Source organism: Papaver somniferum, chromosome 7 (genome assembly GCF_003573695.1).
Source record: "Papaver somniferum cultivar HN1 chromosome 7, ASM357369v1, whole genome shotgun sequence".
Taxonomy (NCBI): domain Eukaryota; kingdom Viridiplantae; phylum Streptophyta; class Magnoliopsida; order Ranunculales; family Papaveraceae; genus Papaver; species Papaver somniferum.
In genome coordinates, this window is record NC_039364.1 from 39517027 (window position 1) to 39589115 (window position 72089).

At 38.9% G+C, this 72089-nt stretch overlaps 4 protein-coding genes across 5 annotated transcripts; 2 read left to right on the forward strand and 2 right to left on the reverse strand.

The window, feature by feature from the left end:
- The first annotated feature begins 19435 nt into the window (after positions 1–19435).
- LOC113294547 lies at positions 19436–22981 on the forward strand. Its single transcript, XM_026542940.1, has 6 exons — positions 19436–19570; positions 20073–20162; positions 20256–20406; positions 20527–20751; positions 20896–21979; positions 22072–22981. The coding sequence occupies exons 1-6, from the start codon at positions 19436–19438 to the stop codon at positions 22979–22981; spliced, it is 2595 nt and encodes an 864-aa protein (XP_026398725.1).
- An 18883-nt stretch (positions 22982–41864) lies between these two features.
- Positions 41865–43293, forward strand: LOC113294548 (zinc finger protein 397-like). Its single transcript, XM_026542941.1, has 2 exons — positions 41865–42794; positions 43264–43293. Exons 1-2 carry the CDS (start codon positions 41865–41867, stop codon positions 43291–43293), a joined length of 960 nt encoding a protein of 319 aa, XP_026398726.1.
- Positions 43294–44321: 1028 nt separating this feature from the next.
- On the reverse strand, positions 44322–45488 carry LOC113294549 (F-box protein At3g07870-like). The gene has a single exon (XM_026542942.1). It carries the CDS (start codon positions 45486–45488, stop codon positions 44322–44324), a length of 1167 nt encoding a protein of 388 aa, XP_026398727.1.
- A 2166-nt stretch (positions 45489–47654) lies between these two features.
- LOC113297042 (WPP domain-interacting protein 1-like) lies at positions 47655–51471 on the reverse strand. 2 transcript variants are annotated; one of them, XM_026545439.1, is made up of 3 exons: positions 51312–51471; positions 49806–50995; positions 47655–48603 (listed from the first exon to the last, which is right to left on the reverse strand). In XM_026545439.1, the coding sequence occupies exons 2-3, from the start codon at positions 50929–50931 to the stop codon at positions 47948–47950; spliced, it is 1782 nt and encodes a 593-aa protein (XP_026401224.1). In that variant the 5' UTR covers positions 50932–50995; positions 51312–51471; the 3' UTR covers positions 47655–47947. The 2 variants fall into 2 exon arrangements, with proteins under 2 accessions (XP_026401224.1, XP_026401223.1); XM_026545438.1 differs by having other exon boundaries at positions 49806–51033.
- Positions 51472–72089: the final 20618 nt, after the last annotated feature.

The following is a 72089-nucleotide window of genomic DNA, read 5'->3' on the forward strand; positions in this document are numbered from 1 at the left end:
GAAATTATCGAAACAAAGTTGATATGTTCTCTTTTAGTCATGAATAATCTCTTTGAGAATTTCATTATGATCCCGCTAGTTTTCGTACCTTCGCAAATTTATATTGACAAAAAGGGGGGGGGGGAATTATTTTGCAGTTCACACTACATACATATGGTTTCCAGATCATTATGTAAGGGGGAGTGCTTTATATTGTGAGATGAAGTATTGATTAAGGGGGAGTACATATCACCGTAGTATCATTGTCAAAGTTGTGATACAATTGAACTTTGATGATGTGTAATAATACTATGACACTGTATAACAATAACTGAGAACATCTGTTTGCTTATTACTATAGCTATGGATCTTCAACAACTATGATGTTGAGTTGAACATGTTCAGAATCACTGGAGTACTTGGAGTGACGGAGAATTCAAGGAATGTTGAAGAACCAAGGAAATCAAGCATTTGGATGAGAAGCTCCAAAGTTTATTTAATTATTTTGTAATCCATATGTATTGATAGTTTTTTCACTAAAATTGACAAAGGGGGAGATTGTTAGAGCACTACTCGGTCGAACTCGCAAGCATTGCAATATCAAGCTTGTTTGTCAAGTTTAGTTGTCAAAACTATAAGTCTTGATTTCTAGTATACTTACAGCTATGTCTCGGATTAGGATAGAATGTGTAGTTGAGCTTTATACTTCACGACTTGAAGACGAAGGTCTACTAAGGGGATCTTGGAGGAACTTCATCAACAAAATGTATGTGGAGACTTGAACTTATCTATCACTCAGAAGTCTATTATATTCTATCTCCTATTGAGACTAAGTCGTATAGATATATAGATTTTACATTATACATATTTGATATTTCGAGCTGAGTTTAGCTCGCTTATATCTTTCTCGAAATATGTGTTGGAAAGCTTTTTGCTTTACACTACGTTCATCATTATTCTTGACGAAAGTCAAAAGATGATCATGTGAAGATCACCTGGTAACATCTTACATGATTTGTGTGAGACAGTCATTTGATGTAGACTCAGAATGTTTTGTATTGATCATTCGATCACTTGAAAATTGCTTATAAGCTAACAGTTTGTGTGAGACATCTATTGTCGTCTTCTAAGAATGTTTCAATGATTGAAATGGGAGTTTAGAACAATTAACCATTGTCTGGATATAGCATAGTATGCATAACCGTATGCAAACTATTGTAAGAATGATTCAGGTTCGGGAACCAAGTATGTATACCCGTATGCGAATGGTTTTAACTGTCAAAGTCCGGGAAATAAGTTTGTGTACCCGTTTTAAAACTTATTCACCTGAGTTCGGTCCGGAATGACAGTATGCATACCCGTTTGCGAACTGTCGGAAAGGATCAAGTCCGGAACTTAAGTTTGTGTACCCGTTTGCAAACTTATTTGGCTAAGTTCTAAAATCGTTTAAGTATGATTTCATACTCATGAACAAATACATTTATAAATTAAGGAATGCAACCTTTGCAAACCTTGGCTAAAGTGTTCATGAACTGATTCTTCTGAATCAATCCGATTTTGCTTCAATTATGTCTTGTATACTTCTATGAGAATACAAACAATTGAAAAACTCTATAAGTAACACAATTAGATTCATTTGAGTATCATTTTATCTAGAAGTGTTAAGATGAACATGGTTAATACAAAAGTGTTCATATGGATAACTTCGGTTAACTATTATTGAGCCAACTCAATATACATGTTTAGGTACGGTTACCCATATCTAGTGTCTGTAGCGGCTTAATAGGTCCCAGGGTTTTTCTGCATTTTCGGTTTCCTCTTTAACAAAACTTCTGGTGTGTGGGTTATTTCTTTTCCGCATTATATTTTCTATATAATTGAAATATCATAGGTTGTGCGTAGTTCAATCAATTAGTAAATCCAACCTTTGGTTGTTGATTGAAATTGATTGACACTTGAACATTGGTCTTTGGTACCGTTCAAGTTGTTTCTCATAATAACCAGGCTCGGGGATTTCTATCTGTTTGATTTACTGATTAATTGAGAAACAAAGATATAACTCTTGGATATATTTCCTTGATTGAGTCTGACTGTCTAGTTGATTCTCTCGGAATTATATTGGAGTTAGTCCATACAGATTTCCTAAACGAAATACTGGGTGTGGTTGTTAGACCCCCGCTTTTTCATGATCCAGAATCAGGTACTTGTACCTTTTGTTTTGGATGCATTCTTTTTTTATCATGAACATGATTCTCAATCAAGTGTTTATCAGTCATAGACTTTGTACTTGATTTCTGGAATGAATTACAAGACCAATTTCCATTGATTCTATTTGAGAGATTATTCTCAACATGTTGATGTACGCTAACTGAGTCCTTTATAAGTTTAGATTTACTTTTCTTATTTCGACTCATGTCTTATAGGTTGGATCGTACCAAACACAGATTGTTAGATATTTTCGTGTTTGCCTGCTCTGATACCAATTGAAAACATGAGGGTACCCAAATACACCACAATCTTTTGTTTATCAACTTAAGTCCTCTTCCGAATGTGATCGTCTATGGACAGAGTTGAGACAATACGAAAATCCTGTTCACACTTCGTGTGATTGTCCATGTATACGAGATCGAGATAATACAACAACAAGATCACTTGTGTGATTGACTATGGATACAAGATCGAGACGATACGACAACAAAGTGTGTACTTGATAATAAGTTTGGAAATAACCGAAACTCTATAGGATCAATATCAAGTATTACGAAGTTAACGTACTTGTGTATTTTACTTAATTATAATAACAATTATAATGCGGAAAACAAAGTAAAAGACACAACAAGATTTTGTTAATGAGGAACCTCAAATGCAGAAAAGCACCGGGACCTAGTCCAGTTTTGAATACTCTCAGAATTAAGACGTTATACAAAATCAAATACCAACTTCGTATATTTGAGACCAAGCATAATACCCCTAGCTACTTAGTTCCCTCAATATACATGCGCCTTCGACTTCTAGAGTCATGCACGTGAATAGCAAGTCCTTTGGATGTATTCCAAACAGCAAGGGAAGAATCTGTTTAGTAACCACTCTAATCAATCTTGCTAAAGATAAGATGAGACGTTGACAAAGGCTCTTATGTTTAATCTAATAAAATCCTTTGTCTGGTTAGATCAATCTATCAAATAACTACCAATATAGTCAAGTTTAGATCCACACTCAATCGATATAGATCTCAAAGAATTCACAAGATATGAAAACTAATAAGAATTCTTCTTCGTCTTGAAATCTTCTATTGCCTTCAAAATATAAAAATCTGAAGGGAGCAATGGATCACATATTACAAACAATATTGAATTTGGCCAGGATTAAAATGGGTTATGAATGATTTTGAAGCAGGCAGTAGATGGTTGGTTGGAGATGGTAAAAAAAAATCAGTATAGAAGGATAAATGAGTGAAAGAAGCTGCATTGCTGGAAAACCATCATAATGATGAGTTTGTCTTACAAAATACGAATATGAAGGTGGAGGACTTGATTGTGGAAGGCAAATGGCAAATTCCAGAGGAAATGAATGATTATTTTTCTGTGAATGAGTTACCTTCTATTGGGGAGGGGTGTGGTAGAAGAATATGGATTGCAGATTTAACTGGGAATTTTTTAGTAGAAAATGTCGTACAAATCATAAGAAAAAAGTATCCCATTAATCCATGGACTAAAAAAATATGGAATTCTTGTATTCATCCATATACATCTTGCAATTTGTGGAAGATACTTAGAAGGCCTTGTGCAACATAGGAGAATTTCAGGAAAAGGGGTTTCAACAAAGTTTCAAAATGCTATCTATATGGAAATGGGTAAGATACTATGGATCACATCCAATGGAACTGTACTTTCAGTGAAGGCTTATGGCACTAGCTTGGAGGTATTTTCAATTTCTCAAACCCTTCAAATTTTGATGAAGTTTTAGGATTTGTAAAAACTAAAAGTCCTGCTATCAAAGAAGTTTGGTTTATATGCTCATTTTCATTAATGGTGGAGCTGTGGTTAACAAGAAATAAAAAAATGTATGAAGGAGAGAATCCTAATGCAGAGAACATAAAATACAAACTAATAAGCTATACAAAATAATGTAGCTTAAGGATGACGGATATATGCAAAACTGTGTTTATGATCTTAATATAATGATAGCTTTTGGTATAAGAGGAATAAGAAGTAAAAGCTATGCAGTCAAGGAAATTTTCTTTAAACTACTAAGCAATAACCAGATCCTTATATGTTGTGATAGAGCTGCAATAGGTAATCCAGGAATGGCTGGTTTGGGATTCATTAAAAGAAACAGTAGTGGTTCTTGTATTGGTGCAATTTCAGGTGGGTTAGGAATTGCAACAAATCACATAGCTGGGACAATGGCTCTCGTTGTTGCTGGAGAATGGGCTATGCAAAATAAATTTAAAGATGTATGTTTCGGTATGGATTCTCAGGAAGTCCTAGCAGCTTTTACAGGAAATAAAATACCTTGGATTGTAATAAAAAGGTGGAATACGGTCCTGAGTATGTTGAGGAGTATTCTTTTCAAACATTCATATAGAGAAATAAATTTTTCTGCAGATAATCTTGCCAAGAGAGGATCTAATCTTTGCAGAGGGGAGGTGATAGTATACACAGAAAAACCAAGCTTTACTGGTGCTATGGAGAGTGAAGACACATCATATTTCAGATTTCCTTGAGAAAAACTCTTTTGTGTACAATTGTTTGTGGGTGAAAACTGTTTCTGCTGATTTTGGTAATTTTGGGTGCGTGGATGAGAAACGAATCTAAACCCTAAATAATGCACTGCACGAGAGTACTTTTGATTCGAGAGATCAATCTGTACAATCCTGGCCTAAACCAAGAAATGGCCGTTCCATGCTTGCTTCGGTCACAAAGTGAAGGAGAAGGGTTGGTCTTAGGGAGGGAAGCGAAGAGAGTGTTGAGACCAGAATTGTTAATTCTGAAGATGTGGCTTGTTTTTTGACTTGTATCAGAAAGTGGAACTGGCTTGTCGAGTGAAAATCTTATCAGTTCTTGGTGATTTTTGGATACTATGTTGTTGCCGACCAAAACTTGTTGTTTGGTGGAAATAGGTGAACCCTATTTATAAGTCATATTGAAACGTACCCTGGTCTCGTAGGAAGTGGGAACGATTGGGTGATAGAAGAGTGGAGTAACGCATAACCGTCAGAAACCCATGCTTCCATGATGAAGGAAGTGGATCTGTTTACATCCGTTACTTCTTGCCGCCACTAATTGTTTCGCTTTATGACACTTTCTTATAACGGGCGTATTGCACGTCGCACGTTGTAAACCTCTAGACCAATACCCTGATGAGTATCCCCCAGTTTGTGACATGTTTGATGTCTCGAGTGTTTTCGTGGAAAACGTGTAGCAGGTTGCTATGTGCGGCAAGTCAAGAGTCTTGCCACAGGAAAATAGCATGTGATGCTATTAGGCACGTCTTGGCTGGTCGCCTAAAACTTGTCATAAGTTTGTCAGTTCGGTGGGGAACTTGGATGGATGAGATTGCATCTCGTGAGGAAGGGTAGTCGTTGATCATGGATACCTTCTGTTGGCGCCTGGTAATGGCACAATGGCGTTTTTGGTGTATGCCAGTGGCACTGCGGCATGACTGGTATAACTCGTGCATGTCAGTGGCACAGTGGTATAAGTGGCGCCTGGCGTAGCCATGGCCACGAGATTTGAGCGGTTGGTCGCCTGAAACTTGCCACAAGTCTGTCAGTTCGGTGGCGAACTTGGATGGCTGAGATTGCATCTCATGAGGAAGGATGTCCATTGATTATGGCCATATCTTGTTGTATATCAAAGTGACGCCATTGGCATAGTGGCGCCTGGCGTAGCCATGGCATAGCGGCATGCCAGTGGCATGCCAGTGGCGTAGTCGTGGCAACTGTTTTGGCATATTGGTGTTAGACCCAAATATGGCTCTGGCAACATTGGCCTTGTTGCCACATTAATCCCAATGCTATGGAAAACGTTACTTGGATTGGTTGGCGTAACAACTTTGCCTAAATTAGGGTTTGGCGTGCCAAAGCCCTAATTAGTGCATTCATCATGTGGCATGTGGTTGTGGCCGTGGTGTATCAGTGTTTTGTGCAAATGGTTCCATAGACGCGCCAAAGGAACCATAGCCAGGCCATCATGTGGAAACTTCCACAGGAGTAAGGATTACCACGGGCGGCTATGATATGGCGTCTTTTTTAGGGTTTCCTGGGTCTCACACGGCTCGCGGCATGTTGTGGGCCTGAAGTGGCATAATTTGCACCAAGACTGGAAATTAGGGTTTCGACCATGCGGGGTCGTTTTTGTGGTTAGGATAACCACATTGAAGTCTGTTATGGCGTTGGCCACGGACAGAAGATGGGTTGGCACGTAAGCGCACTATTTATGGTATGTTTCCACGTTCGGCATGCTTTTGTGGCAAAGTGGCACGTCTGGCATGTTGGGCATGCAGGTTTGGCATGTTAGTTAGCGCATTGGCGCAACTTTTGGGAAGCCAATTTTTACATCTCTTTTTTAATACTGTGGCAGTTTTTGAGCAACCTGATTGGTCGAAAGAGAGGGCCGACCAAAACACGGGCGTGCCCACACTTCTGGTGTGGGTGTGGCGGATTTAGAGCGACCTGATTGGTCGATTGGAAATGGGGCCGTCAAGTATGGGCCCAGCCAAAACTTATGTGTGTGTGGCAAATTTAAGGCGACCTGATTGGTCGAGGGAAATAGGGAAGGTTTAGGATGGGACGTGGCCAATGGCAAATGGCGCTGGCTGGCTTAAGGCATGGCCACGTCTCCCTTTGTTGTTGTTCCTATCCTGCGGCTCCTTTTTTTCTGATTCTGGGCAAGATTTTGCACCTACTAATCCATGGTGGATTAATTACCTAGTTTGCCTAGGCTTAATTTCGACAAGCAAGGTCTTATATACTACGCAAGGCGCAAAACCCTAACTTTTGCAAATTAGTCAGGATAATTGATTAAATTCTATGTGCAGATACAGAGTTCTTTTAAGTTCATTGCCAGAGAGCAGCATGCTTTCTGATTGAATACCTTATGCAAAAACCTTATCCTTGAACTTGGAAATTCGTGCTACTCTACTGCGAGTGAACACAAATCGTCATGCCATATCAACATTAAGGGTTGATCCGGGGAACATAGCACATAAAGCATTCAAAGAAACTCATATTAATTGAATGTAGGAAAGGCGTCGAAATTTACAGAGCATCTGGGATTGTTGCTACATGCGCAATCTGGATAAATTTCATGTAAATATATTGAACGACTCAATAAATGTTCCAGTGGAGAGATTGACACTCATGGATTCGTTTCCTCGCAGAGTGACGTCACATCAGATGCAAGGTTTTACAAATTTAACCCTGAGCTAAAAACCACCATCAACATTAAGTCCCCTGCTTAGCCCGTAACAGTGGCATTGTTGCGGGGTAAGCATGAGATGGTGAGAAACAAGGATAAAATCAAAACGGCAAGTCATGAAGAGATTTCCAGGAAAATTTTGCTAACCTTTGGCAGGAGGCATGAGGAATCCATAATCTTTGCACTGGTGGCTTGACATACTTCTGGATTGGCCCCGTAGTGTCGATCATGGCGCTGCAGCTTCTTTCATGAACCGCTGATGCTGACATTGCTACCTTAGTCATGGAACGGTAATGATAACGTTGTTGGCTTTCCCAAACATAAAATGGCAAAGAGGGCGCCAATGGCTTTGGTTCGTGGAACAGTGGAAGGCGTTGCAACCATGGCAGAGATGGCGCTTCAATCTTGGTTGTGCGGAGATGGCGCTGCTGACCTTGGAATGGTGCTTCTTGCTCGGAATGGTGGATGGCGCTGCCAGCTTGGAATGGTGGAAACTGGCTTCAGTCCGCGGAATGGTGGAAACTGGCTTCAGTCCATGGAATGGTGCAAACTGGCTTCAGTCCATGGAATGGTGAAACTGGCTTCAGTCCGTGAAATGATGAAAATATAGCTCTGGAACTTTGGCTACCAAACGGTGATGATGGCGTTGATGGCTTCAAGTCGTGAAACGGTGGAAATGGAACTTGGAAGGATTGCTGGATGGATCACGGAGTGCTGGAGCGTTGGCACTAACTTAACCATAGAGTGCTGGATCCATGGATAGTTTGCTTGACCACGGAATGCTGGAGCCATGGAGAGTTGTAGGTTGAGCGCTTGGTGTTCCTCGTGATGGCGCGCTGCTGGTTCGGTCATGGAGCGAAGATATTGGCATACTACTTGTTCGGCTATGGAACATGAGTGTGGTGCACCTAGTCATCTTTTCCCGTGCGTGGAGCAATAAGGAATCCTTATTCTGTTCAAACTCTAGAAACTGCGTTCGTATGAAAAGAGGTATCGACTCTCTTCTGTTTTGTTGTTCGTCCGGCTCTGTGCTTTCGTCTGCAGCGTCTGGATTCTCTTTGACGTTTGTTAGCGGTGGTAGGGCGAGCATTAACGGCAACAAAGCAATCTCCAATAGTTATAATCAGCAGCAAGGCGATCCAGGAGAACTCAAAGTAGGTGCTCTCGCATGTAGCCACCCAAAAGTACAATCGATCTTCTCCAGAATGTGTGATAAGGTTTTAACTCCGGAAGAATAAGTATATAACCTCTCCAATGGATTTTAAAATTTACTAAACTCCATTACACTCTTGGGATGGATGGATGAAATATATGCTCGGCAATGATCATGTCAGGGATAATCTTGGAGATTGTGGTTGCGTTGTTGGTTCATCCTTGACTTTAGGTTATTTGGTGCCTGTACTTTCTGATTACGACGATGATATGTCGTGGATGCTTGTATGGTCGAAATATTCTGGAACCATTGGGAGAAATAGATGAGTTGAGAGGCGCTCCATTGCCGATGTGCTGCTACCAGGACTTCATTCCAAGCAACATCCTTTAAACCATCTTCTGAATCTTAAACTATTGTATGGAATGGGATGTGGTGAGCAGTCCCCAGTTATACTTCTGTTAGATCCGATGGCGTGGCCGGATATGTGAATGTATCTCTGTGGCGTGCTTTTGGGGTCTTTGATGCACGTGTACGGCTTCATGTTGAGAAATTCTTGCGGCTTGTAAAACTTCGACAGTGATGATGTTGAAATCGGAAATAACCTGGTTGAGGGCTGTGAAGGCATCCCATTCTGGTAGTCCCCATGTGTAATTATCCTGAGCATATTTTCTCGTGGAAGATGTGCTTCTGCTGCATTCACTGGTAAGGTGGTGACTGCGCTTAAGCTTCTAAACATGAAGGAGGCTTCAGTCCCCAAGTGTAGCCTACTTTAAATGCACCGCCTTGAATCCACGCCTATGGGATTTGATATAATCTTATCATACTCTCTTGGATGTGATATTGGGATGCTTGGGATATCACATGAACGAAACATTATGGATAACGAATAGGTAGAAGTGAGAGAGTTATGTCGTTAATCGTGGCTCCCTCTGTCTCTTCAAGTAAATGTTTCAGCCGTCTCTCTGGAGTTATTTCACGAATGCTTGATTGTTGTCGGGGATGGACCATGATGAGCGGTCCCCAGTCGCACTTCTCTTTGGTTACTGAAGTTGTTTTCTCTGAGTAGGTTTGGGATCCGTCGCGGCCTCGTAAAGTATTGCAGGCGCCTTCTAGACAGAGAGGTGATGATATTCTTACGTTATACCTTTGAAGGGTGGATGACCTTGTCGTGGCTATGACTTTTTGGTTGACCGTGTCTTCTGAGATTTGACAGTGAAGGGATCTCGTGTAGAGCCTCAGTCCCCAAGTGTGGTTTAGATGTTTCTATCTTGTATGATCGGTGAGTTGACCACGATAAAGACATCATCTTGCATCCGTACTTGTGACTCTATTACTTCTTCCACGTGAAACTAAAATATGGAGAAGTATGGATTACCTTTGTAGTGATTGTTGTTATGGTAAACCTCTGGCTGGTATCAATACCCTAATTGTTTCTCTTTATGACACTTTCTTATAACGGGCGTATTGCACGTCGCACGTTGTAAACCTCTAGACCAATACCCTGATGAGTATCCCCCAGTTTGTGACATGTTTGATGTCTCGAGTGTTTTCGTGGAAAACGTGTAGCAGGTTGCTATGTGCGGCAAGTCAAGAGTCTTGCCACAGTAAAATAGCATGTGATGCTATTAGGCACGTCTTGGCTGGTCGCCTAAAACTTGCCACAAGTTTGTCAGTTTGGTGGCGAACTTTGATGGCTGAGATTGCATCTCGTGAGAAAGGGTAGCCGTTGATCATGGCTACCTTCTGTTGGCGCCTGGTAACGTCATAGTGGCGTTTTTGGTGTATGCCAGTGGCACTGCGGCATGACTGGTATAGCTCATGCCAGTGGCACGGTGGTATAAGTGGCGCCTGGCGTAGCCATGGCCACGAGATTTAAACGGTTGGTCGCCTGAAACTTGCCACAAGTCTGTCAGTTCGGTGACGAACTCTGATGGCTGAGATTGCATCTCATGAGGAAGGATGGCCATTGATTATGGCCATATCTTGTTGTATAGCAAAGTGGCGCCTGGCGTATCCATGGCATAGCGGCATGCCAGTGGCGTAGCCATGGCAACTGTTTTGGCATATTGGTGTGATACCCAAATATGGCTCCGACAACATTGGCCATGTTGCCACATCAATCCCAATGCTCTGGGAAACTTTACTTGGCTTGGTTGGCGTAGAAACTTTTCCTAAATTAGGGTTTGGCGTGCCAAAGCCCTAATTAGTGCATGCGGCATGTGGCATGTGGCCTTGGCGTATCGGTGTTTTGTGCAACTGGTGCCATAGCCACGCCAAAGGAACCATAGCCAGGCCATCATGTGGAGACGGACACATGAGTAAGGATTACCCCGGGCGGCTATGATATGGTGTCTTTTCTAGGGTTTCCTGGGTCTCACACGGCTCGTGGCATGTTGTGGGCCCGAAGTGGCATAATTTGCACCACGACTGGAAATTAGGGTTTCAACCATGCGGGGTCGTGTTGCTGGTTAGGATAACCACAGTTAAGTATGTTATGGCATTGGCAACGGACAAAATATGGGTTGGCACGTAAGAGCACTATTTATGGTATGTTTCCACGCTCGGCATGCTTTTGTGGCAAAGTGGCACGTCTGGCATGTTGGGCATGCAGGTTTGGCATGTTAGTTAGCGCATTGGCGCAACTTTTGGGAAGCCAATTTTTACATCTCTTTTTTAATTTTGTAGCAGGTTTTGAGCAACCTGATTGGTCGAAAGAGAGGTCCGACCAAAACACGGGCGTGGCCAAACTTCTGGTGTGAGTGTGGCGGCTTTAGAGCGACCTGATTGGTCGATGGGAAATGGGGCTGGCAAGTATGGGCCCAGCCACAACTTATGTGTGTGTGGCGAGTTTAAGGAGACCTGATTGGTCGAGGGAAATAAGGTCGGTTTAGGATGGGACGTGGACAATGGCAAATGACGCTGGCTGGCTTAAGGCATGCCCACGTCTCCCTATGATGCTGTTCCTATCCTGTGGCTCCTTGTTTTCTGATTCTGAGCAAGATTTTGCACCTACTAATCCATGGCGGATTAATTACCTAGTTTTCCTAGCCTTAATTTCGACAAGCAAGGTCTGATATACTGCGCAAGGCACGAAACCCTAACTTTTGCAAATTAGTCAGGATAATTGATTGAATTCTATGTGTTGACACAGATTTCTTTTAAGTTCATTGCCAGAGAGCAGCATGCTTGCTGATTGAATACCTTATGCAAAGACCTTATCCTTGATACTTGGAAATTCGTGCTACTCTGCTGCGAGTGAACACAAATCGTCATGCCATATCAACATTAAGGGTTCATTCGGGGAACATATCACAGAAAGCATTCAAAGAAACTCATATTAATTGAATGTAGGCAAGGCGATGAAATTTACAGAGCATCTGGGATTGTTGCTACGTGCGCCAGTCTGGATAAATTTCATGTAAATATATTGAACGACTCAATAAATGTGTCAGTGGATATATTGACACTCATGGCTTCGTTTCCTCGCAGAGTGACGTCACATCAGATGCAAGGTTTTACAGATTTAACCCTGAGCTAAAAACCACCATCAACAACAGTTTATTCACTGCATTCTTTTTGGATAATAGCCTAGATCTATGCTTTGTCTAGTTTTGTAATATTTTGCTTCACCTTTTGATAATAAAATTCTATGATTTAGCAAAAAAAATAAAAAAATATTGCCTTCAAATACCTGCACAACAACACTTGAATACTCTTGTGATCAATCATACACAGAACGGAGTCTGTTAACAATGGATTATCACAAGATGTATTTGGATCTAACAACAGTTCTAAAGATCCCTTTGTTACTTTGATCTAGTATGAGTGAATTTTATTTCAGAAGAGAAGATTTTCAAGAATAAACAAACTAGGTGTAACCAAAGTTTCAACAACCGTTAGTCAATCAAATCAACAATCGAAAACTTATAGCACTGCAATTATCTAGATTCCCACCAACAATATTCGTAGAGCTTCTTGATCCCACAAAAGTCTCCAAATTAGGATACTTTCCTCTCCAAATAGACGGCTCCACCAGAAATAACAAGAAATGAAGTTTGCCTGGCTCTTAAGATAGCTTGCTGAAAATGGAAACTTAGGTATTTATATACCAAGGTTGTTTGGACACCAAGGAATTTTCAAAATCCAAAATATTCTTAAGATATGCAATGAATGCTAAGATTTGGTTTTCCTAATTCCAATAAATGCAGTCAAATATTTTCTGAAATCTCTCATAGAAAATCTCCAATTAATCAACGTGCATCAATCAAATAAAATAACATCATACAAGAAATTAACTACAGTTTCTTCAAAAATCAATTGTGATCATTTCCAAAATTCACTTTTATGTGTGATCTTTTATTATTTTTTCTTTCAAAAATGAATAATAATACAAGCTATATTGTTGTTCACACAACAGCAAACAATAAAAAACAACAATTGAGATGAAGAACAATAATAAACCAGATAATCAAACTTTAAAATAAAACATACCTATTTATCGAATTGAATTGACCTATTCAGATTTCTTCTTCAAACAAACTGTAATTACCTACAAAAAAAGTACCAAAAAAATCAAAAAACAACAACAATCCTCTAGTATCAAAAATCAACCCTACAAAATCAAAATGAGAATATAAAGTCAAACAAATTGAAACTACAACAAACCATAACAATAACAATAGAAACAAACTGGATTGATTCGAGAAAATCATGTTATTCTTCTTCTCCAATCTGAATAAATTCATCAAATTTCATGAAATCTATCAAGAACATATACAAGTTGTCATTAGTTGAAATGAAATCAAAAATTAAGAGTGGATGAAATTCAACTCAAATCAATGGGTAGTAGAGATGATGATTCGCTGATATCAAATCTCAATCAACTTTTAGATCTTATCTCAAACATGAGATTTACGATGTTTTTGGCGAGAACAAATCTGAAATATTTATTCATTATTATTTAATTTTTTAGCATTGAAACAATCAAAGTGAGTAAATGAATGTAAATCTAAGCTTTGATTTCGATTCAGATAAGTTAATTGAAAAAGTATTTGGATATTCGGTTTTCAAAACCCTAAAATGCTTTTATGAATTTTGTTTTCGAAATCGATCAACTAAAATCTCTAAATATAAGAATCATCACGACAAAAAGAAGACATAACTTATCTTTGTACGATGTTTGTTGAGGTTGTTGAGATTAGGAATGTAGAGAATCGTTCTCTCACCTGACAATAAAGACTAAACGACGAATAAAATGAGGAGGATTTTCAGATTTGTTACTAAAATAACATATATATATATATATATATATATCGGGGCTGATTTTGGTATTTAAAAATTTTGATGACATCAGCGATCAGGGAAAATTCAAAAGAAGCCCCAAAATTAAAAGTTTTGGGCCTAACAATAGCAAAATTTAAAAAGTATGGGATTAGGAACGAAAGATCCATTTTATGGGGTTTCTGTGTTTAAATCCCATGTAGTATGAAGTTTACAACACTAAACTAGGAGCCTAATTTGGGGCATACAAGATAATTTGGAGGCATACATAATAAGACAAAAAGGGGTTGGAAATAGTATTTCTAGGCTATCCCTTACCCAACCTATTTTCATATATGCCAAAATACCCTTATGAGATTAGTGTTAAATTAGTGTTAATCTGATTAATTAGTGTTAATCTGATTAATTAGTGTTAATCTGATTAGTTAGTTTAGTGTTAATTTGGGATCATAATTTTCTTTTTAAAGATTAGTGATTTATATTTTGAGAAAAAGAAGAAGGAGGAAAGAAGAAGGAGAGGAGGAAAAAAACTTTTTTGGGGGATTTTGTGTTTCCCCTGATTAAAGATATCTAATTTGCATTACCCCCCTAGAGATTTATAATAGGTAAAACCCCCTTTAACTTGGATGTGCCGTAACCGAGCAGTTTAGTACAACACGTGCAGTTCACACGCGTGTCAGAAAAAAAATATCTGAAAATTAAAACCCAAAATTACCCTTTAGAAAATCAACGGTTTATACTAGATCTGGGCTTAGATTTGTTACGCGTACCCTAATCTCACCTAACTGATTGGATAAGAGGCGGGAGAGAAACCATTATCTTCCATTTCACAGAGAGACAGAGAGAGAAACGATTCGAGGGACAGAGAGAGAAACCCTTTTCTCTTTGATTCCACCCTTCTTTCTGCAATCAGAGAAAGAGATAGAGAAGAAGATCAAGGAAAGAACAGTGGGTTTTGAAGAAGGATTTGGACATGCAATTCCCTAAAATGTTGTAAGTTTTCTTTCTTTCGATTCTCGATTCTGTGATAGGGTTTAGTCGATTCTGTGTTAGGTTTTTTTTTATTTTGGGGTTTTTGTTCTTTGGGTTGATAATAATGGTTATGATTATGATATATCTCAGTTTGATTATAAAAAGTTTAAGTTTTTGATGTTATTGTTTTGATAATGAAACTGAAATTTTTTATTTTGTGTTTGTGTATGTTTGTAATGATAGTAAGGATTATGGTGTGAAAGATCTGGTGATTCATTATGGTGGACGTTGGCCACCCGACCAACCAATTGGGGGTTTGCACTTCTTCGACTATATGAATGGTCATGAATTTCGTCATAAGAATTTTGATGGTGACTGTTTGAGTATGATAGATCTTACTGCTGGTATGGGAGACAGGTTGAATGGTCTGGGAGGGGTGATTACTTTTCAATATTTAGATGGTGGTTTTTTATTGGACATAGATGATGAACCAGACTTGCTGAGGTTTTGGACTGATTCAGATCAAGAAGAAGGCATTCCTGAAGTACATTTGTTTATGATTCATGCAGATCCTATTAGTCAAGATGTGGGGGTAGGTGTTCAGCCATATGTTCCGCGAGTGGTGTCTGAAGTTGATGTTGCTGGTTCGTCAACACAGTCTCAGAGGGAAGGACCAGTAATTGTTGATATTGATGACTATGATGATGTGGTACTCCCTGAACAGCCACATGAGCAAATGAGTCAGCAGCCACATGAGCAGACAAGTCAGCATCCACATGAGCAGATGAGTCAGCAGCCACCAGATACACCTGGAAGGAACTTCTTTGGTTCAAAGAAAGTGGCTTCTAAGAAACATACACCACAGAAAAGACCTACTGTGGATGATAACAGTACAGCTGAACCTGCAAGTAAGAAAAAGACATCAGATGGTGATGAGTTGGATGAATTAAATGATGAAGGGTTTGATAAAGAACTATGAAAGAGTACAAGGCATTTGTGACAAGGTTTTGTATATCCAATACCATGGAAATTATAAAGACAAAGGATGACAAGGACAGATTAAGATGCAGGTGCAAAGACCCCAAATGTTCATTCAAACTTAATGGGAATCTGTAAGTTAACTTATACATATGTTATTATCTTATTTCATACATACATGCATAGTATGGGAACCTGTAAGTTAACTTATACATGTGTTGTTAATGTGTGCAGCCAAAAAGATGGAAGCACAATCAAGGTCACTAAGTATGTACATAAACACACTTGTGTAAACAGGGATATGTCTAAGAAGAACAAATTGGCCAATTCAACTTGGATTGCTTCAGTAATAGAACATGATGTAAGAAGTGATGGTTATAATTTGAAGCCAAAGAAGATAAAGGAAAAGATTATGGAGTAGCATGGAGTGCCTGTGAAGTATTGGGTATGTTGGAAGGCTCTTGGCAAGGCACTAAGCAATGTGTATGGTTCATATGAAGATGGTTATAAGTTCTCACCTGAAGTGTGAAGGCAGATTGTGTCCAAGAATCCAAACAGTATTGGAGAGGTTACTGTTGATGCTGATAATGACTTTAAAACATGTTGCCTTGCATTTGATTCATACCTAACAGGCTTCAAAGATGGATGCAGACCTTTTGTTGGTTTTAATGGGTGCCATCTTAGGGGAAAGTGTGGTGGTGTCATGCTCTCAGCAGTTGCACTTGATGGTAATAATGGTATGTACCCCTTAGCAATTTTCATTTGTGATGTAGAGAATAAGGCCAATTGGATTTTATTTCTGGAAATCATTGCAGCATGATTGCTTGCACATCCTATGCAATTGACTTTCATTTCAGACAGACAAAAGGGTCTTATACCAGCAATACAACAAGTTTTTCCCACACTTAGACATAGGTTTTGCTTTAGACACATCTTTGATAACTTTAAGATGACACACAAAGGCAAACACATGAAAAGACTAGCTTGGGGAGCATCAAAATCTTACAGAGCTGTTGACCACAAGAAAGCAATGGATCAAATGGAGAAGGATAAAAAGAGGGCACATGAATGGTTTAAGGATGTGCCGACACATACTTGGTCTAGGTCAACATTTGATTTGACTTCCAAATGTGAGCATGTAACAAATAACTTCACTGAAGCATTTAACAGTTGGATGCTAGATGTTAGGTGTCAGCCTTTGCACAGATTGTTGGAAGGCTTCAATTTAAAGGTCATGGGATTGATGTTTGAAAGGAAGATGAAATGTTTGCAGTGGGAGAGAGAGGGCAAGATATTGGTGCCAAGGGCAGAGAGAATTATGAATAGTAGAATTTCCAAGAAGAATAGATACAAATTGTTTGGACAAAGTGAGTTTGAATGGTGTGTCCAAAGCCGAATGATTGGAAGTAGGTGGGATGTTAGCTTAACTGAAAAATCATGCAGCTGTTGTGTTTGGGACGTCACTGGCATTCCATGCGTCCATGCAGTTGCAGTAGGAATACATTTGAGGGTTGATTTGAATAGGTAATATTCTACCATTATGATTTCCTTTGTCTTTTTTATTTGTTTCATTTGTGAAAAGTAACCTTATGACATACATTTCATTTTTGCATTATGGTTGATGACTTGCACAAGGTTTCCAGTTATAAAAAAGCTTATGCTGGTAAGGTTAAGGCATGTGCAAGTGAATAGAATTGGCTTGAGGTAATATTCTACCATCTTTTTACTATTTTCAGTATGTGGCAAATGTTTGTGTTCTAATATATATTTCTACGCAGCATGAAATGAGGCCCAACAAGCCTAAATACAAGAAAAAGGTTGGTAGACCACAACTAAATAGGATTAGGTCTGACGTTGAAGGAAGACCAAACCCTGAAAAAGGCAAGAGAAGCTGTAGCGGTTGTGGTTCAAGTGCCCACAATGTCAGAAGAGGCCCAACAATCCTAAATACAAGAGAAAGAATGTACCATCTACAAATGCTATAGGAAGGGACATGAGCAGAGGTAGGGGCCAAGGAAGAGGAAATACTGCACCTGCTCAACAAAATGGAGAAGGATCTTCACAAGGAATGGGAAGGGGCAGTGCAGCAGGATCTTCACAAGGAATGGGAAGAGGCACGCCACCTGCTCAACAAAATGGAAGAGGTGCAGCTAGAGGAAGAGGTGCAGCTGCAACAAGACATGTCCCTCCTCCTTATACAAGTATTGGTGGAGCTGGAAGAGCAGCAACAACAGCAAATTTCCACAACCAGAATGGATTTAGAGCCGATGGAATGAGGGAAGCTTTTAGACCCCCATCCCATACCTTCAAACCAGATTGGAGGCGTTAAGTGCATATACATGTTTGTGTGTGTGCTCTTTTTTTTGATGTGCATGCAGGCAATATTTTGTACAGAGATTATACTCTGATCTATCTTAGCATTGTGCAGGGCAGTTGCCATTTTTTGTACAGAGATGTTACTCTGTGAAGCCTATGTGTAGGGAAAACTATTTTAATACTCTGTTATGGCCATATATGGTCTTTGTTAGGCTCAGTTAGCCACTTTACTTTCTTGTTTGGACATGATGCTACTTTAGTTCCAGAAATCTGTTTATTACATTTCAGTTTTACTTGTTACATGGAATTTCTTTTCTTCTGTCTGATGTCTAACTTGACTGAGCTTTGGAACTGATCACACAATTCACCAATACTTGTATTTGCACTAATCTGTTTTTGTTTCGTGTTTCCTTCAGGACAATCTTTAGCCCAATGTGAGAGATTATGACACTTTAAACACCCCTTTGCTTGATGTTGTCTAGGTGGTGGCAACCTCACTACTTCATCCAGCCATTGAAATTCGCCACATATGAAGTTTTAACACCTCAAAATCTTCTTTGTGGATTAGCTTGAGTATTTCCTTCCCAAACTCTTCTAATCCCATCACATTTTCTACATTTTGAGTATATAAATGGGAAATCTATTGCTGAATGTGTTGATTGAAAACATATTTGACAGGTGGTTTCATTGGAAGCTTCATCTTTTACATGAAAAATCACAGTTTAAATTTGTAATACACCCTCACTGTAAATACTATAATTTGCATTACCCCCTTTAATGGTGCATATGCAGGAACTTACCTCACTGTCGAGACTTGAAGATCCACCTCCCATACTCGATCACTAATGTCTGCTAGTGTTCTTCCTTACTTGTGATAAATCAGCTAAATAAATGATGTGGAGGTTTGGTGAAATCAGAGAATGTATTTTAACCGAGTTAAATAGAGGTTAGAGCAGAGATAACAGAGAAGGAGATGCCCGTTGAACGGTCAAATTTTTTTTTGGGCTAAGAATGCACCACGTATCCAGGGGTAAGTATGTCTTTTGACAATTTCAGATATTTTTTCTGACACGCATGTGAACTGCACGTGCTTTTACTAAACTGCTCGGTTACGGCACATCCAAGTTAAAGGGGGTTTTACCTATTATAAATCTCTAGGGGGGGTAATGCAAATTAGATATCTTTAATCTGGGGGAAATGCAAAATCCCCCTTCTTTTTTTTCTTTGTGATCTTTGTGATTATTGAGAGATGTGTGATACAAATTCGAGTGAGGAAGATGAATCTTCATCACGTAAAGCTATGAAAATACATATCAATTACGATGGAGATCCAGACATGGCTTATTTGTTGGATTTTGAAAATGATTTTACCCAAACTCAACTTTTTTCTCAAGCTCAAGATGATTCCTTTATGGAGCCAAACCCCGAAGATGAGTACATGGATGAGGAAACCAATGCTAATAATACACAGGTATGGTTATAGAAGTTGTTTAATTTCCGTTTTGTAGCTTTATTTCACCAAAAGTTATGATTTTTGCAACTAGTTCGCGCAATAGAGTAAGGTTCGGCAGATAATGTGTATGCCGAACCATCAAAAATAAAAACAGTTCGGTTTCTACGATTGAGAAATATATACGCCGAACTTTCATTCAATTATTTTCGCGCCAAATAATTTTCATGGTTCGTCTCTAATGCGATGTGATAATATAAGCCGAACAGTATACAAAAAATTTTACGAGTTACAGTGTAATGTTCGGCTTACACGTTATCCATTCGAACCATAATTTTTGTTTTTATAAATTTCAAGTGTTATGTTCGGCTTATAATATTAGTGCCCAATAGGCCGAATCCATGTTTGAGAATAGGTTCGTCTTTGGAAATCGAACACGAACTAGCCGAACCGTGAGATCGGATTTCATAGAGTACTGTGTGTTAGTCGAACCTGACCCAAAACCTGTGCGATATTGTTGTAGATTGTTTCTGAAATGGAAACTATGGAGGATCAACCACCGCCTGTTGATGTCATTCATGAAGATACTAAAGATCACTTCCAAACTGACTTGGTAGGTAACGTAGTTTATGTTTTTATTAATTTTCAAGTTTGTTGCATGCAAAATCATTAATAAAACTTAAGTTTTGTACTTGTGTATATGTAGGCGTGGAAAACCAAAGAAGAAGTTGTTAAATGGGTTGAGGAACATGCTTGGAAAATCATTTGCGTCCTATTTAAAGGTAGACAATGTAAAAAGGAGCGGGTTGAGATGGTTTGTGAGAGGGGTGGGGATAAACTAAGCAAGAAGAAAAAAGGTAAGCCATATGTTGGGAAGACCGGGAAAAAATATAAGACTAAACCAAGGAAGATAAATTGTCCTTTCAAGATCGTCTTAAAGTGGAACATAAATGAAAATGTTTTCAAAATGAATGAAGATATGGATTGTCGTCATAACCACCCACGTCCAAAGGATCTTCATGGACATTATAGAGTCGGAAGACTAAAAGCTCATGAATATGCGGAGGTAGATAAAATGACACGAGCACGTATGGCACCCTCTAAAATTCATAGCAAGTTGAAGGCGGATGATAAGAATAACAAGACTACATTGCAACAAATCTATAACGCGAGAAGTACTTTGAGAAGAAAGTATTTGCAAGGTAGGTTGGTGATGCAACAATTATTGTGGTTGGCGCAAAAGAAGAACTATGCTTGCCAAAAGAAATTGGATGAATTTGGCCACGTGACGCACCTTTTTATTGCCCATCCGGAATGTGTAAAGTTGGAGTTATGCTTCCCATAAGTTATCATATTGGATTGCACTTACAAGACCAATAAGTATGAGATGCCCTTGATGAACGTTGTTGGTCATACGCCAACCAAGTCACCTTTCACCGTTGCTTTTTGTTTTTTGCATGATGAGTTGAAACAAAGCTATGTATGGGCATTGGAACAAGTGAAGTTAATCTTCCGGGAGTATGCTCTACCAAAAGTCATGGTAACCGACCAAGAGGAGGCATTGATTTCTGCTATAAGGAAGGTATTTCCGAACGCGCAAAACTTTCTCTGTACCTTTCATGTATGGAATAATGTTAGGAAGAAATGCCAAGGGATAATCCAACCGCTCAAGTTGAAAGAGCTAGAGAAGATTGCTACATTACCTGATGGAGAACGAGAAGTGAAGAAGAAAGAATTCAGGAAAGTATATGAGGCTAATGAAAGGATGTGGGCATGTTTCCACAATGATTGGGAAGCTTTGACTTGGTCCATCACCGAAGAAGCGTATGAAGAAAATTTTGTAAAGCTCATTGCGAATTGGGGCGTCAAATACCCGGAAATCATTATATATTTACGCAATAAATTCTTGGATACAAACACACATAGATTTGTTAGTGCATTTAAAAACCGCCACAAGCACTTCGACAACCAAGCTACAAGTATGGTAGAGTCGGCTCACTATCGTTTGAAGAGGAATCTATTTGGGTGCGTGGACACGTTCGTCACGGTGTTTGACGCAATGGAAGACTATTTTATGAGTGACGTTATAAGAATTGGAACGTTATTCGGAAAAAATCTAATGATGAAGCATGATGAATTCCCGGATGATAAGTGGATCCGGGGTCTAACCCACAGGGTCTCTCATTTTTGCATTGAACTTATAATGAAGGAAGTGGATTTGATGGAGAAAATGGATGCTAACTCCCAAGAAGAGTGTGTTTGTAAAATGAAGGAAAGCATGGGACTTCCGTGTCGGCATGAACTACTTCGGTACAAGGATTGTCTTATACCTTTTGAGGATATTGATCCCCATTGGAAACAATTGAGTAATGATCCTATGCCCGACGAGGACGATGATGTAGATATTTGGGACACACCTTATGGCAAAAGGTTGGCCGAAATGTATCGTGGGATGTTGCGACCTCAAAAACAAATCTTATGGGACAATATGATGCCAATCCTCTATCCTCACACCCAACAAGGTATATTCAAACCGGAAAAGGGTCCAAAAAAGGTAGGCCACCCACGAAAGAAAACCGAAAAGAGCAGAGAGCAAGAGCGTATGCCCTTAGTACCGAAAAACCCACACCTACCGCAAGGGATCCATGCGGGGTCGAGTACCATGATGCAAAGTACGAAGAAGATAAAAAGGCAATAGAGATGTTAGACAAGATGGGTGAAGTGAAGCTATCAAAGAAACGTGGTCGACCGAGAAAGGATAAAGGTGAAACAAGTAACAAAGAAGTTAAGAATAGTGGTCCTCTATGTCCTCCCCCATTGGAAGTAGACGTCAAGCTTAATGGTAAGATGTTTTCATCTCAACAAATCGAAACAACAAAGACAAATCCGGTGCCCAAGCAAAAGGAGAAGAAAACCATATATGCGGAAGGTAGAATGAAAGGTCCCAAAAGAGATAGTTTGGGGAAGTGTTTAAGACCTTCTAATATGATTTACCGAAACTACTTGGATAACCTACCCAAAGCCATTCATGAGTTTATTATATCCATGGACGATGTCGAAGGGGATGGCAATTGTGGTTTCCATGTCACCGCGGAACAACTAGGGCCTTTTAAATATGGGAACCATCCGGTTGCCCAAGTGGACGAAGTAAATTATATTCGACAAAGATTGTTACAAACACTACGCCGAAACAAGGACTTCTACAATTCAATGATGCTAGGTGGCGGAGACCACGGGGTCACACACGAGTTCATTAGTTTTGAACGGCATTTACATGGGGATGCCGTGATCACAAGAGACCATTGGATGCAAATGCCGATATGTGGGTTTTTAATCGCGGAGACCTTCAATTGTGTTGTCCATTCATTTGAGAGGGTCGGAAGTTGTTACACCTACGCGCCGCCAACAAAACCTTGCAATGAGAGTGTGTAAGATAGAAGACTTGTTATTGCATTTGTTCAAGGCTGCCATTATATCGGTCTTAAGCTTAGACCCGGTTGCCCAATACCTCCCTTGTTCCCTTTAGCCTTTTGGCCTGTTTTTAAAGAAAATTACTCGATGGATTGGTGTGAAAATTACGCTACGGAGATGGAGATTTGGAGAATTTTTCATCCACCTATTCCACCCGGACTAGTTTGTCTAATGTATGATGAGGATGAAGATGATGTTTTTGAGGATGATGAAGAAGATGTTTTTGAAGATGACAAAGAAGATTTTGTAAGGTTAGGATCACCCTAGTAGTTAATCTAATACATGACGAAGAAGATGTTGTAAGATGTTTTGCATTTTGATTTCATTGGATGCCTAGGTTGATATCAGATATTGAATGTTATATAATGTATCCTAAAGCGCATCTTATGAAATGAATATATTTTGTGGTTTTTTAACTTGTTCGTTGGTGCAAAGATTTGAAGAAATAGAACTTTTAGTGTATGGTTCGGCTAACCCGCATAAATATATTTGAGCCGATCCTTGTAATTTCAACAAGGATGATATTAATTCCAGGTTCGGATTAAAGATTACCATCATTGTGTGTCGAACTAGCATGATGCTAATTTTCGCAACATACAGTGTAATGTTCGGCTTATTAGTAAAATATAACTAATGAGCCGATCCTTTGTTGGGTTCCCAAGTCCTATGGTTCGGCTTCAAGTTTTTTTGTGTGCCGAACTACACCGAAGCACATTTGCACAACATACTGTAATGTTCGAATTATTCGTTATATTCAATAATAAGCCGATCATGTGAAGATCTCAAATATGTTATGGTTCGGATTATATGTAATTTAGTTATGTAGCCGAACCATATTAGTTGAACCTGCAAATAAAATTAAATTACCTAAATTGTTTGAAATCATAAAATCACCATTACAAATTAACCACTGTAAAATCAGTAACCATTACAAAGTAAAAATTACAAGATTTTAATAACCAAAACGAGTGATGACAAACTTCCTAAGGATGTTTTAGTGAGCTTGGTATTTGAAATTTTTTCCTTTCCATCTACGCCATTCCTTTAGAGCTCGAACAACAATCTCATCATTTGTTTCACCTTTAAGCCGATACCGATTGACAATCCGAATCATAGCTATGAAGTCCGTAACTTTATTTTTAATTGTTTCGATTCGACAAAACAATGATGCCCTATCACGGTTGTTAGGATTACCTGTTTCATTGGTGAAGGCTTCATGAATTCTGACCAAGTAGTACATACTCATTAGACCCTTTACCCGTCGCTCGACACCCTTCTCCGGATAGTACGTTATGTATGTTTACAAAGATACAAATCTTCTTCTAGAGTATACTTAGGACTAGAGGCTGCCATTTTGTGCTTTCATAATGAGATTTCATATGTGGCTATATATACACAAATGGATTGTACTATTTGTAACGACTATATTTTCAAATGTTGTTTAAACCTATATCGTTCGGCTAATACAGGTTTTATATTACAAGTCGAATTACAGTTAATGTACCATCTCCAACGGCTAGTTTTTAAAATTTGAAAAACAATAGGGGTTCGGCAGACAAACATTTTCATTTCAAAGCCGAACCTGAAATTTTTTCGACCATCTAGTGTATCTCGGCGCAAAGGTCTCTAATAAATCTCGGAATTCTTCTCTGCATCTATCTGTAACATATTCCGAGCTCGTATCTTCTTCCTCCATGGCGTATAGCCCAAAGGCTTTGAATTCTAGCTTCCTAAATAAAAGGAATGAGAAGTTAGTTTTATAAAAAGAAAACTAAATAAATGGAACATTCAGCTTTTGGATTACTCACTTTTTATTCATTAGTTTCGCTGGGATGATATTGATTAACCCATCCTAATACTCTGATATATTCTTTCATCGTATAACGGATTTGTCGAAATCTTTCGGCTAATTCCGAACGCGTACGATGTTTAGGATTTCCATCTAACCGAAAATGGAATTCTGTAACTTTTTTCCAAAACATCGAATATTGCACATCAGGATGTTCACCATAAATACGATAAGTCTGAATGAAAGCTCTAACAAGCAACTTATCATCTTCTACGGTGAATGGTTCCATGAATTAGTATATACGGAAACAATGAGTTAAGCAGACCAAATGCTATGAATAGAACACAATATATAGAAAAAGTCACAACGGATCTATTTTTTACAGAAGACAGTGTAATGTTCGGCTCATATTAACGATTTCCTTATGAACCGAACCTGTTGAACTTGAGGTTCGTCTTATTCGTGTCTGGTATAATGAGCAGAACCAAATGCGTAAATCAAAATTTTATTCAAAGGAAATGGGTTCGGCAACTACGATAATTGTAGTTTGAGCCGAACCATGTTCCTTTAAGTTGTTTCACAGACCACCAAACATTAGAACCAAACATATAAAACCATTGAAAACTACATTAAAACAAGTGATTCAAGGTACTAAACCAAACAAGTGTATTTAACAAAACATAACAAACTAATTGTACTTCACGACTCATAACAAAAGATAACAAACTAAGTGTACTTCACGACACATCCAAACTTATAGTTCACTGACCACAACCTCTTTTCCCTTTAGGACGTACATTGTCGTCCTCTTCACCAGTTGGCCCTCCCCTGGAAGCTTGACTTGAGCCTTCACCTTCTTGTCGTGTCCTCTTGCTCGTCGGACTTTTTGCTGGTTTATTGGGTCCTTTCCCTTTGTTTATGACTGCATCCCACTGGTCGTACCAATCTTGTTGCTCCTCCACCGTCATCTTAGTTTTGCAAGAAATTTTTTTCTTCAAATTTCTCAACAACTCTGTAGTTGCAGGAAATCCTACACTACACCCCTAATATGATTTCATTATTACTCAACTCATTTTTAGGTTTACACTCTTAATTTTATTGATCAATCTTTGAATGTTCTTACAAGAAAAGATAAAGGAATCAAGAATGACCTCTGCTCTAGACTTTCTCTCTCCTATTTACTTGTTTCTTACTCAAAAAGATCTCTCTCCTCTTTACAACTTGAACGACTATTTATAGGGAAATACATAGTGGATGACAGCTAATTTGTTCTTTATTTTCGGGTATGGTTTGCGACATTCTTGCAACCTTACAAATGTTAATTTCGCAAGATTTTTAATTTTCGCAGAACTATCACATCTTTCTCGTGATTCTAGCTGACGTCGTTTATCGTATCATTTCTGAAATTGTTCTGCGACGTTGTTGTGTTGTGTAGTTGATAATTTCGCTGAGATATTATCGTTGCGAGATTCTGATCCTACATCTTGCCTCTTCTCATATTTTTTCTGCGAAGTAGAGAATGATGTGAGAAATGCCGCAGTTGTTCTTCTCTTCATATTTTGCATTTATCACACGTATTTTTTCTTTCATCTGTTTCTTAACACGTCTTTTGTAACCGTTGCTTTTTAACCGCTTATATATTTCCGTATTAATCGTGTTTATTTTCTCGAGGAAAAATTCCCTCTATATATATTCTTTCTCACTCTCTTTTTCTTTCTTTTTATTTTCTCTGCAACTTCATCGTTCTTCTGCAAATTCCGTTATTGCAACTTTTCTTCTTTCTTCTTCAATCTTTTTAAGTTCTTCTTCATCTTCATACTATTTCTTCTGCAGATCTTCATCGTTCGTAATTCTCTTCGAAATAATCTTCCTGCTACTGTTTTCCATGGATTCATCAAGGTTAGTTTTTTTTTTCTTTATGGGTTTTGCTGAAATTGATCTTGTTTATTGCCTTATTTGATGTTGTTTATGTGATTCCCATACTCTTGTTATTTCAGCAAAACCGCCTCCAACACTAAATTCACAGTTCACAACCCTAATATTCCCAAACCCCAGCATAAGGTTGTTGCGCATAAAAGAAAGTCTGCGAATGAGAAGGTAGTAAGAAACACTATCCTTTTCTAATAACAATATTGTTTCCTCTGTTTCTTATCTGGATTGTAATTCGCAGGGTGATAAGGATATCAGTAAACCTCTCAAGAAATCTCGACACCTTAAAACTGTTCCAACTTCCGTTCCATTCCACTTACTCATCTCTTCTAAATCTCCTGCGACATCTTCGCAAGATAAGCATTTATCTCCCATTCGCGAAAAAGCTTCCTCAGATTTCATTTCTTCAGCTGACCTTTCAATTATTGAAACCCCCCTTCTATAAATGAAACCTCCTCTCTTCCTATTGAGAATGTTTCTCAACCTTCTATCACTGCCAGTTCTCTACCTGAATCTCTTCCTCTTTCGAAAGAAACCGTGGAAGGAATAGATATTGCTTTAAAAGTTTTATCTAAAGTCCTGGACGATGGCAAGAAGTCTTCTATCGATCCTATCAAGTCTAATGTTTGCGAAATTCTGAGCAAGCATTTAGGTTCTGACAGAGCTGCTTCGCAGACATCTTTGGAAATAGAATGTAATGCTCTTCGTCTGGAAAATCAAAAGCTTCAGAATGTTTTGTTGGATCGTGACAATCTTCGCAAGAAGAATGTTGAATTGAGAGGTATGATTTTCTTATCCGTGTCTCCAATTTTCCCTTTTAATGGTTTTATCCTTCCCATATTTAATTATCCTTGAAATCCCTCTTTCGCATGTTAAGCCTCAAACCAGAAACGAATAACGAAGAGATATCAATTTGAATCTGCCGTTGAAGAAGCCCGTGTTGATAAATAAATTTTGATGGATCAATATAACCAATTAGATAACCTCTATTCATATTCCCTTGATCATATAAGTAATCTTACCAATGAAAATACCCAATTAGTTCAGAGACAAGATTTATTAAGTAATGAAGTATCTCGCCTTTCTTATTCTTTGATTAAAGCTAATTTAGGGATGGAAACTTTATCAGATGAGAATAAAACCTTATCTCAAGAGAAGCGAACTTATTTAAACAAGATGGCGATATCTTCGCAACAACTTAGCATTCTTCAGAAAGTATGTGATGACCAATAGCAATCTCTTCGCTCTTTGAGAAATGAACTTAAAGAAGTAACAGAGTCATCTATCGTTGAAAGAGATACACTCATTCAAGGTATAATAGCTTTAAGTGTAAAGGCGAATCAACTTAAAGAACAATATTCCAAACTAGAAGAATCTTATTCTTCTCTTGCGAAGAAAAATGCCTTTCTTATTTCCAAAGAGAAAAATCTTCAGTCTCGACTTAAAGGTTTAATTGGAGATAAATTTGATGACGCAATGGACCGTTGGGAGAATAGTTATCTGTCTTTGATTCAACATCTTATTTCGCAAAAGGAACGTAGTCATAATAGTTTGACTGCCTTAACTATCTTTTCTTTGTCATATCTATCTGAGTTCTTCATCTTAATGAAATTTTGTATTCTACCTTTCGCAGAGTCTGAGAAGAATCTTCATTCCTCCATTTCTGTTCTGGAGGCTAAATATTCCAAAATTCGCAAAGAAAATGCATTGCTCGTTTATGCCCTTACTGGTTCTCGCGACCGAGCAGAAAGAAGACTTGATTATCTAGCTTATTTTAAGGATATTCAAGATAGGAATCATCAGAGAGAACTTCTTCGTCAAGTTCATCTCCGGGCTGAAGTCCTTGTAAATGATATTTTATTGTCCAAATCTCTTCCTCCTACATCAATTGAACCTTTGGAAGTAGATGATTATGAAGTTCCTCGTCCTGATGATAGTGATTATGATTATGAAAGTGGGGCAGAGGATGATCTCTTGGAAGGTGAAGAATAAATTCCTTCTAAGGAAGCATCTGCTGGTGTTAATCGAAATGAGAAAGAAATCCCTCTTGAAGAAGTAATTGCTGGCGATAATCAAGGTGCTAGTCAAGGCGAAGATCAGAACCGAAATGAAGGAGAGGCCTGCGATAATATTCTTCAACCAACTTTTATCACTTTTGCGAATAATATTCTTCAACCAACTTTGTAATCAATTTTTCCTTTTAGTATTTTGCTGATGAGAAAGATAACGCTTCTTGTTTATTGATTCCCATACTTGCCTCTCATTATCTTTCTTGCAAAAAATAATCTGTTACGAATACTTATAAATATTTTGTTTTATCATGTGGTCTTATTTTGCCTTCCTAATTAAAGGTCTTATTATGCCACCTCTTGTCATTGCGACAAAATCGCAGGACGTCCTTGCACTTTCATGCAAAAACCCATTGAACTTGCCTTAACTTTTTCTTTTATATTATGGCCTCTTCAGAAATGTTGCGACAATATGACAGGCCTAAATATTCTTGCGAAAATAAAGCCCCATGACATTGCCGTCTTGCGACGAAATCGCAGGACGTCTTCGCACTTTCATGCGAAAACCCATTGACCGCGTCTTATCTTTTTCTTTTGTACTATTGCCTCTTCAGGATTGTTGCACAAATATGACAAGGCTTAATACCCTTGCGAATAGAAAGCCTCATGAAATTTGCGTCTTAAGACACTTATCAGCTCCCTAATGGAGGGTGCCGCCCTTATCTTCCCCCTGGTTGCCCCTTCAAGGAGGCGTACTTCTACCATACAAGGTTAGCTCCTCCCATCCAGTCTTAACAACCAGTTGTTTTCGCAGCCTCTTATCCCTTTTACCTATAGGGCTTATGGTTACGAGACTGCACCCTAAGTGGGGTTTTCTTCGGGCCGAGTGCAGTATAAGCCAAGACTTATCAAGAATGGCAAGGTACGCTTCAAACGTCCCTGGCACTCTTTACTCAACCGTGTACATCGGCGCCTTGATCAGATCTGCACTCCTTGGGAGAGTACTTATTACCTTAGTCGCCCAACCCAAGTCATATGCTTAAGTTGAGAATCCAAGCTGCCTCTCCCGGATGGGCTTTATTGACCCCAAATCTCCATGACTCAGGTTCCGGTGGCGGTGTAGCCTTTCCCTGAGCCATGCAACAGGTACCCCCTAATATGACGTACTTTAGGTCTTGCATTTGCCTCTTGCGAAATTTTATTCGCGAACTAGGGTGTACGCCATAAAGGTTTGCCACTTTCTTTTATGTCATTGTTCTGTGATTATCTCTGCGAAAATTTCGCAAATCATGATCTTGTTTTGATATGAATAATCATGCAATTATTTTTTCAGAATCCATAACTTCTCAAAGCTTCTTATGGATAATATCTTTTTAAATACAACTTGTTCCATGGTCTGTCAAGTCTATGACCAACATCTCTGCCTTCTGGATCCATTAATCTATAAGATCCTGTTCCAACTATTTCCTTAATGATGTAAGATCCATCCCATTTTTTCGCTAATTTTCCACCATTTTCTCGCTGATATATTGGTGTCTCTCGCAGAACTAAATCTCCTGGTTGGAATTCACGTACTTTGACACGTTTATTATATTCTCGGGCTAATCTTCGCTGATAATTCTCCATATGTTGTAAAGCCTTTTCTCTTCTTTCTTCTAATTCATCAATTTTATTTAAGATCAAATCCGCACTAAGATTTTTCTCCCAAGCTTTTCTTTTTGTTGTTGAAATAACAATTTCTGTTGGTAACACCGCTTCAACTCCGTATGTTAAACAAAAAGGTGACATTCCAGTAGCTTCTCTTCTAGTTGTATTATAATCCCATATTGCATTATGTACTTGTTCGCACCATGCTATGTGATGTCCTTCCAATTTCTTCTTTAATATATCTGAAATTGTGTTTGTTTGTTGCTTCTACCTGCCCATTAGCTTGTGGATACAAAGGAGTAGACTTTCCACATTTTATCTTGAATGCATTAAGTAACATTTCTATATTCTGCCCCTCAAACTGTTTCCCATTATTAGACACCAACTGTGCAGGAATTCCAAATCTTCAAATGATATTTTCGAATATGAATGTAAAGATATCTTTGTCGCGAATATGTTGTACTGCTTTCACTTCTGTCCATTTTGTGAAATAATCTGTTGAGACTATTAAATATCTTCTTTGTCCAGAACCTGGTAAAAATGGTCCCACAATATCTAAGCCCCACTTTCCAAAAGGCCACACACTGGTTGAAGATGATAACGGTGCTCCAGGTGCATGTATTTTCTTTCCATGCCGTTGACAATCTTCGCAACGCCTTGATATTTGTTTTGCATCTTCGTGCATGTATGGCCAGTAATAGCCTTGCATTTTTGCTCTATGTGCCAAAGATCTTCCCCCGCTATGATTGCCAGCATCCCACTATGTAACATTTTTAGCACTTTTTCTCCTTCCTCTCGTGTCAAACATCTGAGTGAAGGTCCGTTAAAGGATTTTCGGTATAGCAACCCATCTCTTAATTCATAATTCGTTGCACGGCTTTTTAACTTGTGTGTTTCTAATCTATTTATTGGTGTTTATCCTTTCGCCAAATATGCATGAAGTTCCATTCTCCAGTCTGCGATATTGTTCGTTTGTTCTTCTTCTTCATTGTCTATTATCATCACATCCAGTTCTTCTTCTTCTTTATTGATTGATGGTGATAGAAATGTTTGTATTTTTATGCACCTCGCAGTTGGATCTGTCATCATCTTGAGATGAAAACAAAAGCGTATGTGAGTCTGTTATCCTTTCTTGAAATGTGCCTCCATTTTATTTTTGGGATTTTCGCTGACAATTCTTCAACGAGCTTCTTTTATTTCTTCAAGGATGTTTCATTTGTAGTATACTCTCCCTTTATTTGGCGAATAACTAGTTGCGAATTACTAGTGATCCTGGCATTTTCTAGTTTCATTTTTATTGCGAATTTTAAGGCATGTATCACACCTTCATATTCCGTTTCATTATTAGTGGATGCGAATTCCAATCTGAATGAAAACCATCTTTATTCCTTCTGGCGAAATTAAAAAATTCCAACTCCATTTCCTTCTCCATTTGATGATCCATCTACCAATATCTCCCATCTATTTGGTTCTGTTAAAATCTTTTGGATCTCCGTTCTTCTTCTATATCCATCATTTCTTCTACTGCTTCATCTTCTTCTAAAGGAAATTCTGCCAAGAAATCTGCAACAACTTGTGACTTTGGTGAAGACAAAATTTCATATTTAATATCAAAGTGGCCTACTTGTGCATTCCACTCTCCACTCTTCCTGATCTTTTAGAATTCTTCATCACTGATTCAATTGGTACTTTTGTTAATACCTTTATCTTGCGCCTGAAAATATATGCGGAGCTTAAACGATGCATAAACTAATGCTAAGATTAACTTCTCAATCTTTGAGTAATTCTTCTCGGCAGTAAAAGTTTTGCTAATGTAATGGGTTTCTCCACTCCTGCGTCTACTCGCAATAACACACTTAATGCATGCGACGTCGTCGCAAGATAGATCAATAATTCTTCTCCTGATTCTGCTTTTTGTAAAATAGTTGTATTCATAAGATGTTCTTTGATCCCTTGAAAAGCTTTTTCACATTCATCAGTCCATTTAAATTTCGCACCCTTCTTGAGTATATCGAAAAAATATTTGCATTTGTCTGATGATCGCGAAATGAATCTCCCCAGCGAAGCTAGAAGCCCATTCAACTTTGTACATCTTTTATTGTTGCTGGTGTTGGCATGTCACGAACTGCTTGCACTTTTTCTGGATCAACCTGTATTCCTTCCTTTGATACAATGTAGCCTAAAAATTTTCCCGATGCAACTCCAATAGTACACTTCTCAGGATTCAATTTAATGTTATACTGCCGCATTTGTTCAAAAATCTCCCTCAGGTCTTGTACATGGTCTTTAGCTTCTTTACTCTTTACTAACATGTCATCCACGTATACTTCTAATGTTTTGTGTATCCATTTTGCGAACACCTTCTCTACCATTCTTTGGTATGTCGCTCCCGCATTTCGCAAACCAAATGGCATTTTCGTGTAACAATATAAACCTCTAGGGGCGAAGAAAGCAGTATGTTCTTGATCTTCTTCAGCGAGAGGGATTTGGTTATACCCTTTGTACCCATCTAAAGACGATACTCTATCGTTTCCCGCTGCGGATTCCACCATTTGAGGAATATCTGGTAACGGAAAACTATCTTTGGGGCAAGCTTTGTTTAAATCAGTGAAATCTATGCAAATCCTGATTCCTTTGTTTTTCTTTGGGACAATGACCATATTCGCTATCCATTCTGGGTATTTAGCTTCTCTTATGATTCCCGCATCAAGCATTTTCTGTAGTTCTTCTTCTATTTGGGAATGGTAAGTTGTTGCAATTTTTCTTATTCTCTGTTTAAATGGTCTCACATTTTTGTTAATCTCCAACTTGTGGCATGCAATTGATGGATCTATTCCCGGTATCTCATCCATGCTTCCTGCGAAAACATCTTTATATTCTCGCAACAGGTTAACAGTTCTTTCTTCTTCTTCCACATCCATTTTGGTTCCAATTCTCAATATTAGAGGTTCTTCTATAGTCCCAACGTTTATTTCTTTTGTTGGTTCTGCGGCAGTGTAACTGGGTTTAGGTTCTCCCATCGGTGTTGGTTCTTTTATTGTTTTCACAGGTCCTTCTCCTTCCTCCGAAATTTCGCTGGGTATTCCTTTGCCTTCTTTTGTCCTTATCATATATACTCTAAATTCTTCTTCTTTCTTTGCTTCCTTTGCCAACTTTCTACGAAATTGTTTCTTTTTTGCTTGTCCTTCATAATGCTTTACATCGATTTGATGACATAATTTTGCATTATAAACATCTCCTCTGATTTCTCCCATTTCATTTGGTGTGGGGAATTTAATACATTGATGTAATGTTGATACTACAACTTTTATTTCATGTATCCATGGTCTTCCTAACAACATATTATACGGTGATTCCATATCCACCACGCATAGTGTTACGTATGTCTCGATCTCTCCAAGTGGAATTCGTACCACTATTTCTCCTTTAGGTTTTGTTGTGGATTTTCCAAAGTCGTGAACAAAATATGTTGAACTGGACATTTCTTCATCTTTAAATCCCATTCCCCGGAATGCATGATAAAATATTATATCCACTGAACTTCCTGTATCGATTAAAGTTCCGTTCAATATCCATTCTCCCTTGGATTTTGTTGTCGTATCCTTCTCTTTTCGCGTAATAGGCACTGTAACAACCAATGGAGATGTGTGGTTCAAATTTTCTTTTGGTATTTCTGCCGCCATGAATGTAATTTTTTGCTTTTCCCAATCTTTCAAGGGTGATGTCTTTTCTACCGCCATAATCTTCCTTCCTTCAAAATTTCGTTTATGTATTCTTCCATTGATGTTTTCATGGAATTCATTAACCATCGTTTTTGTTATCATATTACACTCCAATCTTTTGTCCTCTTCATTAGTTCTAATCATTTTTCTTTTAACTGGTTCACTGATTTACTTAATCACTTTCTTGATTTGAACAATCTCAACAACAATCTTCAATGTCCCTGTTTCTAGCGCCATTATGTAGTTGCAGGAAATCCTACACTACACCCCTCATATGATTTCTTTATTACTCAACTCATTTTTAGGTTTACACTCTTAATTTTATTGATCAATCTTTGAATGTTCTTACAAGAAAAGATAAAGGAATCAAGAATGACCTCTGCTTGAGACTTTCTCTCTCCTATTTACTTGTTTCTTACTCAAAAAGATCTCTCTCCTATTTACAACTTGAACGACTATTTATAGGGAAATACATAGTGGATGACAGCTAATTTGTCCTTTATTTTCGGGTATAGTTTGCGACATTCTCGAAACCTTACAATTGTCAATTTCGCAAGCTTTCTAATTTTCGCAGAACTATCACATCTTTCTCGTGATTCTAGCTGACGTCGTTTATCATATCATTTCTGAAATTGTTCTGCGACGTTGTTGCCTTGTGTAGTTGATAATTTCGCTGAGATATTATCGTTGCGAGATTCTGATCCTACAAACTCCTTACCCGCCGCAACCTGGTTCCATTTAAAGGTCGAAGAACTTTAATATTTCAGAAGTAATACTTAAACAAGTAAAAACTGAAGACATCGCTTACCATTGTTTTATATGCCTTTTGAATGTCAATGGCCTTGGAATTCTTTTTGGAAACCTTTGCCTTTTCCTTGTCAGCTACAACTTGACTTGCTCTATTGATAATAAGCGGATGTGAAATTTCATTATACCAATCCATATATCCTGGCTCAACTTGTAGAGGACCGCCACCCAAAATATGCAAGTGGTTCATATTTAACTTGTTGGCATCCAACCTTCTCCAGTACTCTAAGGCTGGTTCTGGATCATATTTGGGGCACCACGAAGAGGTGTGATTTTAGTCCCATTGGTACCCAATGGAAACAACCTGAACTTGTCGTTAACTACTGGGAGCGTTTGGACAGATCCTAACTGACGTAGAACGCGACGAGGATCATATATTACAGAACCACCCGGATAAAATAAAGGTACATAGTACATACCTATCGGCATAAAATTATCTTGAACAACATAATCTTCTTGAACATCTCTCAAATATGGGTCAAATACGACGTCACTCCCATCCAAAGAGTCTAATTTCTCTCTCAGATTAATAAATACATCTTTCTTATTTCTTTCTTTCTTGGCTTCCATATCATATCGATTCGCTGTTGGCGTTGTTTTATCCCAATTTGCATATACTTTGGCCAATTTCAATTTCGGGAAATGGTCATATACCCACACCTACATAAATAATTGAAGATTTCTCAAAATATCCTATTCACAGTGTAAAGTTCGGCACAAAATGAAAATTAGCTAACATGCCGAACCTATACAACAGAAAGATCGGCTTACACATATGCATGGTTTTAAGCCGAACTTTGCACCGAACAACCAACATTTTGTTTTAAATAAGAATAATTTGAACAACAAAATCAAATTTAATGGAGATTATTACCTGAAGCATAGTGAAATTTCCTCCAACGTTTGTACTTGCCAACCTAGATGCTTGTGCAAGTTGATTGAGTAGGTAGGCAAGTGACGCTATCCCCCAAGAATAACTATTAACCGAGTGAACATCCTTGAAAAATTGGAGATATTGAGCACTCACCTTGTTCCCAGAAGTGTCTGGAAAGATATCTCTTCCAAGACTGTACAACATATATGTTGTTGCAGTTTGTTTCACTAACTCCCCAATCATCACCAACTTTCCATCTTTAACCCTCTCCGTTGTTTTCTCAAAATAGGTTTTCAACCTCAACAACTTGAACTTCTTGTTTTTCTTGTAGGCTGCACCTTTATCATTATGGGTAGAAGTGACATCTCTCACAGAACAACAAAACTCTAGTTCGGTTATCGATCTTGGCCAACCTAGAGTTTTCTTCGCCAACTTATACAACTCATCCCAACTCATATTATAAAACGCTGCATCCACGCTTTCGCTGGTGACACTAAGGCCCGTAATCTTATTCGCGTCGTCAGGAGTGATTGTCATCTCGCCAAAGGGGAGATCAAATGTGTAAGTCTCAGGAGCAAATCTCTCGGAAAAGGCGGAGGCTGTCACTCTATCACATTCCTGGTGACCATATTTAATGGCAGTCCATAAACCAGAGGCTTGCATTATAGCAATCACCTCAGGAACCTCTTTAAACAAATCCCAATATGCAGCTCTTTGATGTCTCAAAACTCTGACCGCACGACAATGGTCAGGAGTCTCATATATCCTCTTAGCCCAAGACTCTCTGTAACCAATCAACATCTTGCCTCCGTCGGATGGAAGACCGTGTGGTAAACCATCATCTCTTGAATCTATTACATCATCATCATCAGGAATGTGAAACCCAACCACACGAGGCGTAGCATCTTGCTTCTCTGGTTGTTGTTGTTCTTCCACTTCAGGTTGATCTTCCCGGTGTTTCATTTACCCTTTTGGTTCCTATACATAGTACAAAAACATAAAATAATTATAATCCTACAGAATACACAGCATATCCTTAAAAAAATAGGTTACAGAACTAAGTTCAGTGTATACGAACGCCAGACGAAACAACCGAACCAATGAAACTAAAAGATCGGCGATTATCTCGACTAGTTGAAATGTTCTTCGGTTAAAGGTTCGACAACTAATAAATTACAATCTATGAGCCGAACCTTTCTCTGTGTTCCGAAAAACCTAGGTTTTTTCAATTAAACCTAATCTAACAATAGAATAAAATGCATTAATCAACAAATTAAATGGTTGGGTTTGTATAACATACTTTCTAATCCTCATTTCCGGGGTTTCTTCTTCACTTGATTGAACTTCTTTGTCAATTTCAGTTTCAACTCCTTCTAACGGTTGTTGGTCTTCAATTGACGGATTAGAAGAAGATTTGGACCGCCTACCAATTGCTTTTTATTTTCCACGAGCCATTTTATAGTTGTGTTTAATCGACGATCAAATTTTTATAAATCGACGATCAATTTCGGCGATGAAGTATGAAGAGGAGAAGAAAAGGAGAGGAACCGAAAAGGTTCTCTTGATGTTTCTTATGCTTTGACCCAAAAGAGCATTTTTTGCTTTTATATCAACTTAAGGTTAGTATAGTAATTTACAAGATTCTAGAATATTCTAATATTGACAAATAGTTCGGCTCTTTATAAAATCTTAGTTTTAACCGAACAGGATTCCTTTGGTAATTATCGAGTGCCAGCAATTTGGTTCGGCTCTAAACTAAGATGGAAGTTCGTGCCGAACTTAACAATAAGAGAGCAGTCGAATGTTGCAGTGTAAGGTTCGGCTTATACGCGTTAAAAACTTATAAGCCGAACTTTTTACTTAGCAAATTGTAAAAGGTTCGGCTAATACGTATTACATATTTATATGCCGAACTTTATATTGTAACTTAAACATAAAAACAACATTAGACAAAAAGCATAGCATTTCACTTAAACATAAAAGCATAACATTGTAGTTAAACATCAAAACATTGTACCGAAAACCAAACACATAACATTGTTTTCTTCAAGTAAATAAAATTGTGCTAAAATCAAACATTACTTAAAAACCAAACCATAAAAACCTAGTGTACTTCAATTTGAACATAATCATCTATTGAGCACCACCGCGTCTTCCACCACCAAGACCTTTTCTAGCACCACTTCCACTCGCACCTTCACCTTTGTTGATTACTCCAACCCAACGGGTGTACATATATTCTTTCTCTTCCACCGCCATATCCACATTGCAATCAATTTTCTTCTTTATAGCCTTCAACACGTCGTTACCCCCAGCCATCTGATAAAATTTAGTTAAAATATATAAGCAACAATAGACAAAAATATTGAAAACAAGTTTAAAAGTATGCATTCAATATACCATAGTTCGGTAAGACTTCGAAACATCTTCAACCATGCCCTTTGTGTTCTTCCTCGTCTTCGGATCCACTTCCTTTTGTGTTCGCTTTCCCCTCTTACCATCTACCAAAGCTGGACTTTCCCTATTAATGATTAAGGGATGTGAAATTTGGTTATACCAATCTATATAAGCCGGGTCAACTTCACAAGGATCGTCACGCAAATCTTCTAAGCCAACCCAACTTAATTTGTTATCTTCCAATCTATCCCAACAATCAATGGTAGTATCGGGATCATATTCGGCATTCCATGAACTTTCCGTACTCTTTGTTCCCTTAGAACTCTTGGGCAACAACTTGAACTTTGATTCCTCTAGCACCGGAATCGTTTGGATAAATCCATATTGACGGAGTACTCGACGGGGATCAAACACTATAAAGCATTCGGGATAAAACAATGGCCCATAGTACATCCACAACGACATATCTTCATCCTCAACAACATCATCATCTTCTTCATCCTTTTTGTATGGTTGAAATACAACTTGTTCAGCAGTCAAAGAGTCTAAGTTTTCTCTCAAAGCTATCAAGATTTCCTTTTTATTCCTCTTCTTATTTTCCTTGAAATTCCATTTAGCCGAGGTAGGGAATGTATCTACCCATTTGTCATCTTCCTTGACTAAATTCAAATCCGGGAAATGGTCATATATCCATACCTACACCAACAATATTGAAAACAAAACACAAAACTTAATTATTAGGATCAGTAGAATTGGATCATGGAGGTTGTCAACTTGGGGAAATAGAAGCAAGTTCGGATTATGTACAAAACAAGGTTTAAAGCCGAACCCCTACAAGTTCGGCTCAGGATATTGAAATCGAAACAGCCGAACCTACAGAAAAGTAGGTTCGGCGTAAAATAAACCAAAATTTAAAGCCGAGTTTTTTCTTGAAAATGGAACTACAATGTGTAAACTTACTTGAAGCATTGTGAAATAACCTCCAATGTTTCTACTTGTTAACCTAGACGCAGTTCCAAGTTGCTCGAATAGGAAAGAAATGGCCGCGGTTCCCCGGGAGTACTTGTGGCAGCTTTTCAAATCCTTTAACAATTGAAGGTATTGAGCATTAACCTTGTTCCCACTGTTATCGGGAAATATAACACTTCCTAAAGTATGCGACAAATACGCGGTAGCAGTGCGCATAGCTGTGACCTCGTCCATAACCAACCCCCCCTTTGAAATTTTCTCATTTGTGTCTCCAAAACACTTTTTCAAAACAGTGAACTTGATTTTCTTCAACTTCTTTGTGCTAGAATCCACAAACTTCACCTCTTTAGCAGCGCAAGAAAACTCCAATTTTGTTTTGTCTTTTGGCCAACCAAGAGTTTCCTTAGCAAGTACATACAACTCATCCCAAGTCATTTCATAAACCACTGAGTAAACATTTTTCCCATGCGTTCTAAGACCACTAATCTTCTGTGCATTGTCTGGAGTGATTGCCATCTCGCCAAAGGGGAGATGAAATGTGTAAGTCTCCGGACAAAATCTCTCACAAAAGGATGAGTTTGTAACTGCATCAAATTTCTCTTGTGCATAGAAAATAGCAGGCCATAAACCTGAGCCTTGTACTAAAGCCACCACCTCAGGAGCCTCTTTGAAAATATCCCAATGTGCGGCGCTTTGGTGTCTAAGTACGCGGACTGCATCCCTGTGATCCGGAGTCTCGTAAATTTTCTTCGCCCATGACTCTTTGTAGCCAATCAACACTCTTCCACCATCTTCAGGGAGACCATGGGGCAAACCATCCCTGCGAGGACGTATCACATTATCCGGATGAGGAATATGCTTACCTGTCTCCCTTGATGTAACAACTTTCTCCTGTTCTTGTTCTAGTTCTTCTTCTTCTTGACTTTCCTCACCAACATCTTCATCATTGTCATCCTCTTGTTCTACAGGCAAAGAGCAAGTCGTATCAATTCCTCCTTTCCCTGCATGTAAGTTCTTTGTGCCACCACCTCGAGGTTTGGGAGTTTTTGAGTTAGAAGGAGTCACTTCCATTGTTCTCCTTTTGAGCTTCTCTTTGAATTTTCCCGGATGGGTGCTAACACAAATTACAAACCTTAATTAGTTTTCCAAATTAAATAAATATGATAACTCACGTATAAGTGGACAATTTTATAGGAAGCTTTTGGCCATACACACTGTAAAGTTCGGCACATTCGATATTTATCACAATGAGCCGAACTAGGTGGCCAACGGTATTAGCCATGGTCAGAGAAAAGTTCGGCACATTCGATATTAATCACAATGAGCCGAACAATGAACCGAACAGTAATAGATCGGTTATTAAATAATGGCATTCAAGTTCGGATGATTATCATAAAAAAATTTTGGTGTCGAACTCAATGGTTCGGCTCATACGATATTCAAGTTTTAAGCCGAACTGTTCTTCGTCTGTGTAAAAAAAATAAGTTCGGCTGCGACATTTCAGCCGAACACTACCCTGAAACTAACAAAAACCGAGACGAATCATCGATTACATGTCATAAATCAACGAAATACGCATAAATAAACAACGGGTTTGTGGGAAATACCTTTTTATGTGCAATCTTAAAGAATCAGCCTCTATTTCTCCCTCTCCAACACCAATCGATCCACTATCCACTTCATCTCCATCTTTTCCAAAAACCCTATATTGACATGCTACAAAAGCAACACCAGGATTCGGCACCGTATTTCTAGGGCATCGCTTAACACGAGGTGCCATGTATGTGTTTAACAGAGAAGTTAATCGAACAAATTTTCAGAAATTTTTGAGAAGAAGATGAGAAGAAGAGGGAGAGAGAAGGGTTTTTGGTTTTAAAACTTTAAATATTTTTTTTGGTTTAAGTAATCGTTTTAGTATTAATGAGTGAGTTAATTAGTGGATAACAATTAATTAGTGGGAGGGTAGTTAAATAGGGGATGGGTTAATTAGTGGGAAAGTTTTAGGATTAGATATTAATTAAGTGGAAGGGTAGTAATGTAATTTGAACTATATGAGGGTATTACAGTAACTTTAGCATCACTAGGACACCCCTTAGCAGTTTGAGTTGGATGGCATCATAAGTCTTTATGTCCCAAAATTATCATGTATACCCCAAATTAGGGTTCCTAAATTACTCTAGCTCTCTACCCAATCAAAAAAAAAAAAAAAAGAACTCTAGCTCTCTACCAAAGAATGGTCACACTTTGCCACTGCAAACTAAACAACTTTGTGATTAACAAAATGATCGAAAGCTTTACGCTACTAATTACCACACTGGTGGACTACCGTTCCACACTCTCCCAAATAACTTTTTTAGACGCGCTTTTAGTCAGTACATCGTTACCGAGCCATCTGACTTCTAAGAAGAAGGAATTGTGCGAAATTAGGAAAGTAACCCTTTTTTTAGAAACCGTAAGGATTTTACTAAGAGCGAGTAACAAGTAACAGAGTGACTCCAATTTTCTCTATATATATATCAGGGTAACAGACCCTTATTTTCTTTCTGAGACATATGTTTTTGGCGAGTGAGCGTTTTTTATGATCTTTTTTTACAGTAATTTTCACTAAATTCTCTTGATTTCACTTCTTTTCTAGGTTTTCTCTTCCCTTTTAGCAAAACCCCCTGTTTCGTTGCTCTGTCTTAGCAAAATCTTTTGAATGATGGAAGACCAGAAGATGATGGCACCAAGAAAATTTATGTTTCTTCAAAGCAGAATTAATGCAGGTTTCAAGAATGAAGAAGATTCTCATCTTCAAGAAAATTCAAAATCAAGTAGTAAATCCGATTCAGACTTTAACGGCAACATCAGTTTAACTTTTGATGCTCATTGGAACACTCCTACTTGTGGGGTATCAGATTCTCATAAATTTCATCTTCTCCAATGGGAGAAAACTGCAGAAGGAGGCCGAAAGAGCTTATCATCATCGTCATCAGGATTATTATATTCTTCTTTATCTAGTAATGACGGGAAACAAGTAGAACTATTGTCCGATGAGAAAGAAGCAGTCGACACTCTATTGATGTTGGCTAATTGCTATTCAGAAGATCGCATAGTTTCCAGCAAGAATCCTCCAGAGAAAGACAGAATCGCTGAGTTTCCAGATTTGAAAAAGAAACGAAAAACTAACATTGGGTGCACCAAAGATCGTTTAAAGAACGCAAGAATTGAGAAGGAAACTGAGAACTGCAGAGATGAAATCATATTAGATACTGAAGCACTTCACAAGCAGATGAAGTCTTCTGGTTCTGGTAGATTGAGTTGTGCTTTTTGTGGGAAATCTTTCAGTAGTTATCAAGCTTTGGGTGGTCATAAATCAAGCTGCAGGAGCAATCCCTTGAAAAAAGCACTGCAAGGTTCAATGAGAGATACAATTAAAGAATTGACAAGTTCAGATATCCATCAGTGTGATTGGTGCAGTAAGACGTTTTCGACTGGTCAGGCTCTTGGGGGACATCAAAGGTTGCATCGGACTGGACAAGCTGAACCTCGAATTAGTAGGCCATTGGTTTCTGGAAAGGAAATCAGCAAGGAGAAATCTCGAATTCACTACTTAACATCATCAGTTCAAGAAGCACAAGACCAACACCATGTTTGTTTACTCCTGACTCATCTGAGTCGTCTGGATCTGAGTGAAATCACCTGACTCATCTGGATCTGAGTCGATATGTTTGTTTTGAGTCAGATCTGACTCATCTGACTCAGAAATAAGTGAGTCAGTGGTTTTGTCCCATGAGTCAGGGGTATTTTGTTACCTGACTCAAATGAGTCCGAGTCAGGGGTTATGTCTGAGTCAGAGGTCGAGTCAGATCTGACTCAAAATGGAAAACGAACGGTCTGACTGCTGACTCGGTCCGAGTCAGGGGTTGACTCAGATTCAGACGCCGAGTCAGCTGAAGTAACCAACAAGAAGAGGAAAGTTATGGTGTTCGGCTTCGACCTCAATGAAAATTCACCAGAGGATATGGATGAACTGACTGACTTAAGACTGTAGTGTCCGGAACAACCAATTAAATTTTAGATTTTGAATGTGCAATTTTCTTTGTTCAATATTCTTTCAGTGTCATTATTTTGAAACTGTTATCTCCTGATTCAATGAATATACCATGTCATTTTTCAGACGGATTTATTTATTTTACACAAATTTTACAGTTTCTTGGAGTGGAATGTTGCAAATCCATTATCCATCCTGCTAATTGAGATTATTACAAGGTCATGTGCGCTTGAACCGCGAGAGTCGCTAATTGGATTACTATTTAGTTCTTCAAAAGTAGTATAAATAGAAAATTTAAACTGAACCATCAAATTATCCAGGTTACTCACTAATTCAGTCTTAAGTTGCACTGAAGTCTGTAAAACCTGGAGAAATGTCATCCGAAGTACTAACTTTGCTATGGAACACTGTCATCGTTAATTATAACTAGGGCCTGCAATGGTTAGTGCAATCACCACAACAGAAATCGCCAGAATTTTAGCAACAACAATGATGATGATGCGGCTAAGCTGGGTCTGGGTTTCCTTTTGATTTAGAGTATGCTACAGGCCTCCCTAGGCAGTACTTAGACGGTGATGAGAATATATTTTGATAAAAGGAAAAATAAGAAATTTCTACTAAGAATGATTAGCCATGACAAGGAGGATTTGGTTGGCTCGTGCAGTGGTTTGAGTTGTTTTATTGTGGCACACAGTGACTCTGATGGCCCTGTCGACGTTTTTGTCCTATCACTGGAGCTGAGTACGCCTATCAAGCATTGATGAGTGGATTTGGTTCACATCTTGCGCTCATCAAGCAAGCATCCACGTGAAATGATTTTAGGCACTAGAAAATTAAGTCCGTGTTCATTCTTTTCAATCTTGAATTTAGGTTTGGGGGCAGCTATGTCACCCAAAAATGAAAATATCTAAGTTGCATTTGCAAATTTTGATGTTGGGTCTTAATGAATCCAATCGAATGCCAATAAAAATTTTAATATTACAAGAAGTACTAGTTGCAGATTATGCAGAACGTTACATGATATGAGCAATGCTACAGTCTTTGGAAGAGTCCAATGATAAAAACTGAAAACATAAGTAGCTAATGAATTGTTAAAGACACGCAACGAAACGGAAAAGCAATTGATTAGCATTTCTTCGACCTTTTAGTTTTTCTTAATCCGAATGATTTTTCTGCGATAACTTTTTCTTCATTTATAACCTTCCTTTTCCGAGTCATAGGTCCTGTTGCAGTTCTGTAGCTCCTAACATTAGTTTCTCCCAAATCTTTCAAAGAAACGATGCTGGGGATGTGCGGAATCACCTCTATATGCGAGCATCCCATACCATTACCACCCCAAAGCCTATTCAGAGTTGAAGTTTTAGGATCATAGCAGTAGACAAACACGCTTTTATACCACAATAGAACTTCATTGTTTCTTGTGATCGCGAATGGTTTAAAGTTCTCTGCTGCTTCACCCTCTATGGTAAACTCCTTAATCCATTGCCACGAATTCTTATGATATTTCTGGTTCCTCATTTTCATATTGGAACTAGTGATGGCATTAGAATTCTTCTTTCTTTTAAGCTTATATGCCCATATATCCGTGCAGTTATTTTCTGTATGGACCAAATACAGGTTATTATTTCCTCCAAGCAGATAACTGACACTGCGCACTACAGAAAAGCATGTTGCATCTGTTGGCATTGGGACTGAATAGAACTTCTCATGTTCCAGATCAAATGCAACGATTTTACGTTCTGGTATTTGGCTATAACTCTGGTCTAACCAGTGAAGAGATCCGTTAGCATATATGCCCGATGATGCACAATTGAAATACCTCAACTTAGGTCGTATGCATCTCCACTTTCCTCCAACTGTATATACTTGGACAAGTCTCAAATCTCCCTTCTGACTAAATATTCTGACGACCTTGTATTCTTTGGTTGAATGACAATAACCAAATCCACTTGCTAAATTACGACAATTATTACCATGAATTGCTAATTTTCGAGTCAATTTGAATTTTGGAAGTGAAACATATTCTCCGGTAAGAGGGTTGCAAAGTTGGACAGGATCGACCAGGTTAACATCTTTATTACGCTCTCCAGTACAAACCAAACCATTGCAAGACCCGACCACTGCGCCCTTGTGGCGGTATTCCATTGTCAATCTGTGAGGTTCCATCTCCATGATATTGGCTTGATTATAATCATCACAATCATTTCCATAGAAAAGACATCCTCTTTCACCGTCTTCAATGTATTGAACGAAAAGCAAACCCTCTTTTTCTGTTTGATGAAGAATCTCCATATTGCTGTTGCTGATTGATCCAACCGATTGAGGCTAAAAAAATCTTCTGACAAAGTGAAGAGACCCAAAAACAGAAATTGAAGAGACGAAAATAAAAGGATATATAAAGCCCTGCCCTGGCCTTGTAATAGAAATCTTATATTTAGCAAAACTTAGTCGCATCGTTTTAGGATACTTTCCTAGTCTTGGTCGCATTTAACATCGCTAGTCTTGAAGCCTCAGATCATAGCGATTTGTTTAGGGCATGTCAGATAGAAGGTGAGGATCATCGCTAGCAACTAGCAAGTTGTCAAACACGGTTGATTTGGGATCGGGAAAAAGGAATGTGCTCGAACAATTGAATCAAATTTAGAAACTGGATTGAAGTGGGATACAAGTAATCGAATGTAACCAGGACTCTAAATAGGGTTTCCTATGCCTATAAATATGTGTGTTAGAGTCCCTTAGTTGCTTGCTAGTCTTTCTTAGAGTAAAGGAGTTTGGGTGTTCAAGCGTTCTAGGTATTCAACCGTTTCGCTGAATTCACTTGATTTCAACTTTAATTCTACTTCTCTGTTCTAGGATTTCTCTTTCGTTTTTTAGAGAAAAAAAAACCTCTTTTGCTACTCTGTTTTGTACTCTGTCTCTTGGCGAATTCTTTGATGGAAGATCAGAAGAAGAGAATGCAATTAGTAGTATTTAGGTCTAAAACTCAAGGCAGCGGTAATGGGGGTTCCGTAAGACAATTTTATCATCATCGTCAAGTAACTCCAGAGAAGACGACAATGAAGGTTCTCCTACAGTTAAGGAACAAAGTACCAAGTTCATATTCGGAGGAAGAGGATAGTGAAGAAACTTATTCAGGTAGTAAATTAGGTTCAGACTATGTAAACAGCAGTTACTCGCCACAGTATGTTAGTTCTACTGTTGGGAAATCAGGTTCGCGTCTGCCTCGGTGGATAACAACTGGGAGGAGAGGGCGGAAAGGCTCACGGCCATCAGCATCAGCGTCATCATATAATTCTTTAACATCTACTGAGAAAGAAGAAGAGCCACCGTTTGGTGAGATGGAAGCAGCCGAAGCTCTGTTGATGTTGTCTAAGGGCCTTTCTCTTGATGAAACCAGAAAGTTGCAAACACAAACGGACAGCATTGTTAAGTTTCCAGAGTACAACTTGATAAAGAAGCGAAAAATAGAAGACTCTGGTGTTGGCTATGCAGAAGACCGATTAAAGATTGCGAGAGTTGACAAGGAAACTAATAATTACAGAGATGAATTCAGTATGGATACTATGACCAAGAAGAATGTAGAAGCAATTCACAAGGTACCCATGGTATCTTCTGCTTCTGGTAATTTCAGTTGCCACAATTGTGGGAAATCATTCGGTTGTTATCAAGCTCTGGGTGGTCATAAATCAAGCTGCAACAGCAATTACTTGAAAAGCGAAGGAGGCGAATCTGCACCCCAAGGTTCAATGAGAAAAACGAATAATGAATCATCTAAAGATCTCGCAAATTCAGGTCCCCATCAATGCAAATTTTGCGCTGAGAGTTTTTCTACTGGTCAAGCTCTTGGAGGACATCAAAGGCGACATAAAAGGGAACCAGTCGAGCCTCATGTTAGCAGGTCATCAGTTTCACCACCAAAGAACATCAGTGGGGATTGTCCAACTAACTCATTGACATCAGTTCAAGAAGCAGCTGAAGAAAATATAACCAGTAAGAAGATTATAATGCTGGACCTTAATGAAGATCCACCAATGGAAAAGGATGACGTTTATATCGACTTACAATGTCCTAAACAACTGAAGCTGTCTTTAGATTTTTTTTAGGTTCTATTTGTCATTATTATGGTACAGTGATTTCATGGTTGAATATATTATTTCAGTTTTCTTCTCAGAATTATAATTTTAGTGTTTTTGTCAACTTCTTTATTTCTTAATCCTCAGAGTTCCACTGAATCAGTTATTACAAACCCATATCTCTCCTGCTCCCTGAACTTAGCTAGTCCATGCTCTTGAACCGGAAGACTCCAATCCATACACTGAATTACTTATCCACATAATCTGGAAGTGGCTAAACACAGACTTAGGTTTTACACATTACAACAAAATCAACTTTAGACCGAGCAAAAATCAACCAACTTTAGTCTGGATGTTGCAGAGAACAGGAGGTGACGCAGCGAAGTGCAACAATAAAAAATCAGTTACTGGGCACGAAGAAGTAATAACTCACCTGAGAAAACACACCAAACAATTGCAAAACCTAAAATATTCCAAGAAAGTTTTAAGTCATCCAGGAAAGTAAAAGAAAGGAAAAAAACTGAAGGCAAAACATCTTAACTATACATGTGCTACATTGGCATTTCTTCAAACTTCTAATTACAGCTAGAACAGCTAGACATAACTACAAAAAAAAAAATCTCACTACCCGCTAATGGAAATGAACATACAGATCAAAGGATTTAGCTTCTGTGAACATCAGGTTGGTACGTCCCCAGATGGCTGGGAATACAGTTGCAACATAAACAACTGAACCCCTATAAAAAGCAACATTAACTGAACAAAAAAACACAATGTATGCTTACATACCCTATTCTGGATGATCAAAATTTCTTCAGTACCTATCATTTCTTCACACGATGCATCTAACTCTTTCACGTGTTCCTTCAACACAGTAGCCTTGCTTTCAGCTACTCTGAGCTTTTGAAGCATCTGATTTTGCTCAACCGAAAGAGATTTCTGCTCTTCAAAGAGCAAACTTTGAGCCTCTGAAGCACCTTCCAAATTTTGGGTTGTTGTTGCTATTATTAGATGCTCGATTTCAGCTTCTAACTTCTGCTTGAATAAATCCTCAAGCTGAGACTCCATGTCTCTGCACTCATCCTGAACAGATGGTAAACCATTTTCCAGTTTTTCTTCTTCATGCAATCTAGTTCTGTTTAACATCTGTTCAAGTTCAACAAGCCGCAACTCCTTTTCCTTCAGCAGGGCGGATACCTCCTCTAGTTCACGTTCAAGACCATTTACTTTCTGAGTAAGATCGACTACCTCAGCTTGTAGATGTGGGGAAAGATTTATGTCCGTCTCAGATGGCAACACAGGTTCGTTTCCAAGCTCTCCAAACTTCTCAATTTCTACAAGAAGAACCCATAGGCCAATAAGCAGAAAGTTCGGAAATTTGACACTTGGAGCAAAAACATTTCACTTTAAACGTTAAACACACGGTGTTTCACAGGAGACTGTGAATTTCTAGCAAACAAACAAGAGCATCGATACAACTTAACGCTGACTTTATCTGGGACAAAACTTTCTTAGTTTAGCAGGGTAAACTCACATCATATGCATATCAGATTGGCAGAACTCGTAACCATAATGACCGCGTTGAAATTCTGACTTGCCACTACAGGCACATCAAGAAATTGATCACAAGATCCTTAGGGCTTTTCACATGGTTCAACAACCTAAATCAGAGATCTATCCCTCAAAAAAAAATTATAATGAAAAATATCACAAGTTTTAGAAACTACATGACCTAGAGAGGAACGCAACAGATCGTCAGGAGTCACATGCTCAAAACACGTACCAAACACAGATATGACAGCCATACTTAAGCATCTGAACGCTGCAGTATCTAACTAGCATTGTTCAGAAATCACTCTTTCTAGGTTTAAACTATCTTACCTACTACCAAATAACAGCTGTTTAGGTGGTATTAAAAGAGTAAGAAATTATATGTGCGATAAAGTAACATTGAATGTTAAGAGCAGACTCCTCGTTTTCATATGAAAGTGTAATAATGATGTCATGATTGTATCTACACCACAATACAACATTGAGGGTTTCTTTGTTTTGAAATAACTAACGACTAGATCTCGAAAATCCTCATATTGGAACTATACACTAGTAGTGTATAAGAAAGATAGTCTACACTGGCAAATCTGAAAGGCACAGTCAAAATAAAATTCCGTTAGATAGGCTAAAGGCAGTTTGTTGATTGAGTAGTAATGATAGACCATAATACTTAAAACACTTTACAACCACCAGTCAACAGGATAAAGTTGCTCACCTAAGAAAATGGAACTTACCCCGGGGAATAACATTTTTTAATAAGCATTGTAAAGTAACATATTCCTGAAAATAATATTTTCTAACAAGCATTGTAAAGTAACTTATCCCTGGAAATAATATTTTGTACCAAGCATTGTAAAAGTAACTTATCCCTGGAAATTAGACCCCATTCAGCTGGATTTTTTACTGAAAATCATGAGGCAACAACAGAAAGGAAACCATGCTTTGCAGATCATAAAAGAAAGTAAAAGAGGGAAAGGAAACCTACCAATTTCAAGTGCTTCTTGCACAGCCTGCAAAGAAATTATCGACTTCACCAGAGGGTCCCATTCTGCATGGGTTCGATTGCTTTCAATCTCTTCTCCTTTCTCTTCTAATGAGCCACCACCAGAAACATCATTTTGTGAGATATCTTCAATGTCGCAACCATTTTGTTTGCAATATCCCTTCTGATCCCCATCTCCAGCATGGAGATCACTCGTCTGACCTTTCTCACTATTCTCTTCATCATAATTCGAACAGACTTCGCTTTGTCTCCCGTTACTGTTACCAAAAACACCAATCTGTGAAAAGACAATGTCGGAGCTTCTAAGTTCAGATTCAATGCTGGAATATGAGTTTTCTTTGTCATACTTATCCTTTTCTCCTCGAGATTTCTTACTTGTATCAACTTTTCCTTTAACCTGTTGAAACTTTTGTACTGAATTACTTGAACTCCTTCCACTCAGATTCTTCACCTTGTGTTTGTCTCGTGCAGATCCTGTTATTGTATGGAAATCATTTCTCATTCTAGGAGCACTAGCAGCTGTGGAAGATTTGCTACTTCGATCCCCACTGTTTTCAGAATCCGTCCCAAAAGCAAAAGCAGATCCCACACCCACAGTGGAATCCAAACTCAATCCTTTGGGGACAAACCCATCAAAAAGGTCTGGACTTTTCACAGATGATTCCTCAGACGCTGCAGATCCTTCACTTTTCAGCTTGATCTCAGCAGATGAATCTCGAGGTTTCGCGATCTCTGCAGCATTGGGTGCTCCCCTCTTCAGAATTCTATTCAAATCCAAACCAGCACTCTCATCCTTAACAAAGTCTCTCCTTACCCTCCTCCATTTCTTCAATCCAAAACCTTTCCTCGTCGGAGGTGTCTCCCCAGAAACTCCTGGAGTTACAGCCACTTCCAAAGGAGACTTTGAATTTGTGGGTGTCTGGTTACCAATTTCGTTTCCGTTTACTTCACGCGAACAATTGATCTCTACACTTCCTGACCCTTCATCTGCATTCTCATTAGAATTAGACCCATTACTCTCTAACTTAATTCCATCAGTACTGCTGCTCCTTTCTAAGGCTTCATCATTCAAGTTTTTAGTTTCAGAATAGTCATCTCCCAACCCCATTACTCAAAAATCAATTACACTTGACAGATTTCCTCGTTTTATGATTATTAAACACCAACCAGATCTAAAACATCAAACACCCAAATCCAAAATCACCATTCTCTGAAAATTAAACAAATTTAAATATAACTTAATCATTAAAATGAATTCAAAACTTAAACCAAAGTTCATGAATTCTCATCAAATTTAAATATAACTTCACCAATAACTACCTAATTCACATGAATTCTCATCATTTCAAAATTTTCTAAACACAATGCTTGACAACTAGATCCGACCAGGAAAATAAAACGAAATAAACTAAGTTTCAGTTTGACGCAATACACATATTAATTGATCAGGCCATTAAAAGCAAAATTGAAGCTAAGAATATTATTTACCTTGTTGATTTCCGAAGATCGGAGATTGAAATTCCAAGTGATATCGAGAAATGAAAAACCTTGGAGGAAAAAAATCGAAACCCTAGAAGCTGGGTAGATTTTGTTGAAACGAGAGAATATCAAGGATTTGGGAAAAAAAGAGGAAGGAAGTAGAAGTCGGTAGATAATAATAGATGTGGGAAAAATATTATTAGTCGTCAAGACGTGGGATGATTCAGTTGGCATGATGATGGGTGGCCCACACACGTGGCGTTATTATTAGCTCACAGAATGTATTACCACAATATAGGGCTGTTTTATTCTGAAATGGATCTTATTTTGAGAATTTATTTGCCAGGTGTTTTCAGATCTCATTTTGTATGTACATGTCGTGGTGGGATTCATTGTTCAGCACTGCAGCGAGACACAAAACTCTGTCTGCAGCTGAAGACTCTGAATGACGGGTAGAGATTTGCAACTAATCTTCAATCCGCTTAATTAATCAAATTTACTTTTTGAAGGAAGTTTTTTTTTGGATCCATAGAATTATAATCATACCAACATGGCTAAAAGTATGTTTCCTTGTCCGTTCAAAGAATTGGCACTTGCTGAATTTGGTTATGAAAATTACTGCATTGTTTTAAAAAATAAATAAGGGTTATGGAATGCGTAATTTTAATACGTATTCACTTTCAAATCGAATGAAAGACTGAACGAAAGAGTAAGTTTTTTTTCTCATAAGAGACGCTATTTTACCCACTAAGAGGCGCATGATCATTCGTTTAACGAATAAAAATATCACTTAAACGGCTAATCATGTGCTCTTTCCAACCTATTTTTAACTATTTGGAAAGAAAAGATTTTCTTTTCAAGAGTCCGATCATGTGCCGCCCAACAAAACATCGCCCAGCAAAATAACTTCTCCAGCGGTTAATCATGTGCCTCTTAGTCTCGACTGTTGGACACTCTTTCAAGAAAATGGGCCTTTCCAGTCTCCATTATCCAGTGTAGCATCTAATTTGATCAAACTCGTCCATTTTGAGTGAAAACTTTAACTCCATATCCCTTGCTCTTATGGAAAAGCAAATCAAGCGGCTCATGGGACTAACCAACACGCGGCGGATAATAGCCAACAGGAAAAATACACAATTATTTTTTTGGGAACATGTTGTCCTGGTATTTTGCACCGAATTGTTTTAGATGGTTCAATAAATATAACGTACCCTCGTGTAATAATTTTTAAAATTTTCCTTGATATTTCTCTGTCATGCTTCATGTCCATATCTATTATAATTAACCATAAAAGTTACATTATATGGGCGGACACGTTGGATAATAAGAACACCAAATTGGGGATACATGGATTAATTGGGGGATATGTGTCAGCATGGTTTTTCAATGCCGGCAATCCATCGACCATGCCGGCAGCATCAAAAAACCATGTCGGCACATATCCCCCAATTAATCCATGTATCCCCCAATTTGGCCTTCGATAATAATTCTACAATTCTTTCTAAAATGCTAAAATAACATCCTTAACTATTTATTTGCATGTACATGTCGATAAAATTATGTTAAAATACTATAAATTTGTAATGTAATTTGCAAACTTTCAGTCCATGAAATATACTAAGCTGATACCTAGGCAAAAGAAGCACAGGTCCAGTCCCTAAGGTATTCCTCTGGACATGGATAACGAGCAAATTTGCCCATTTTCATCCGTTGTGGACTGGAAAAATGAGCAAACCTGATGGAGAAACATGTAGATTTGCTTGTTTTCCTATCAAAGTTAAGTTACTGAGAAGTAGATACTAAACCAATAATTTAGCCGCTCGACGACTATATCATCTATAATGACGATGATATCAAGTACACCACAATCGTTTCGCATCAATTTACTATAGACACACCTTGTGTAATCTTATGAAGACAAAAGATGTCGAAAGATTATTTCAACAAGATGTACATTTGTCATATAGTGTAAGTTCAAAACCGGACCAATTTATGGGATCATATCAAGTGTTTGATTAACATACAAGTGTACTTACTTTACTGATGAAGACAATCAAATATAATGTGAAAATAAAGCAGCTCACACGACATACAAGATTTGTTTATGGTAAACTGCAAGACATAAAACCTCGGGACGCAATCCAGTTTTAAATACTCTCAGAATTAATCGGCTATACAAATTAACTACCGTAACTTTGTATAATTGAAACCAAGTACACTACTCCTAGTTACTCGGTTCCTTCAGTATCCCTGCACCTACAACCAGTCTGGTCTAAGCACATGAATCCCAAGATAGAGTATTATCTCAAGTCGTTTCACCCGTTGTGAAGACTTCAACAACTCAACTCTTCTGCATTGTAATCGGAGCAGTAAAGGACTAACATGTTTCAGTAATCTCTCTATCAATCTCAAGAAATAAATCAGAGATAAGTTGAATACAAAGAATCTTTCGTTTAATCAATATAAATTACTTTGTCGACAACAGATCAACTAAGACGAAAATAATCGAAATTATCAATCCTAGTGTATAAACTATCAAAGCGATTCTTAAAGATAAATAAAAAGATAGATTGCCGACCTATACAAAAAGCCTGATGTTTATCGAGATAAACTGATTGTCGGATCCTAGTCAACCAAGTGTGCAAGAAGATCAGAATACCAAAAAGAAAAAGAAAAATAGTCTTCAATCTTCAAAGTAATTGCACAAACAATTTAATTCCTACCAATGATCGATCACACACATAATGGAGTCTGTTAACAATGGATGATCATTAGTCATATCTTCAGATCTCGAATCAATAAAGTAGATCTAAATCGTCGATTCTTGAACTAGTTCGAGTGACCTCAAAAAAAGAGGGTACCAAGTACAACACCAACTTTTTCGTTTGGAAACCTGTATGGACAAAACCTAATACAATTGCAAGTAAACTAACTTAATGATTCTTGATAATATCTACATAGAGTTTATATCTTTATCTCTTCTCAACCAGAAAAATTTGGACTCAAGAGTTTGTGAACCTAATTGTTAAGAAGAGTACTTGGATGATCTCAAAAATCAATATCCAATATCAGTTTAGTCGTATCCAAATAGTCAAATCATAATTCTACCAAGTATGAATTATACAAGAACGATTCTCGTAATAGATTATAATTAATATGGATGTATCTACTAAAATTGAATACGTACTCCTTGTGTTATTCGTATTATAAAGATAAATAATATAATACGGAAAGGGAAAAACAAAAGATACCAGAAGTTTTTCTATCGAGGAAACCGAAACTGCAGAAAAATACCAAGACCTCGTCCAGATTTGAACACCGAACTTTATTAAGCCGCTATAGACACTAACCTACTATCAGACTTCAAACTGGAATGTAGTTGAGACCGAATTCACCCTCCAAGTAATTCAGCTACAGTCGTGCTCCTTATGTCTCTTGATCCTCGTAAGGCTTTACGCAATGATTTCATTAGCTGACATCCTTTACAGCCTAAAAGTTTTTCATCATAAATGGAGACTTTTGATGCCAATGTGCCTCTAACAGATAATCCTATTTTATTTCCCATTAGATCGAAAGGTCAAGGCTTGGAAATCTATTTGAAATAGACAAAGCTAACAAACCTCACAAATCCGGAACACTTACACTCAGTTAGCTGAGAAGCATGGATTATCATACACCTCTCAAGAAAAATCGTGAACTAATCAATTAAGAATAATTTTCATATATCTATCTTGAGGAATCACAAAGTCTGAGACGAAGAGAACTTTGGATTCACGAATCCCTATGTGAAGTCTTTCAGTTGTAAACCTAATTATGTTTCTCGGGGAAACATAGGTTCATAGAGGATAACTCTAGCAATCAACTAGGACACTGAAGTATCAGGGATTAAATTTTCCAGTTGAATGAGTCTCTCTATTTATAGATTTCTAAACTGAGGGTTGATTAGAATTCAAGAAAAGATAACTTGAGATTCAAGCAAACACTGTCCCTATTTAGATGAAACTCTAGTTAGGTTTTCAAGTAAGCATGTGAGAAGTTTGTTTTGAAATCACATAGAAGAATATACACTGTGGTCCGGGTTCTGGAACCGTGTATAATGATCGTTCTTGTCAAATATGTATTTGAACTTACAAGCAATATTGTGTTCATTTAAATACTTGCGACTTTAGTCATGATGCACATACACAAGGTGTTTTAGTGATCAATGATGTCTTAGGGGTATTTATGAGAGTCATAACAATTATAAACAAGTTTATGAAGTTTTCTTTGAGCATCTGTGGATATTCACTTGGATGGTTGGTGAAATGGTACGTGAACCGTTAGCCAGTTTGTGAATTCAGGGCGCCATTCTGTTATTCCCGAAATTCATACGTTTACGGTTCGTGAACCGTTGGCTATTTCACAAATTCAGATCACCATTGTTCGTGAACTGTCCTTTTCTGAACTTTACGGTTTGCGAACTGGTTTGTCAACCTTCCTATATTTCGAACATCAGATATCCATGACTTTAATATTAAATACTCTCTTTTGATCTTTGAAACATTCCCAATTTCCATATATATAAATATCATTGCTTGGAAAATTTTCAAATGATTCATATGACACAGAAATAGTTCTTGAACAATAAATAGTTTCGAACTAAGATTGCTAAGGACCAATGAACATCCATTGCTTAAATCATATTTTGAGACGTTTAACAAGACAACCTTGACTCGAAATTTCTTCTTTGCAATATTAAATCTACTAGAAGTCATACGACATAGTCTAGTAAACATAGATTGGTGATACACCTGAGTTAATAGAATGGTTCAGTATTGTTAGAGCATTGCTCGGTCGAACTCACAATCGTTGCTATCCCAAGCTTATTGTCAAATTTAGTTGTCAAAATTAAATCTTGATTTCTAATCTACAATTAGTTAAGTCTTGGATTAGGATAGAAGATGTAATTGAAAACGGACATCACGGCAGTCATCATTGTGTTTTACCGTTTGAAGGCGAAGATCAACCGAAGCTTTTGGAGAACTTCTACAAAAAAAGGTAAATGAAGACTGAACCACCTTTTTCTCAAGTTATATTCACCTTTCTATCTTTAAGACGTTGTCGCATAAATAATTAGACTATCATAAGCATATCAAGAATTTCGAGTCAAGATTTTTCTTGTAATTAGTCCTCGAAATATGACTAAGCTTAGTGAACATTTCATACTTGATGAATTTAGGTTAAGAACAATTTATTGTTCGCAATCAGAATCATGAATCAAGATTATCATTTGAAAATAGCATGGAACAGTGATAAGTGTCATCGATGTCATTCGGGAATGTTTCAAATCGATTTAGAGAAATATAATACTATTATAAATTCGGATATAAGACAGTGTACATATCATACTTACAAACTGGGAAAACTGTTATAAGTCTGAAACCGTAATACATAAACTCAGTAATACACGTAACATAGTAGCTATTGAAAACACTGGGGGTACCAAAATAGGGTATATTAACTATATACCCTTAGTTTTGACACCCAACAAATATACCCCTATACAACAACAAATATACCGCTATCCTTTAAAAACCTTATCCATTTAAAAATAGTTTACCTTATTACCCTTACGCATATAAAATTTCTTTTATTTTAAAATATAACAAATTTTTTTCTCTACCGCTTCATTGTCGCCACCACCACTATTCCACCACCAGTAACACCACCGCATATCAAGCCACCACCACCAACATTCAACTACCACTCCACCACCAGCGCTCAACAACCACTACCTACCAACCGCCACCACCACTAATATTCTATCGCCACCGCCGCCGCCAATCCACCACCAGTCTACAGTCGCCGCCACCAGTCCGCCGTTGGTGGCGTCAACAACCAAAGTTGACATCATAATATGGTGTCGACAACCAAATTTGATTCCCAAAACAAAAACAAGAACATTTATTTAGAAAATTAAACAAATAATATGGTATTAACAACTGAAGTTGATCCCAAATACAAAAATATGAAAACAAAGAATAAAAAAAACGGTGTCAACAACCAAAGTTGATCCAAAAAAAAAATCAGAAAATAATAACAAAGAATTATGGTGTCAACGACCGAAGTTGATCCCTTAAATTAAACATTCAGAAAATGTTCAGATTATGTATGGTGTCAACAAACAAAGTTGATCCTAAAATATGGTGTCAACAACTAAAATTGACCCCAAAATCTAGTGTCAACAACCAAAGTTGATCGCCAAAAACAATCAGAAAATAATAAAAAAGAATCATATTGTCAACAACTGAAGTTGATCCTTTAAATTAAAAATACAGAAAATGTTCAGACTATGTATGGTGTCAACAACCAAAGTTGATCCCAAAACATGGTGTCAACAACTAAAGTTGACCCCAAAATCTAGTGTCAACAACCAAAGTTGGTCCTCAAAATTGAAGTACTAAAAGTAGTGAACCTGGCGTGAATTGAACATGCATTTTCTGACTGTAATCAGGTGTGATACCATTACACCACAGGTTCATCTTGAGAGACACCATATAGTTTGCAAGGATCAAGAACTGAAAAACCAACAAAAAATGCGACCCAAAAAGGAAATTGATCATCTCTCATGTACCTGCAATAAATACCGAAAAAAATAAGAACCAAAAAATAACACGAGTTCACGATTCACAAATTCAAATAGCAAAACATATCGTCTGAAATTATATGGATGGTAAAAGCAGTATGTTGTGCCACATTTCATCTATAAAGACCATGATAACATGTAAACCCAACAACAGTCTGCATAAATAATTTGGTTACTCAATTAACATGGTATAAGTAGGTAAGAATGCTAAGTATAAAGTGTGTGCGTAAGTACGCAATTCAGTTCTGACCAACATAATACATATCTAAAAAAATATTAATAAAAGAAAAAATGCCACAAATAAGAGGCTGATTTCTCGAAACATGTTAATGTAACTGTTGATGGTGGATTTTAGTTCAGGGTTAAAATTGTAAAACCAAATTTAATGTGCTGACATCCTGTAAAGGGTAAAGCCGTTTGATAATGCGCTGAAATACTTCAAAGGGTAAAGCCGTTTGATAAGTGATGAGTACCTCTTCACTTTATTTATTCGAAGCAATTCAATAAATACACAAGATTCACCCAGAATGGTGCATGCAACAACAATCCCAAATATTCTGTGAGTTCTTTAGCATTATTAATTAATGCATGATTTTGCCTAGTATTTCCCGTGTTGTTCCTAGCCGAACTCTCATTATTAGCATGACATGACGACTGAGTGTTCACTCTCAGCAGAGTACATGAATCTCCAAGTGCCAATTTTGAGATATGCACGAAATACCCGTAAAGGCTGCATCACTCTCTGACAAAGAGAATTTCGAATCGACGCGAATTAGCTCGATCAAATGTATTTAATTTCCTTAAGGAAAATCTGGATTGTCCGTATCAGTCTCAGAAACAATCACGGCTGTGCAAGTTGGCCACATGATTTAACCAGTCTAGCCAAACCCTAGCAGGAGCTGGCGTTCACTGTGATGACCGCCGACGGGCCAACTTATGCCCTAGCCGGTTGAACACCACGCCATACTTCCCAACGCACCAAACTCCAGCCCTAAAATAAGGTGGCCGCGCTGCTGTGGAAGAAAGCTCGATCGAGCATGGACTGTCCAAAACAGTGTCAAAACAATCACGACCGTCCAACTTCGCCAGCCTAGTTGAACGGATTAGATCATCCCATGAATGATCAGAGAAGTGCTAACGCACGCGTTGGCGGGCCCACTTCTCCCTCACCCGATCGGTTTTCTCACGACAAGGCCGTGGAGCAATGAAACGATTGCTCGAACCACGGCAGGCGCGATGCTTCTAAGGGTCGTGGAAATTCCACTAATGTCTTAAATCGATCACAACCATCCAACTTAGTCAGCATGTTTGGATGGCTTAGATAACACCTAGGACCATAAGGGAGGTGCACATTTGTTCATCATCAGCCCAACGTGGGCCCCGCACGATCGGTCTCTCCAAAGGAGAAGCATACCTCGCCAAACCGTTTGTCCAAAGTCACGTATACGTGACTGTTTCAAAACCCTAATTAGGGTTTGCGGTGTTGCATATCTGTCGTAGTTCGATCACGACCATCCATCTTCGCCATCCTGGATGGAGGGTGTAGATATAGACTTAAGAGGTCCCAAGAGTGTCAAGGTGATCACTATGGGCCCACCTTTGCATGTAGCCGGTTGGCCTAGGTAGACTAGAACTCGACACCTCGAAACGTGCGCCCAAAAGTGGCATGTCACTCAGCCTTTGCGGCAATGGGTTTCTGTCGCAAATCGATCACGACCACTCATCTTTGCCAGTCAAATTGAGTGGCCTAGATCAAGCCTTCACGGGACGGAGAGGTATAAACGTGCACAATAACGAGCCGTCTCCACGCATGACCGGTCGGTCCCACCAAAATCGGCGCTAATGTGTGGATTCGGTCAAGCCAGAGAGGGATGCTTGCGCACCTCCTAAAACCCTAAAATTCCATCAACGGTCGCGAATATATACCGTAAACCATCTGTCCGTCCAACTTTGCCAGCTTGGTCGGACAACCTAGGTTAAAGACTAGGCAACCAATGAAGCATCTCGATGATCATTGTCCGCCACTCTGCCACATGGAGTGATCCGTGTGTCCTCCAAACGATCACTCGAAGATGGTTGGACGTGATGCTGTTTTAAGACGCTTAATCCGCGACTTGTTCGGTTAAGCTTTAAAACAATGATGCTTCATACATATTGATTATTTTCGATGCATTACATGCATCGAGCATACACGATATTTCATAAATATTGATTCCTTAAATAACTTAGTTATTTAACTTCATAGCACCGTATGTTATTTCCTGCAGTGGGTCCCACGATCCGCTCATTCGAGACACCAAGCATGTCACAAACTGGGGGATACTTAATGGGGTATTGGTCTGGCGGTTTACACCGTGCAGCGTGCAACGCGCCATTAGAAGAACGTGTCAGGAAAAGGTGGACGGTTAACAGTGATGGGGAAAGTGGGCAAAGGTGTGATCGTGTGACAATCACCACTCCTACACGACCCCACTACTCCATCACTTCACCTCCTCCACTTCTTACGAGATGAGGGTTGCGCTCAATGACTTGTATAAATGGGTCCTTCACCTATTTCCAAACAACACAGAGAAATCAAGTGTTGTCACAATATCCAGAAAACACCCAGAACTGATATCTTTCATTGTACAAGCCAGTTCATCATTCTGATACAAGTCATAAACAACCAACACCTTCATAATCTCAACACCTTCTTCTCTTCCCTCTCTAAGATCAACCCCATCTCCTTCACTTTGTGACGGAAGCAAGTCTGGAACGACCATTTCTTGGTTTAGGCCAGAATTGTATAGATTGATCTCTTGAATCAAAAGAGCTCTCGTGCAGTGCATTTGTTTAGGGTTTAGATTCGTTTCTCATCCACACACCCAAATTTACCAAAACCAATAGAAACAGTTTTCACTCATAAACAATTGGCGACCACAGTGAGAGATTAATCTCTCGGTTGTGAAGTCAATTTCTTCAATACCCAATCCCATTTGGATGATTTTCAAAATGGTTGGTCTTAGGACTGCCCCAACAACTTCTGATCCCGGTCGAAGTTCCTCCAACGAAGATGCCACTTTTCCCAACGGTATACTGTTGGTGTAACCAGAAGAATCCCAACATTGATCGAGTTAGCACGGGTGTAGGAGACAATAAACGGCATACTCGATCTTCTCATCAAGATGACATCAGATATGAGTGGTTCTCCTGTCGCAGATATTTATACACTAGTACTGATCCTCGCAACGATCCTCCTCAAGTCAATAGTTTCACTATGAACCAGAAGCCCGTGGACCAGGAAGCAGCTTCTCTAGTGGAAAATTTATGCGAACTTTTACACCTCTCGAAGAATCAGCGGGCGGAGACGTTTGCGGCGATCAACCAGATAACCCTAGACGTGCATTTAACTCCTTTGCATCCAGAAGCCTCGAAAACACCAGAGATGTCTATGAATAATGTCACATTTACAGAAGAAGACATGATGGCGGAAGAAGGTCACAACTAGGCCCTACACGTTACGGCACACATCAAGGATTCAGATTTCAAAAGGGATCTCATCGACACGGGAGCATCTTCGAATGTGATTACTCTCAAGACACTCAGGGCGGCCAAGGTTCGCCCAAGCAAGATCATGCGACAGCCTACCACGATTACAGACTTTGAAGGAAACCAAACCAACATATACGGGTATGTCAATCCGAATTTATCTTTAGGGCCCGTCCAATCAAAGGTGAAATTCGAAGTCATAGAAAAGGAGTCGGACTACCATATGATACTGGGGAGACCATGGCTTCATGACAATAGGATCGTCCCCTCGACGTATCACCAATGCCTGAAGAATATGTTGAATAAAGAAGTCGTTTGTATTCCTGCATCATTGTCTCCTTATGCACCAATATGTGGAGCGGACAAGAGAAGCTTTGCGGGAAGAATCATACAAAGTTCATTGCACCCCACTCCCCACGTGGGCGTCAATCTAGGAAGAAGACCGACTTGCATCATTGAAGGCTAAGTCCCACGATGCATCTTTGCTGACAAGACGTACCAACTCTTCTTCATCATGTGAAGCCACGACCCACGCTCACACTAAGAGGGAGCGAACTTTTGTGGCGAGTCGTGATCAGAAAGGAAAAACCGTGAACCTGTTAGCAATTAGCAGGGGAGACTGTTACCCAGTCTCTGCGCCCAACGGAATACTACAACAATGACGAGCCACAATAAGAAGTTCTAGATGCTCCACGAAGCTGCAAGATGGCACCAACTCCACAATTGATGAGCTCGAAATCGTTAACATCGGGAATGAGGAATCTCCTAGGCGTATCTCCATCAGCTCAATCTTGTGTACGGATGAACGCACGAAGCTCGTGGAACTTCTCAAAGAGTACCAGGACATATTCTCTTGGACGTATGAAGAAATGCCCGGTTTAGATGAAAAATTGGTCACCCATCATCTACATGTCATACCTGGATCCAAGCCGGTTAAACAGTCTCCGAGGCAGTTCAAACACAAGGTAGAAGAGCAAAGCAAGACTGAGATTCAGAAGTTGCTAGCTGCTGGCTTCATCAAACCCATTCATCATCCAACCTGGTTAGCTAATGTGGTTCCGGTAAAAAATAAAAATGGACAGATCAGGTGTTGCGTGGATTTCAGAGACTTGAACAGATGTTGCCCCAAAGATGATTTTCCTCTACCTAACATCGACATGTTAGTGGATGCCACCAGCGGACACGGCGTGTTCTCCTTCATGGATGGGTATAACGGTTACAGTCAGATAAGGATGTATGAGCATGACGCGAGTAAGGAAGCTTTTCGAACTCCTCTCAGAAATTTTTATTATACTGTAATGCCATTTGGTTAATGTCGGTGCAACGTATCAACGCGCTATGACGGAAATCTTCCACGACATGATGGACAAGAAAATTGAAGACTACGTGGATGATATAGTAGTCAAATCAAAAGCTCAGGTGGCCCACACAGGAGTCTTACGACAAGTGTTCGAAAGGTGATTGTTGAGGGAATCAAAGTGGACCCATCCAAGACCCAAGCTATCCTCACGATGCCGCCTCCGCAAACTGTGAAGGAACTCCAAGGCTTCATGGGCAAGGTGAACTACATTCGACGTTTTATACCTGGTTTATCCCAGATTGTTGCTTCATTCACCCCCTTGCTGAATAAAGGAGCAAGTTTCGTCTGGGCCGTACTACAACAGGAAGCGTTTCGGAAGATTCAACGAATATTGTCATCTCCAAATCATCATAAAGGGTTCACCTATTATATCAGCCCGGACGAGAGCGAGCGCGGGACATCTTTAGATCTACTGAAGCCGACAGCTCAAGGGAGCAGCCTCAAGAAGATAGCGATGTCCGCAACATCAATGAGAGACGCTTTCAGAATTTCGAAGTAGTTGCGTTACCAAAGGAGATTGCACCTGGGATTTAAGAGGTACATACAGATTATCCATGAAAAGAGCTTCATCATATTTGCAGAGCCTATTAGTTAAGTCATTTGCATGAAGGAACTTCTATACTCCTCAAAGACACGATCCAAAGGTGATAATGACAGAGGAGTGTGATTAGGGACTGCTTAGCACTACCCATCTCAAAGATGGTGAATTTAGAGAGATGCAAGCACGATATCATTATGATTCCGATGTCCAAAGACGAGGATATACTCAAGAGAGCAGACGTATTGTCAAAGACCAGTGATATTCTTGGACGTCTATGAAATGCAACGCAAATGTAAAGACGGCCTCATGAACCCAGCGTGAAAACGTCCATCAAGTTGAAGGCTCAGTTGATACTCGTGGGAAGGGGACTGTCTCCCTCTTTTTCATTCCATGAGGCAACATCAAGGAAGCTATCGGTTCCATCATTAGCTTCTCCCTCGATACAAGCTCTACCACTATATGAAGACCGTCAAGTTCATGCCCGTAGCTATCACGCCTCTTCCTGCCAGTCTCTTCTGATCACAGCTGCAGCTAAGAACCGTTGTTCGTTTATTGATACCAGTGCCCGAGCTTCTCCATAGCAACAACCACTACGGACATAGGTAATCCGAACTTCTGCATATTTTATTTTCCCACGGAGAAGTAACAGAGTCACGGAGGAGAGATGGCGATATCTTTATTATGGTAAACTCACCGACCATACAAGATAGAACCATATAAATCACGCTCGGGGACCGAGGCTCAGCATGAAATTCCTTCGCCGTTAGTCAAGATATTCTTCAACACAAGAGAGATGGTCAATCAAGGAGCATGTAATTCGCAAGGGAAAATTAAACTGAAGAAGAAGCCGCTCCAACGCTCTCTCCGGGAGCCGCCCTCCAGAAGCTGCTTCAACGCTCTCTCCGGGAGCCGCCCTCCAGAAGCTGCTTCAACGCTCTCTCCAGAAGCCGCTTCAACGTTCGCTTCAGAAGATGCTTCAACGCTCTCTCTCCGGAAGAAGAAGCCGCTTCAACACTCTCTCCGGGACCCGTTTCGACATTCGCTCCAGAAGCTGCTTCAACACTCTCTCCAGGACCCGCTTCGACGTTCGCTCCAGAAGCTGCTTCAACACTCTCTCCGGGACCCGCCTCGACGTTCGCTCCAGAAGCTGATTCAACGCTCTCTTCAGGAGCCGCCTCGACGTTCACTACAGAAGATGCTTCAACGCTCTCTTCAGGAGCCGCCTCTACGTTCGCTTCATAAGCCGCTTCAACACGCTTTCCGGAAGCTGCATCACCGTTCTCTTTAGGATCTGCTTCGACATCTTTTTCAGAAATTGCTTCAGCAGCCTCTTAAGGATATGACTCATGATAGGGCTCGTCCTCATCAGAGTCGGGGATTACGACATCGTCATGAATAGTTTTGGAATCCAACCAACCATATGCCTAATCTACCTGGGGCCAACCGACATCATGCTAGGGGAACGCTCACCTGGACGCCTCTTGAACGTGACATGCTCCAAGGACAGCACGACCTATCTCTCCTGGTAACATCTAACTTTGTCTCATAAGTTTTATCTTTATTTGTCACCATCTAATGCCTACCCCACAATAGTGCAACCATTGCGTGCTAGGCAGGGGACTTAATGTTGATGGTGGATTTTAGTTCAGGGTTAAAATTGTAGAACCATATTTAATGCGCTGACATCCTGCAAAGGGTAAAACCGTTTGATAATGTGCTGACATCCTTCAAAGGGTAAATCCGTTTGATAAGTGATGAGTACCTCTTCACTTTATTTATTCGAAGCAATTCAATAAATACACAATATTCACCCAGAATGGTGCATGCAACAGCAATCCCAAATAGTCTGTGAATTCTTTAGCATTATTAATTAATGCATGATTTGCCTAGTATTTTCTGTGTTGTTCCTATCCGAACTCTCATTATTAGCATGACATGGCGACTGAGTTTTCACTCTCAGCAGAGTAACATGAATCTCCAAGTGCCAATTTTGAGATATGCACGAAATACTCGTACAGGCTGCATCACTCTCTGACAAAGAGAATTTCGAATCGACGCGAAACAGCTCGATCGAATGTATTTAATTTCCTTAAGGAAAATCTGAACTGTCCGTATCAATCTCAGAAACAATCACGGCCGCGCAAGTTGGCCACATGATTTAACCAGTCTAGCCAAACCCTAGCAGGAGCTGGCGTTCACCGTGATGACCGCCGGCGGGCCAACTTATGCCCTAGCCGGTTGAACACCACGCCATACTTTCCAGTGCACCAAACGACAGCCCTAAAATAAGGTGACCGCGCTGCTGTGGAAGAAAGCTCGATCGTGCATGGACTGTCCAAAACAGTCTTAAAACAATCACGACCGTCCAACTTCTCCAGCCTAGTTGGACGGATTAGATCATCCCATGAATGATCAGAGAAGTGCTAACACACGCTTTGGTTGGCCCACTTCTCCCTCACCCGATCGGTTTTCTCACGGCAAGACCGTGGAGCAATGAAACGATTTCTCGAACCACGGCAGGCGCGATGCTTCTAAGGGTCGCGAAAATTCCACTAATGTCTTAAATCGATCACAACCATCCAACTTAGCCAGCATGTTTGGATGGCTTAGATCATACCTAGGACCATCAGGGAGGTGCACATATGTTCATCATCAGCCCAACATGGGCCCGCACGATCGGTCCCTCAAAGGAGAAGCATAGCTCGCCAAACCGTTTGGCCAAAGTCACGTATACGTGATTGTTTCAAAACCCTAATTAGGGTTTGCGGCGTTGCATATCTGTCGTACTTCGATCACGACCATCCATCTTCGCCAGCCTGGATGGAGGGTGTAGATATAGACTTAAGAGGTCCCAAGAGTGTCAACGTGATCACTGTGGGCCCACCTTTGCATGTAGTCGGTCGGCCTAGGCATACTAGGACTCGACACCTCGAAACGTGCGCCCCAAAGTGGCATGTCACGCAGCCTTTGCGACAATGGATTTCTTTCGCAAATCGATCACGACCACTCATCTTTGCCAGTCAAATTGAGTGGTCTAGATCAAGCCTTCACGTGACGGAGAGGTATAGGCGTGCACAACAACGAGTCGTCTCCACGCATGACCGGTCGGTCCCACCAAAATCGGCGCCCATGTGTGGATTCGGTCAAGCCAAAGAGGGATGCTTGCGCACCTCCTAAAACCCTAAAATTCCATCAACGGTCGCGAATATATACCGTAAACCATCTGTCCGTCCAACTTTGCCAGCTTGGTCGGACAGCTTAGGTTAAAGACTAGGCAACCAATGAAGCATCTCGATGATCACTGTCCACCACTCTGCCACAGGGAGTGATCGACCGGGGGATAACTCACCTGTGTGGCCTCCAAACGATCACTCGAAGATGGTTGGACGTGATGTTGTTTTAAGATGCTTAATCCGCGACTTGTTCGGTTAAGCTTTAAAACAATGATGCTTCATACATATCGATTGTTTTCGATGCATTACATGCATCGAGCATACACGATATTTCATAAATATTGATTCCTTAAACAACTTAGTTATTTAACTTAATAGTACCGTATGCTATTTCCTGCAGTGGGTCCCACGATCCGCTCATTCGAGACATCAAGCATGTCACAAACTGGGGGATACTTACTGGGGTATCGGTCTGGCGGTTTACAGCGTGCAGCGTGCAACGCGCCATTACAAGAACGTGTCAGGAAAATGTGGACGGTCAATAGTGATGAGGAAAGTGGGCAAAGGTGTGATCGTGTGACAATCACCACTCCTACACGACCCGACCCCACTACTTCATCACTTCACCTCCTCTGCTTCCTACGAGATGAGGGTTGCGCTCAATGACTTGTATAAATGGGTCCTTCACCTATTTCCAAACAACACAGAGAAATCAAGTGTTGTCACAGTATCCAGAAAACACCCAAAACTGATAGCTTTCATTGTGCAAGTCAGTTCATCATTCTGATACAAGTCATAAACAGCCAACACCTTCATAATCTCAACACCTTCTTCGCTTCCCTCCCTAAGATCAACCCCATCTCCTTCACTTTGTGATCGAAGCAAGTCTGGAACGACCATTTCTTGGTTTAGGCCAGAATTGTATAGATTGATCTCTCGAATTAAAAGCGCTCCCTTGCAGTGCATTTATTTAGGGTTTAGATTCGTTTCTCATCCACACACCCAAATTTACCAAAACCAGTAGAAACAGTTTTCACCCATAAACAGTAACTCAAAATAAATGATCAAAATCAGCCATGGCTCGTGTATAACTCGCAAACTCAACAGAGACCGACAAGAAATTCGTCTTCTATTTAAATTTTAACATGTGCCGGATGTAGTCTCGTTTAACAACAAGCGAGCTAAACTAAAGTTCCTGATATTAGTAAAAAGTCCGTAGTGGGCATCTGTCTCTAGTGTAGGGATGGGTAAGTGTATTAGGGATGATCAGGCTGGAGAAGTTTCGTACACCTGAAACTCAAAGCATTTGACGGTTTTCATTACCCTAAGGACATAATTAGCTAAAGTTTTCACTAATAAGTATCTAGATATAACATTAACTTACCCATAAAACTAGATTCTCATCTCCTATAGCTCTTTTTGCCTCAATAAGTCCATGGCATGTTATTAGCTCTAACAGTACCACACCAAGTGCATATACATCCGTTTATCCGACACTTTTCCATGTCTAAAATATTCAGGAGGTAAATACCTGTAAAGCAAATTATAGCTTTAGAGGACTCCGCTTCAATTTATAAAAGAATAAAAATATCAACATTAGCGTAGTATCAAGACATTTGAGTTTTCTAATTAACTGTTCCTATATAGTACCACTCGGCATCATAATGAGCGAGATCCTTCGACTTAGTGGTCTTCACCATGTCTTTCCAAAGAGAAAGCTCCATTCATTCAAATGCAAGACATGAGAATGAGGTTAACCACTTGCCATGAACGAACATTTGCTTATTCAAAATTAAAAACACTATTAGGAACCATAAGACATGACCACTTTTATCGAAACATTTGTTTATAAAGTCCCTGATGAACAAGCATTTTAGGTTATGATTATAGTATTATTCCCTGGCAGAGTCCAATGTAAATATGCATTTCGAATGGATAATGCTCCCCTTTGTCAACCAGATGTAATTATCAGCTAAATATAAAAACTCATCTAGATCAGTCCCTACTCAAAACATCTATCATATATGCCACACCTACACAATATACTCCCAATTCCTTCCTTCCACATTTTATATTCTTGCTTCGCACCAACCTGAAAACAAAGTTGTAACCCATAGCGCACACCAAAATCAAATCAAACTAAAAACTAAAAAGAAAAAAAAAACAGAATCATACTTGTAAAATGGAAGAGATGTTATCCCGAACGAATCGAAAAAAATCAGTTGAAATAGAACCCCAAATTGAAGATGAACGAAAGCAAAAATTCTTTCTATGGTGAAGAACGTATATCATGTAATGACTTACTCGCCGTCGAGTAATGAATTAGTTCTCCACCACCACCACCATCAACTAATAAAATATATATTTGACATCCTTCTACACCACCGTCATCACCACCACCATCGTCATCAACTAATTGAATAGAAGATTGTGAATCTAGAAATAAAAATCATTTAAATGAATAGACAAATAGAGTTTTGATATCCATCACCACCACCATCATCATTAACTGGCGGCAGAAAGAAATGGTAGAGAAACGACGGTGATAGTGGTGGTGATGGCTGTCGTCGGGAACTTGGGAGAGGACCAGAGAGAGGTTTTAGATCCGAAAAGAAAAGGAATGAAACGACTAATTTCTCATTACTAGTATACAGGTCAAAAATGGAATTAATTTTTTTCTCGGGTTTCCTTCTAAAAGATGGAGGGTATAAATATAATGGGTAGGGATATTTATGAAAGCCCGTAAATAGTAGGGGCATTTATACAATTCCCACACCAAAATACACCACCAACTTTTTCGTAGGCAATCTGTATGGACAAACTCAACACAACTTCGAGAGTAAAAACTCAATCAAGGAAAAGTGTATGGAGTTATATCTCTCTCTTTCCTGCTATTATAACGTTTATATAATTGAATCCGTGAACCTAATAACAAAGACAGTTCTTGGACGGTACCAAAGACCAATATCCAAGGATCAATCAAGTCGTATCCAACAAACTAGGTCGGACGTATCTACTGTGATTGATCAACGCATAACCTGTGATATTTCAATTATAAAGATAAACAATATAATGCAGAAAAGGAAATAACACAGACACCAAAAAATTTGTTAACGAGGAAACCGCAAATGCAGAAAACCCCCGGGACCTTGTCCAGATTGAACACCAAATTCTATTAAGCCGCTACAGACACTAGCCTACTAACAATTAACTTCGGTGCGGAATGTAGTTGAGCCCTAAAATGTATCCCACCAATTAATGGACAGTCGCGCTTCTTAGTCCTTTTGAATCCAAGCAGGACTCCGCGCAATTGATTCCCTTAGATGACATCACACCAACTAAGAGTTGCTTCAACTCAATTGAATACTTTAAACTAAATTTGCCTCCCACAGATTAAGCCTATAATTGATTTCCTGATTTACAATTGAAACGGATCATCAAATCAAACGTAAGATCAAGGTGATGGAAATCGATAGCAACTTGAAAAAGTCTGGCTATCCTTAAAATTCAGACTTAGGCAACCCAAAGTGCAGCCTAGATTATTATTCACCTCACAAGTATAAAAATTGTGGAATCATAAAGTTTGAGATGAAGAGAACTTTGTTGTTAGAGCACTGCTCGGTCAAACTCGCAAGTGTTGCTATCTCAAACTTGTTTGTCAAGTTTAGTTGTCAAAACTATAAGTCTTGATTGCTAGTCCACTTATAACTATTTCTCAGATTAGGATAGAATGTTTAGTTGAGCTTTAGACTTCACGGCGTTCATCGATTGAAGACGAAGAACTACTAAGGGGAGCTTGTGGAACTTCATCAACAAAAGGTATGTGGAGACTTGAACTCATATATCACTCATAAGTCTATTCTTTTCTATCTCCTATTGAGACAAAAGTCGTATAGCTATATAGACTTTACATTATACACATTTGATATTTTGAGTTGAGTTTAACTCGCTTATATCTTTCTCGAAATATGTGTTGGAAAGCTTTTTGCTTTAACCACATTCATCATTGTTCTTTACGAAAATCAAAAGATGATCATGTGAAAATCACATGGTAACATCTCACGTGATTTGTGTGAGACCATCATTTGACGTAGGCTCGGAATGTTTCGTATTGATCGTTCGATCGCTTGAAAATTGCTTATAGGCTAATAGTTTGTGTGAGACAGCTATTGTCGTCTTCTAAGAATGTTTCAATGATTGAAATGGGAGTTAAGAGCTAAAACCCATGTTTGGATACATTACGGTTTGTGTACTTAGTGTACGAACTGTTTTGACGGAATTCAGGACCGGAAGTTTGCATACCCGTTCTCAAACTGATTTAACTGTTGAAGTCCGGGAACCAAGTTTGCGTACTCTTTCGCAAACGGTTTCAACTGAGTTCGGTCCGGAGCTAAAGTTTGCGTACCCGTTTGCAAACTGTCGGCTTGTGACTAATATCCGGAACTTAAGTTTGCGTACCCATTTGCAAACTTAAGTGGTTCAGGTTCTTAAATCAGTTAACTATGATTTCATACTCATGAACAAATACATTTATAAATTAAGGAATGCAATCTTTGCAAACCGTGGCTAAAATGTTCATGAACTGATTCTTTTTAATCGATCTGATTTCTTCAATTGTGTCTTGTATACTTCTATGATAATATAAACAATTGAACAACTCTATGACTAACACAATTAGATTCATTTGATTATCAATTAATCTAGAAGTGTTAAGATGAACAAGGTTAAAATAAAAGTGTTCATATGGCTAACTTCGGTTAACTGTTATTGAGCCAACTCAATATACACGTTTAGGTACGGTTACCCTTATCTAAATAAAGGTATATTTCATTTGTGTGTAACAAGCTAAAGACCATCTAACGGGAGAAAGATATTAGCTTGAATCTTAAATCAGGTCTCATCTAACGGTGAATGCTGATTGCTTTGTTCCAAAGTTATCAAACCCTTATTTGAAGACTATATAAGGGATAACTCTAGCAACTGGGAAACCTAATCCCCACACCCCATGTGTGATACTAGTTGCGACTAGAGTCGATTCTCCTTTAACCTAGGTTTTTCCTAAAACCATTATAGATTAACGACTTAAAGACTTCATTGGGATTCTGAAGCCATGCCCAACTATATTCTTTGTAGTTGCGTGTTACAATCTTACTTTGTTCTATCGTATTGAGTACTATCTTCTCTAAGATTTGCTCGAGATTTATCTCCGATAGGTAAGATATAAAAAGTAATCACAAAGCTCTTACTCTCATTCTTTGTGATTCCACAATAACTTATTCTACTACATCTTTCTCAGTTTCCTGTTTTCTTGACAGAGAGGAGATAAAAACGGAATCAGACAAGATGTCGATCTTTTTCCTTTCAAGAGATGGTCAAACGTTAATATATTATGAGACTTCCTCATAAAAATCTTCATCAACCTGAGAATCACTTTCGTCAGAGAGTTCATTCAACTGTTCTTCTAGGAGTGTTTCTTAGTTATCCACAGTTTTAGATGGTGTAATAGATGTGACAGTTTTCTCATGCGAGCCAAACTCTTGAATCATGTCTGAGTGATTCC

Excerpts from the sequence above, each read along its gene's own strand:
- LOC113294547 (XM_026542940.1), top strand. The coding sequence starts at position 19,436 with ATGGCTTATTTGTTGGATTTTGAAAATGATTTTACCCAAACTCAACTT. Across the intron at positions 20,163-20,255 it reads ATCACTTCCAAACTGACTTG|GCGTGGAAAACCAAAGAAGA; the intron begins GTAGGTAACGTA and ends GTGTATATGTAG. Across the intron at positions 20,407-20,526 it reads ACTAAGCAAGAAGAAAAAAG|ATATGGATTGTCGTCATAAC; the intron begins GTAAGCCATATG and ends AAATGAATGAAG.
- LOC113294548 (XM_026542941.1), top strand. The coding sequence starts at position 41,865 with ATGGAAGACCAGAAGATGATGGCACCAAGAAAATTTATGTTTCTTCAA. Across the intron at positions 42,795-43,263 it reads AAGCACAAGACCAACACCAT|TGTCATTATTTTGAAACTGT; the intron begins GTTTGTTTACTC and ends ATATTCTTTCAG.
- LOC113294549 (XM_026542942.1), bottom strand. The coding sequence starts at position 45,488 with ATGGAGATTCTTCATCAAACAGAAAAAGAGGGTTTGCTTTTCGTTCAA.
- LOC113297042 (XM_026545439.1), bottom strand. The coding sequence starts at position 50,931 with ATGGGGTTGGGAGATGACTATTCTGAAACTAAAAACTTGAATGATGAA. Across the intron at positions 48,604-49,805 it reads GCAAGAAGCACTTGAAATTG|AAATTGAGAAGTTTGGAGAG; the intron begins GTAGGTTTCCTT and ends TTCTTCTTGTAG.